We start from the raw sequence: 72,089 nt of genomic DNA, 5'->3' as shown, positions 1-72,089 counted from the left end.
GACCACATCTACACAAGTCTTATTGTTTTTGTTTTTTGAGACAGGGTTTCTCTGTGTAGCTTTGGGGCCTGTCATGGCCCTTGATCTGTATACCAGGCTGGTCTCGAACACTCAGAGCTCTGCCTGCCTCTGCCTCCCAAGTACTGGGATTAAAGGCATATGCCACCAACGCCCGGTCACAAATCTTTTCCAAGTCAGGAACCTGTGGTGACTAACCTGACCTTGTCACCGTCACACTTTCCCCAGGTTGAGTGACTGATGCTGATGTGCTGGGGGCTAAGTCATCAGAAACACCCTCTAGTCCACACTGGCAGTGGCTTGGCAAGTCTGGTTCCCATAGAAGAGGCCTCAGCCTTTGTGGATGACTGTGCTACACCAGTACCCACCTCCTCACTGTGATTTTCTTCATTACCCATCACAGCACTAACCTGGAAGCAGGAACTGAAGTTGAGTCCATGGGAAGGTGCTTCTTACTGTCATGCACCCTGTGGTTTGCTCAGACTGCTTTTTTTGTACATCTCTGGACCATCTGCCTAGGGATGATGGCATTGGCCACAGTTGGCTGCGCTGTCCTACTTGAAACATGATTCAAGAAAATGTTCCACAGACTTACCTGTAGGCCAATCTTAAGGAAGGTCTCTCTCAATTAAGATTACTTCTCCCTAGATATGTCTAGATTGGTGTTAAGTTGATTAAAAAGTAAGGGGGAACAAAGATCAATTTAGTTTTTTATACATTTATACCAGGCTTTATGTCATCATGCTAGCAGACATTTGTACTATTTGTCCATTGGGCCACATATGAATGAATTTAATACAACATTGAATCCCTGGCCCACACACACCACTGGGTCACAAGAGGAGATAGAGAGACCTCACCTGCACCCACTGGAAGAAGATATGGGAAGAAGACAGAATAAGAACTCACTCAACAACAGAAAGACCAATATGACACCACCAGAATCTAGGGATTCCACACCAGCAAGATCTGAAAAGCCCAACACAGAACATGAAAAAAAGATGGACCTCAAAAATTATCTCGGCAAGATGATAGAGACCTTTAAAGAGGAAACAAGAAAATCCCTTAAAAAATAGAAGAAAAAGCAAGCAAAAAATTACATGAAATGGAGGAAAAGACAAACCAAAAAAAATTCAAGAAATAAACAAATCTCTTAAAGGATCTAAAGAAACCCAAGAAAAAACAACCAAACAAGTGAAGGAAGCTCTTGAAACAGTTTAAAGCATGAAAGCTGAAATAGACACAATAAAGAAAACACAGAATGATGCAATGCTGGAAATGGAAAGGCTGGAACTAAAGATGTGAGTATAACTAATAGAATTCAAGAGATAGAAGAGAGAATCTCAGCTATTGAAGACTTGCTAGAGGATATACATTCATCAACCAAAGAAAACCGTAAGTCCAACAAATCCCTAACACAAAATATCCAGGAAATATGGGACACCGTGAAGAGACCAAACCTAAGAATAATAGGTATAGAAGAATGTGAAGAAACACTGCTCAAAGGTACAGAAAACATATTCAACAAAGTCATAGAAGAAAACTTCCCCAACCTACAGAAGGATATGCCTATGAAAGTACAAGAAGCATACAGGACAACAAACAGACTGGACCACAAAAAGAAGTCCCCCTTACACATAATAATCAAAACACCAAATCTACAGAATAAAGAGAAAATATTAAGAGCAGCAAAGGAAAAAGGCCAAGTAACATATAAAGGCAAACCAATCAGAATCACACCTGACTTCTCAATGGAAACTCTGAAAGCCAGAAGGTCTTGGATAGATACCCTACAAGCACTAAGGGAGCATGGATGTCAACCCAGACTACTGTACCCAGCAAAACTTTCAATCACTATAGATGGAGAAAACAAGATATTCCATGACAAAAACAGATTTAAACAATACATATCCACAAATCCAGCACTACAGAAGGTTCTGGAAGGAAAACTCCAACCCAATGAACATAACTACACTCACAAAAACACAGGCAATAGATAATCTAATTTTACCAAACACAAAAAGAAACAGGAGGGCAAAATCCACACACAATGGCACCACCAACAATAAATCCAAAACAAACAAGAACCAACAAACAATGAACATTAATATCCCTAAATGTCAATGGTCTTAACTTACCCATAAAAAGATATAGGCTAACAGAATGGATATGAAGACAGAATACATCTTTCTGCTGTTTACAAAAAACAAACCTCAACTTCAAAGACAGGTGTTACCTCAGAGTAAAAGGATGGGAAAAGATTTCCCAATCAAATGGGCCCAAGAAACAAGCTGGTGTAGCAATCCTAATATCTAAAAAATTAGACTTCAAACTAAAATCAATCAAAAGACATGAAGAAGGGCATTTCATACTCATCACAGGAAAAGTCCATCAAGATGAAGTCTCAATCCTGAACATCTATGCCCCAAATACGAAGGCACCCACATTTGTAAAAGAAACATTACTAAAGCTCAAACCACACATAAAACCACACACACTTATAGTAGGAGACTTCAACACCCTCCTTACACCACTAGACAGGACCACCAGACAGAAACTTAACAAAGAAACAAAGGATCTGACAGAAGTTATGACCCAACTGGGTTTAACAGATATCTATAGAACATTCCATCCAAACACAAAAGAATATACCTTCTTCTCAGCACCACATGGAACCTTCTCTAAAATTGACCACATAGTTGGCAGCAAAGCAAACCTCCACAGTTACAAAAGAATTGAAATAACCCCCTGTATCTTATCAGACCACCATGCATTAAAGCTAGAATTCAACAGCAATACGAATTGCAGAAAACCTACATATTCGTGGAAAATGAATAACACCGAAGTGCACCACTCCTGGGTTGAGGAAGAAATAAAAAAAAGAAATTAAAGACATCCTAGAATTTAGGGAGAATGTAGTCACAACATACCCAAACTTATGGGACACTCTGAAAGCAGTGCTAAGAGGAAAGTTCATAGCACTAAGTGCCCACATGAAGAAACTGGAGAAAAGTCACATTAGAGAATTGACAGAACAACTGAAAGCTTTAGAGCAGAAAGAAGCAGAAGCATACTCACCACAGAGTAGATGCCAGGAAATAATCAACCTGAGGGCCGAAATCAATAAAGTAGAACCTAGGAAAACAGTACAAAGAATCAATGAAACTAAGAGTTGGTACTTTGAGAGGATCAACAAGATAGACAAACCTCTAGTCTAAACTAAACAAAAGGCAGAGAGAGCATGATAATTAACAAAATCAGAAATGAAAAGGGGGATATAACAACAGACACAGAGGAAATCCATAGAATCTTCAGGTCATACTTTGAAAACCTGTACTCCACAAAATTGGAAAATCCAAAGGAAATGGACAGTTTTCTGGATAGATAACACTTACCAAAATTAAACCAAGAACAGATAAGCAGTTTAAATTGACCTATAACCACTAATGAAATAGAAGCAGTCATCAAAAGCCTCCCAACTAAAAAAAGCCCAGGGCCAGATGGCTTCACTGCAGAACTGTACCAGAAATTCAAACAAGAGCTAATTCCAGTACTCCTCAAACTGTTCTGCACAATAGAAGCAGATGGGATATTGCCAAACTCTTTCTACGAGGCTACAATCACTTTGATACCCAAGCCACACAAAGATATGACTAAGAAAGAGAACTACAGACCGATATCCCTCATGAACATCGATGCTAAAATACTCAATAAAATATTGGCCAACCGAATCCAAGAACATATCAGAAAAATCATCCACCATGATCAAGTAGGCTTCATCCCAGGGATGCAAGGATGGTTCAACATATGAAAATCCATCAATGTAATCCACTATATAAACAAACTGAAAAAGAAAAACCACATGATCATCTCACTAGATGCTGAAAAAGCCTTTGACAAAATCCAACATCCCTTCATGATAAAGATCTTGGAGAGAACAGGAATAACAGGAACATATCTAAACATGATAAACGCAATATACACCAAACCAATAGCCAACATCAAACTAAATGGAGAGAAACTCAAAGCGTTTCCTCTAAAATCAGGAACAAGACAAGGCTGTCCACTCTCTCCATATCTCTTCAATATTGTACTTGAAGTTCTAGCTAGAGCAATAAGACAAGAAAAGGGGATCAAAGGGATACAAATTGGAAAGGAAGAAGTCAAACTTTTACTATTTGCAGATGACATGATAGTCTACATTAATGACCTGAAAAACTCTACCAGAGAACTCCTACAGCTGATAAACACCTTCAGCAACATAGCAGGATACAAAATTAACTCAAAAAAATCAGTAGCCCTACTATATACAGATGATAAATCCAATGAGAAAGAAATCAGGGAAACATCACCTTTCACAATATCCACAAGCAACATAAAATATCTTGGGGTAACACTAAACAAAAAAGTGAAAGACCTGTACAATAAGAACTTGGAGACTTTAAAGAAAGAAATTAAAGAAGATATCAGAAAATGGAAAGATCTCCCATGCTCTTGGATAGGTAGAATCAGCATAGTAAAAATGGCAATCCTGCCAAAAGCAATCTACAGATTCAATGCAATCTCCATCAAAAATCCCAACACAGTTTTTCACAGACATTGAAAGAACAATAATCAACGTTATATGGAAAAATAATAAAAAAACCCAGGATAGCCAAAACAGCTTTTTACAATAAAGGATCTTCTGGAGGCATTACCATCCCTGACTTCAAGCTCTACTATAGAGCCATAGTTCTGAAAACAGCTTGGTATTGGCACAAAAATAGACAGATAGACCAATGGAATAGAATTGAAAACCCTGATATTAACCCACACACCTAAGAACACCTTATTTTTGACAAAGGTGCTAAATCTATAAAATGGAAAAAAGATAGCATCTTCAACAAATGGTGCTGGCACAATTGGATTCAGACATACAGAAGATTGCAGATAGATCCATACCTGTCACCATGCACAAAACTTAAGTGAAAATGGATCAAAGATCTCACCATAAATCCAGCCACACTGAATCTTCTAGAGGAGAAAATGGGAATTACCCTTGAACAAATTGGCACAGGAGACCACTTCCTGAACATTACACCAGTAGCACAGACATTGAGGTCTGCAATTAATAAATGGGACCTCCTGAAACTGAGAAGCTTCTGCAAGGCTAAGGACACAGTAAGTAAGACAAAACGACAGCCCACAGAATGGGAAAAGACCTTCACCGATTCTACCTCTGACAGAGGTCTGATTTCCAAAATATATAAGGAGCTCAAGAAGCTAGCCACCAAAACACCAAACAATGAAATTAAAAAAGTGGGGTGCAGAACTAAATAGAGAATTCTCAACAGAGGAATCTGAAATGGCTGAAAGACACTTAAGAAAGTGCTCAAAAGCCTTGGCCATCAGAGAAATGCAACTCAAAACAACTCTGAGATACCACCTCACACCTGTCAGAATGGCTAAAATCAAAAATACCAATGACAATCTATGCTGGAGAGGATGTGGAGAAAAAGGAACACTCCTCCATTGCTGGTGGGAGTGTGAACTTGTAAGACCACTCTGGAAATCAGTATGGCGGTTGCTCAGAAAAATGGGAATCAGTCTACCTCAAGATCCAGCCATTCCTCTCTTGGGTATATACCCAAAAAGTGCATGTTCATACAACAAGGACATATGTTCAACCATGTTCATAGCAGCATTGTTTGTACTAGCCAGAACCTGGAAGCAACCTAGATGCCCCTTAACTGAAGAATGGATAGAGAAAATGTGGTACATTTATACAATGGAGTACTACTCAGCAGAAAAAAGCAATGGAATCTTGAAATTCACAGGCAAATGGATGGAACTAGAGGAGACCATCCTAAGTGAGGTAACCCAGTCACAAAAGACAAACATGGCATGTACTCACTCATATATGAATTTTAGACATAGAGCAAAGGATTTCCAGCCTATAATCCTCTTCACCAAAGAAACTAGGAAACATGAAGGTCTCTAAGGGATAAATGGTCCCCAGGAATGGAAAGTGGCATGAACTCCTGAGCTAATTGGGAGCATGAGGGTAGGGGAGAGAGAGCTGCCACAATAAGAGCAGGAGAAGAGTAGTAGAGGAGAGGGTATGGAGGAGCAGAAATATTGAGTAGGGGGAAGAATAGAGGAGAGAGAGAAGGATGAGAGATACCATATCAGAGGGAGCCACTATAGGTCTGAGAAGAGATCTGAAACTAGGGAGATCTCCAGAGACCTTCAAAGATGACACGATCTGACAATCTAGGCAATGGTGGAGAGGATAACCTAAAAGCCCTTTCCCTAAAATGAGATTGATGACTACTCTTTATGCCAGCCTAGAGTCCTCACCCAGTGGCTGATGGAAGCAGAGACAGACATCCACAGAAATACACTGAGCTGAAATCTGGAATTTAGTTGAAGAGAGGGAGGAATGAAGATCGAAGGGGTCTGTACCAGGTTGGAGAAACCCACAGGAACAGTTGGCCTGAACAAGGGAGAGCACATTGACCCCAGATGCTGTCGGGGAGGCCAGTACAAGACTGATCCAGACCCTGGAACATGGATGTCAATAAGGAGGCCTTTGCACTCCAGGGAGCCTCTGGTAATGGATTAGTATTTTTCCCTGGTTTAAGAAGGGACTTTGAGAGCCTATCCCAAGTGAAAGGATACACTCTGGCCCTGGACACATGGGGAAGGGCCCAGGCCCAGCAAGGAAGATTTGGTGGACTTTGCAGAGCCCCCGTTGAGGGCCCTACCCTGCCTGAGTGGTGGGTGGATGGGGTGGGGGGTAGGTTGGAGGTGGGGGAGGAGGGATCCGGGTGAGGGGAGGGAGAGGGAGAAGGCACTTACATGTGAAACAAGCTTGTTCCCTAACTTGAACTAATAAAAAAATAAAAAAAAGATCAATATCACAACTGAATTAAATGGAAACCTCCAAAATTGGCCAGAGGTATGTCAATATCGGACAGTTAAACTATGGTACTTTTAGATCGATGACTACAATCAGTGAAATGACTGAAATGTTCTGTGACCTTTAAAACTAGAATGGATATAATAAGTATGTATGTACATAGATTAGGAGAAATTTGTAAAATGTAATATATTGCTTTTGGACAGATAAAGGATACACATGTGAAATAAGTATTTATGAACAATATACAAAATTGATGATGGTTGACAATGTCCTAAAGACCGCACAGGTGTCTGCAGCAGGGTAGGAGGAGGACTGAACGTTTTTGTCCCCTGTCCTGAGATTGGAGGTACCCTTGGTAAGGATTCAGGCATTATGCTCGCCTGCCCTGTCACCTGGTAGAATGCACTCAGGTACCCAGAATTCCATGACTACTAGTCTGCAGGCAGGTGCAAAGGACCCCTTTAAAAAGAAAGACCCCTGCCCACCTAAACTCTCTTTCCTGCTGTTTCCCTTGGGGCAGACAGGACTTTTCCTGTCTCCCTCTTCTCTTCTGTCCTCGCTGTGTCTCTTTACCTGTTTTCTCTTTCCTTCCCCTTCCATCCCCTTTCTAATAAAACTCCTCACTTAAACTTTGTCTGTCTGGCGAGTTTGTCCGCCTCCCCCCACCCCGGTCACCCTCACCTGCCATGGAATTTGCCAAGGACCCCTTGCAAAGTTCGCCTTTGGCTTTATCATAACACCCCTGAGTACAGTGCACTACCAAAGCCAGCCTGAGCTACGGGCCTCAAGCTACAGAGGGTGTTGTGAGGCCAAAGGCCTGCTGACAAACCTGCTGTCATCACAGTGGGCTGCGGTGCATGCGCACTAGCGATGCGCACGCTCCTGGGAGAGCGTTGATCGGTTGGCATTCTGCATCCCGAGGCCTCTTGTTGCAAGGAGGTCGTTGTTCTTGCTTGCCGTTAGGGCTGCCCTCGTTGAGTGGGCGGCATCTCAGCGCCTATATGAGCCAGGGGCATCATGGTCGTAATTGTCGTGGTGGCTTCATGAACGTCGCTAGACCTGACCCATCTGGAAGAAGGAAAGGGAACCTAGTCCAGAAAAGGTTAGAGGCTTTGGTTCCGGCTTTGGGTCTCGGTGTTCTTGACCTGCCTGTCTTCCTTCTCCCAGTGGTCCCCATGCTGCCTCCCCTCATTGGTATGGTCCCTATCTGTGGAGCTCGGGCATGCACAGAATGTGGGGCGCTGCTGCCGGTACTGGGTCGCCCCTTGATCACAGGGTTCCACAGTGCTCAGGTTGTTTAAGCCCTGTGGACTCTGTGAGGCATCTGGTCTGAGCTGGATACACTCTGTCCTTGTGGCCCTTGGTTTTATCTCCAGGGGTGATCAGGCTGTCCTTTACTTCTCATACTTCAGTAAGCCCTTGTTTTATTCCCTGAATATATTGATGAATATATTGATGAATATATTGATGAACTTACTCCCTTCAGCGTCCTGTGGCAGAACTTGCCTGACATAACTTCAGACAAGTTCTACAGACGTTCGTTTATCTGCTCTTTTCTTTCTAATCCATTCTTCAGATTTTATGTAGTTGTTCGAAACTGAAATGCAGTTGAAACTGGGAGGCAGGTCTTAGGCAGCAAGGTAAAGCATTGCTTTAAGAGTTAAACAAAGCAAACCCCTTGTGGCCCTCGCTTGCCACTCAGTCCTCACTTTCATGCTTCAGGCATACTGAATGACCCCTGCTTAGCTGTGATTTATCTACAGAAACCAGCTCAAGTCTTATTCTCCACGGTGTTGCCTAGTGTGACTGTGAAGTTCAGGTTGACCATATAAAAACCTGGAGATTTCTACTGATAGAATTGGGCTGGGCATTGGTGGTGCACACCTTTAATCCCAGCACTCGGGAGGCAGAGGTAGGTGGATCTCTGTGAGTTCGAGCCAGCCTGGTCTCCAGAGTGAGTGCCAGGATAGGCTCCAAAGCTACACAGAGAAACGGTGTCGCTTATGTGAAGACTAGTGTGTAGCGAAAGGCTGGAGCTTGGGCTCTTCCAGCTGGTGTTTATTATTCCTTAGTGTTTTCATTAATAATTTTAGTTAGCAAACAAAATGTTCATGCATATAATCATTATACTTTGCTCTTGTTCACTCCCTCACTAGTCTCCTTTGTGTCCTTTGCACCTCCCACTGGTTTCCTTCTCCCAAATTGTCAACCTTACATATTCAGGCATATATATGTGTATGCATATAAATCCATGTACATACACAAACACACACACATTTCTACATGTTAGAAAACACTACTTGTCTTTTGTCTGTCTTCAGTCTCATCTCTTGTTACCTCTCCCCTCCTCTTAGAATCTTTCTTCCTATGACACAATCCCAGTCCTGCTCGTATGGCCTTCATGTTTCCTTACTATTTGACTTCAGGCTGTTTTATCAAGTATACAGAAGTTCTGGCTATTCCTGGTTTGGAGTATTGCTTATATTTGGAGATCACTACATTGTTTTGTTGCCTTGTGTCTATTTTTGAGATATGGGAACAGGAAGAAGGGAAGTAGAGGCGGTTATTAGGAGGTGTATAGGTTGACTGGCAAAAGGCAGAGCAGAGAGAAGAGACATGTTGTATGGGATTGGCTGTCCACCATAAAGACACCTTCATTTCCTGAAGAGGACAAGGCTAACATGCAATTTGGCCAACAACAATCTTATGTAACAGGTGGAAAGACTATCTCCAGTGGACAGATGATGCCTGGGACTCATTTTGCTGCTTTCAAAGTTCCTTTGTGAAAGGTAAGTGAAAATTGATTCTTTCAGAAATACAAATTCCCCATGTAGAATGCCAGTTCTCAACCAGATTGCCTTACATTTGCCCTTCTCATAGTATAGTAACTGTATGATAATACTTTACTAACCAGAAATGAAACTCACAGATCAATATGATCTACTTTCATGTAATTTCAGGGAAACACATCATTGTAATGCTCTAATGAATAAACTAAATTTATAATAATGTGTTTCAGTGTATGAATCTGTTGGCTTAACTAGACTAGGGACACAAATAGTTCATTCTCCCATGTCAAAAAGGAAATTCAATGAAAATTAGAATTGAAAAAAAATTTATGAACATATATGAAATAGAATTAGGTGCTAAGTTGTAGATAAATAGGGACTTTTTCTATTTCTGTTTTAATGTTGACATTCTCAGCTTATTCAGATGTGGGTTACAGATAAAGCACAGAAGCACAATGTATTTGTATGTTTATCAAGGCTGGAAACATACCCAGTGTTATCCCAAAACAGAACAAAAAACACACCAGGAACAGAAAAATCTCTGCTTCTCCTAGAAGAGGTCTCCGCTCTCTCTTTTTGTATGAATTAGCTTCATACAAATAGCATCATGTAATGTTCTTCCCTTCCTGCCTTTTGCATAAATAATCACTAACCATGTCTCCAGACTTCATTGGGGCTGTAACATGTGCCAGAAAATTGCTACCTGTATAATGCATATTTCTTCTGTACTCTGACCTGTCTGGTCCCATTCTGTTTTATTCTAAAGGAACTTTCCGATAACCATCTAATTAATTTAAAAATATTTCCCATTCATTATCCAGGTGGCAAAACTGAGAAAACCTCTTCTACTACCCACCGAATCCTAGATACATGGTCATTATGGATTTCTAGGAAGGTGAGTGACAAGGCTGAACTTCCAAGTGGCTCATCATCTCTATGTCCTGACTGCTGACATGGCTTTTATTTCTTCTTTGATGTGTACACAGAACAGAGTTGTGTCCTGTTTATGTGGAAGGAACCCTCTACGTGTGCAGAATATTTCCTAAAGCCAAAAGGTGTTAGTTTAAAAAGTCCAGTTATAAAATGAAAACAAGAGAAAAATGCTGAGTCATTGGTTTCCTCTCCATGAGGACCTTTTTCCAGATGGCACCACAAAGGAGCATGGAGTCTTCTCTCACCTCTGGTCACAGTTGACTGGATGTTGAGACCATGGAACTTAATGTTCACCTTACTGAAGCATTATTTCTGGATGTGACCATGAGGAATTTCTATGGACTGGTATGTTTGTGGGTGACTGAGCTCTGTGGGCAAGGTCCACTGTCAATACAGGTGGACAACATGCAGCCAGCCAGGAGCTATATGGGACCAACAAGCAGAGAAAAAAAATGTGTTCTGTGTCTCTCCTGGGACAGACAGGCTCTTCCTCTGCCCTTAGACTTCAGAACTCTGGGGCTACTGGGCTCTGGACTCTGGGTTGTGGACTTGTGCTAGGTCCTCAGATCTCTGGCCTCCGACTGAGGCTCACACAAGTAACTTCCCTGGTCTGTGCATTTCAGACATTGACTGAACCCAACTACCAGTATTACAGAGCTTCCACCTTGCACGAACCCTGTTGTGGGAATACTCAGCCACACTGGCCTCTTCCCCTAAGAGCTGTTGGTCCAGAGGAACTTAACTTAGATGACAAAGCCTGCTAGGGCCAGCCTCAGTACCAAGACAAAGACTGTCTCAAGAGAAGCTCCCCACAGTAAGTCTCCTCTATGCCAAAGTGTAGGCATATAGCAGTCTAATGAGAGGCAGAAACTACATGGTGATCATTGAGCATCTGCAGCTTGGAAAAGCTGCAGTCCTGAGATTCCCAACTGAGACAGCATCTGGTGGACTGAGCCTAGCAAAGCCATAGTAGGCAGAGTTCTGGATTTAGTCGAAACTAGTCACCTCCTTCTTGATTGTTTCTCCTTCTGCTGAATCTCCATTGATTTTGTAAGTGTGTAGATTGCTCAGTGCACAGACTCAATGCCAAAGAACACTGTATCTGGAAGTGTGTGGATTGCTGACTTCACAGGCTCCCAGATGAAATGAAGGCCACCTCTACAGAAGACTTTTCCAAGTCAAGAGCCAGTGGTGACTTACCTGGCTTTGGTAGCATGGTATTCTTTATAGCCAGAGTGGCTGGTCCTGATATGCTGGAGACCACTTCCTTTAGAATAATGCTTCTCCATCTTGAAAGGGTGATGCTGATGTGCTGGGGGCCCCATCTTTTTAAATGGTACTATCCCTAGTCCAAGTTACGTTTTCACAGGCATCTTCTATACTGTGCACCAATAGTGCAGACCCCAAGAGCCATGAAGCACGGTTAGTACACCCTTACTGAATTACCATATAGCTGTCTTTAGGAACAGTGAAGTCTCAATGTTTCCAATAACCCACTGTACTTGTATGTGTGTGCACTTGTGCATATTATTGTGGAGCTCAGTTGTCAATCTTTAATTATGAACTACCTCAGTTTTGGGGGGAGAATCTTTTATTGGTATTGAAACTTAACCCATTTGGTAAAGCCTGCTGGCTAGCATATACCAGGGATCATCCTGTCTCTCCCTTCCCAGTTCTGGAATTAAAAGTGTGCACCACCATCCCACCGTATTATATCATCATCAACATTGTGGATACTTGGGTTCAGAGCCTAGGGATCAGGTCCTCACGCTGCCTGACAAGCACTTTATGGACTGAGGATCTCTCAGGCCTGCACATTATTCTTTCCTGAAGTCTTGATACCCCTTCATTGTCTGTATCTGATAACCTGTCACCTACAGTTCTACTCCATAGCCGTGCTGACACATATATTTTGTATCCCAGGCAAGGCTGACAGTAAATGTTACCCCTGATGATTGGCAGTCTCTAGTGAATTTGAACTGAAAATAAAGCCTGCAATATTTTTCTGATGCTCACTTCCAGTGAAATTGAAAACAGCACCAAGCATCAAGTAATAAACTCCCTTTACTCAGGGCTTTGGAGATGTATAATGCAGTGCTGTTCAACCTTCTATTGACTGACAACACCAGTTTGCAGACTATCTCAGCAAACAGATATAAATTAGTATGTAGTTGCTTATAGTGTGTATTCTTGTCCAGCTAGGGGGCACTGCGGAACCCTACATGTTTCTCCCCTGAGTTAAAGCTTAACTATTCCCAACAAGACACTAAGCAAGCTCTGGGGAGGTCATTGACTACAGATGGGATAACCTCACGTGATCTGAACTTCTCATTCCCGCCTGTGAAACAAACACCTTCTGTTCTGGTGAAAATGTTCACTGTGGTCAGGTTTCTTGCTGTAGATATGGTAGAAAGGTCACAGGTGTCTGTCTTCCAGTCATCCCCCTGGACCCATGGGCTAAATCTGTGAGAGTCCTCCATATCACTATTGGCCATTGACCGTTTTGAGTTACTGGCCCGAGTGTCCCCAATGAACTAGTCTGTTAAAATCGAGGACTCCATTGGTGCAGCCCAGCACAGGCTGAGCAGCTGCCACACAATCCTCCTGTCTCTGTGATCTCCACACTGACCTTGTCTGTCAGGCGCTGTTCATACTCCCTGGTGTACCTCTTTAGGAGGTGAAATGATTTTTCAGTCTGTGATACTGCACTGAAATGACAAATGCAAACAGTTCTAATGTCAAAGAGAGAAAAAAAAGACAGGTCGGGAGAGGCAGCCTTGTCTCATGTGCATTGAAACCCCTGCCCTACCACGCTGCCCGTCTGTACTGCTTAGCAGAAGCTATGTTGACTCCTTTCTTCTGCTCAGTGCTCGTGATCTCAGGCTTCTGTCTGCGCAGATCTGTGCTGTCTGGAGATTTTAGGTTGGCCACTGAGACAGGGAAGGCTCACCCTGAGGATGCTCACTCTTGTAGACAGTTGTTCTGTATTTGCAGAACTGTAGCATTTTTTTCAATAAGGGTGTAAGGAAAAGAGACCAGAGTAACTAAGATGTGCAAACATCCCAGTTCCCGAGGAGAAGTAGCCCCTGCATGCAGGGTTCCAGAGGTGCCTGGAGTGAGAAGAGGCACACACTGCAAACCCTTTACCCTCATGCCTGGAGAAAGAGAGGCCTGTGACCTTTTCAAAAACAGGCACTTGAATGCAAATTCCAGCTATGTGAAAGAAACTCCTCTACTTTATTATCAAACCAGATAATTAATATATCCATCTTTTTCTTGCACTCTCAAATTACAATACAGAGCTCTGCTTATATTGTACTTTAGTATGTTCTCAGCCAGGGCAACACAGTAGCTCAGATAGCTTTAGGTCAAGTCTGGAGGCAGGTTTGTCAGATCTATGGACAGCTGTGCTGCTGTCACCTAGAGGGGCGCTGCTAACCTTTAGCACTCAGATCAGTCACAGCACCAGGAAGTACTCCCTACTGTGTCAGAAACCATGCTTGAGAAAACTGATAAGAAACTCAGTGTGATGACTGATGTGTGTATTTCTGTCTGTGAGGACACATGCGGAACTGGTTAGAGTCAGTGCCTTAGGGAGGGAGGAATGGAGAGATTTACTGTGATCTCAGGAGGCTGCCTTCTGTAAGTCTAAATGGAAAACAAAAGAACCCACATTCTAGAATAAAGCCTGAAATAGGAGTTCCAATTCCTGGGAACCTGAGCTCATTCCTACCCTGTGTTTGCTCTTCTGCAGAATAGAACTAGAGGGCAAGGCACCTACTCAGTGCACACTGCCCTATGAAGGTCAAGGGAATCATGCCAGGGAAATCCCACCTGGTCCCCTGAACTCATTTGAGTTTGGGCAGCTCTTTAGGTCCTGGAATACCGAAGTGGACACTAGACATAGATAAGACCTTTGCCTTCATCCCCTTCCTCAATCACACAAAGCTTGTGTCCCTGGGGCTTTAGGAGTTATTCTTTTGATGACAGCCTTGAGACCTTGTATTTGTGCTGCCTATTCAAAATGGTGAATAGCTCAGGAAAAGTGGCTGTGATAAGTAGCACAGTCAACAGGTGGTCTGGAACCATTCTGGTGTCTTGTGTGACTACAGTGAAGGCTGAAAAGGAAACCTATTCCCTATGTCATTCAGAAGGCCACATGTTGAATATAGACACATCTTCCTGCAATGGTCCTGAAGCTGCCTGCCCAGGGGACTCAAAAACACTCAACAGTGCAGACACATCCTGCTTAACTGCAGACTCCTTTGACCAAGGGTTGTGCCATATGGTAAGGACAGACTGGAAACTAAGCCCTCCTACTCATGAAATTCTTGAGTCATGGCAACACCACCGTCAGTCTTTGTGTGCTTGGATGATGACCTGATTAACATGGATACCACTGTCAAGTTCCCCACTGTGAGCAACAGTGAGAGGTGTGAGGATGAGGGCAGAATAAGTGCAGTATCAGTCACAGGAAAGGAATGGGAACTGCAGGCTCAAGTTAAAAGTTTGTCATATGAGGAATGCCTCTTCTATGGTGCCTGCTTTGTAATGGGTGATGATGTCATGTTGGTGATGTTCTTTTCAAGGCTTATATGAGGCAAGCACATGAAAAGTCTTGGTTGAATTCGACTTTGGGGCCTTGCTGAGTCAAATTCTCAGTCACTCTTTTGGTGGGACACTCATGTCTTGATGGACAGGGCAGAGAGTGGTCATTCTGAGACTGAAAAGAGAAAAGATGTAACATTCAAACCTGGCTCTTTCCACTCCAGTGGTTTAGCACAGAGTTCTATTTCCAGCACCTTATCCTTGGTACATGTCCATAGTCCAAGTGTTGGGAGTGGGGAGCAAGAGGATCAGAAGTTCTCGGCCTTGGTTACATAGCAAGTTTGAGGCTGATTGGGTTCTAAGAGTGTGAAAGGAAGGGAAGAAGAGAAGTGGGGGCCCCTTAATATCTAGGAGTACACTTAAAAATTCCATCACCTTGTAAAAGAACACAGCTGGGGACTAACCCTGAAACACAGAGCCTTGTATGGGCATTCCTGATCCAAACAGAATGTGAGGAAGGGTCATTTTCAAGGAAATTTGATGCTAACACACCTCAGTATGCAGTTCCTATGCTCCGTTTTCTTTTAGGTGGATGGTGTGCTCACCGTTCTGTTCCTTAGCCTCTACAATCAGCTTCTATAACAAGTTTGTGTCCGTAGTTCCAGCAGTAAATTCCAGTTTGCCCTCTCTGCATCTACTTTTTATGTTAGTTTTTTTTTTTTTTTTTTTTTTTTCCTGCTGGAATTACTGATTACACCTAAGAGTTTTCTGGTGGAGTCTTTAGGTATCACATACAGAATCATATCCTCTGCAAATAAGGACACTTTATTTGTTTCCCTTTCATTTCTTTCATTTGTCTTATTTCTTAGACTTCATGTACAATATTGAATGAGAATGGAGAAAGTGGCATCCTTATTTAGTTCTGAATTTTAGTAAGAAGAGTTTGGACTTTTTTCCATTCAGTGTAATATTGGGTATTGATTTGTAATGTCTAGCTGATACTATATTGAAATATGTTCCTTCTGTACCAAATATCTCAGGCTATTTATCATCAAGGGACACGGGATTTTATCAAAAGTTTTTTGCACGTACTGAGACAACCAATGTGATTTCTGTCCTTGAATTCATTTATTTTCTCTTTTACATTCATTGCCTTGCATATGTTGAACCATCACTGTATCTCTGGGATGTTTTGATGTTTTCTTGTATTCGATTTGCAAGTATTTCATGAGCAATTTTTTTTGCATCTTTGTTCATCAGTAAGTGAATTTTCTTGGGCCAATTTAGCCCGAGTTTGTTTTTACCCTAAATTGTTGAGATTTGGCCTTTGTTCTTATCCTAAATTATTGAGTTTTGGCTGAGTTGAAGTAAAAGGATGGTGCTGTAGCAGTTTAATGAAAGATTAAAATATTCCATCCTGCAGGGAAGCTCTTTGAGTAGGAAGTAAATAACACAAAACAGCCTCAGGAAATCCCTGAAACTGACCATGTTTGCTAGCCCCTTCCATCCCTCCTTTATTCCCTCCTTCCCAATAGTAAATAGTAAAGGCAGTCATTCTCAGGTAGAGCAAGAAGAAAAATAGAGGGTAGCCAAGCTGTCTGGAAAAAAAAAGCAGTGTGCAATGGAGATGCCTGGAAGAGGATTATATCAACTGAGCCACCTGGGAAGTACACTCTTTAGCCCATTGAACTGCCTGCAGGCTGTGCAGTGTGCTCCAGATTTTCATTTTGTGAGCCATCACCCATGCTGGGGTGGGCCATACTGATGCAGCTGACTTTGAATCACTTCTGCTTGTGTAATAAAACACCCATATTCCTGTAATCAATCCCAATAAAGCTCATTGATTGGTTCACCAAGTTGGACATACTTACTTTGTCAGCCATGGGCTCCCTATTTGGGTTAAATAGACTTGTGTGTGTGCTGCTGCATCTCCTCAGGAAAAGTTTGTCACAGCATATTAGGAACCTGAACAGGGACTCCACAGAATCAAAGATGGCTTTGGGAGGAGTGAATGTGTGGTGCTGGCTATGGGTAGCAATTCATGCAACTGAAGCTGAGCATCTTGTTGAAAGGACCGTCTGTGGAGGAGATTCTAGTATTTCCCATCCTTGCTGTATGGTGTATGTGTGTGCCCTTTTGCTATGGGATGGAAACTTCCACACTGTATTAGACCTTGCTTCTGAGTTGTAAATTTCTGGGATCACCTGACACTTGCTCAGAATCCATGGCAATGGACTTTCAGTGCTTCACCAAAGTTATTTTTTAATCATCACACAATTAGTTCTGGAATTATGCAGGGCTCAGACACAACTGTAAAATTCATAGGGTATGAATACATACAGTATGATGTCTGGTAACATCAGATGATACCTGTCAATGTTACTGACAAAATGCTAAATTAGTCCATGCCTTACTGTAAATGTAAAGGAGCTAGAAGCATGTTGGGAGCTTTAGGATTATTGGTTTTCATACCCCATCTTGCTCAAGCTGTCTTTCCTCTGCATAACTTGATGAATAAGGGTGTTATGCAGTACTGGCATTGGGAACCCGCCTTTGTGGGGCTACAGTCAGATCCAGCTGACTTGTCTGGTTCATACCTGAGAGTGAGAGTGTGGATTGAGAAATGGCAGGTAAAGACATTAAGACAAAGACAGAGACACAGGGTAGAGCCAGGAGGGCAATTAAGTGAATACTGAATGCCCCAAGTTTATTTATTCTTCATCATTCTTAAATACCCCAACCAAAAAGGGAAACATGGTATCATGTACATGGAACAAACAGACTTTCTTAATTCCCCAAGCATTGGGTTACCACACCTTAGTCTTAATTTCTCCTTATCTGGCCTTAAGGGTCAAGAGTGACCACACCTCAGACCAAGTCTGTTGTTATTTGGATAAGACACCCAAGGCAAGATCAAACATCCTACTATAGCCACGCCTAAGACCTTTAGGTCTTATGACTTACTAAGGACCGTTTTGAACTCTCTGACCTAGAGCCAAGATGAAGCAGAGCCATCTTTATGGACCCCAACAGAGAGTCTTTTGAGCAGGCCAAGATCCTTATAGGTCAGGTTAAATAACTATGTGCCCTACTACCCAGTGTTCCTTTCTGTTAGAAGGAACAAAAGTTCAGAAGGCTACAGATGTTGGCTATAGCAAAAGCAACCTGAATAATTGGTTACTTCTGTAGGGTTTTGGTCTCAGTCATGGAAAGAAGCAGAAGCCCATTATGCAGCACTGAAATGGCAACTGTGAGATGTCTATAAAACAGAACATGTGGATTCCATTACTAGTTCCACTTCGGTGACTATAATGACAGCTTACCTGTAAAGGTCTGAATTAAAGGCCAAACTTCTTTCTTCTGTGACACAGAATGGAACTCAACAAAAGTGGCATGAACACTTAACAGCAATGAGCATGGTGTCTGCAAGCCCCATCACCAACAGCATGCAGGCTGTCCTAGGACCAGAGCCATTTAAAAACACTGAGAATCCCTCAGTAATCAAATCAACAGCTAAGGCAGATAAAGTGCTACTGGGAGAGATACTACCCACCCCCACACCCCCCCAAATATTTGTAGCTGTCTGACCCACAGATGGTACTCATAGGCAGAACAAAGCAGAGTGGGTAGAATAGCAACACAAATGAACCCAAATACCATGTGGCTGGAAAAGGGAGAAGAAAAAAGAAGCCTACTGGCTGAGTCAAGAGCAGAATAGATAATTATAAGCCATAGCCCATGACAATCTATACTGTTATTTGGTTTGTATTTAGAGGCCTCACTTTCTGGGTGGCCCAGCAGAAAAAGGAGGGCTGGCAAGGGCTGGATTGGCCACTCCCAGGGATAACAAATGTGAAAAGAAATGTGTAACACTGTTCAACAGGAATCATAACCCTGGTAGTTTTTCAGCAGCCCACAGTCCTTTAAGCCCCCTGGAATCATGAAGCAGATGCCTTTGCCAAAGCACAGGCCATTACCCTCAGCCACCCTTGGAAGGTGTTCACTGGTTCCATATAAACTATGGTATTCAGAGAGCCAACATAGGTTGGAAAATATCTAAGGCTGCTGGAATTCATGTGAGGTATTCTGATATTTTCAATGCTGTCCAAACATATGGGGTCTGTTCCAGGTAATAGCCATGACAAATGGATGCCCTGATGGGGTACATGTATCAATTGCTGTCTAATTAGAAGTTGGCAGGTAGACTTCATAGGTAGGGCCTATGCCTGCCAGTGAGGCTTGCAATTATGCTCTCAACTATGTGGACACTGTCACTGACCTCTTACCAGCATTTTCCTGGAAGTGACAAACAGGTGAAGTCACCATTGTTGGAACCCAGCATTATGCTGATACCACCCCCTGACAACGGGTGGGACACGCATATCTGCATTCAGGCAGATACTCAGGCAGCTCAAAGGGTCCTGTGTGGCATGGCCATGTCATGGCTATGTCACGCAATACAGGGCTGCGTAAAGACTCAGTACGCATGTGCAAGCTTCCCTTTTTTAAGCAAGCACCTCCACATGTTCTCTCGCTCTCTTTGCCTCTCCCCTCTCTCTCCCTTTGCCCCCTCTTTTCTTTCTCTCTCCTTCCCCCCTTTTTTCTTCCCTCCCCCTTCAATAAACTCCATGTGGGCTAATGAGTCTCTTGGTTCCAGTTCCATCACACCAGTAATTTAAACAAAAGAACAACTATTAAGAGTTTCACCAATCTATGTGTTATGAGTGTCCTTGAAGAATAATTAATAGTGGCAGAGGTAGCTATTCTATCAACACTGATATATCGAACTGGGATGAAGATAACCAGGTACAATGGCATGTCTACCTACCTTACAACACTACTAGGGCTGGGTTAATTAAAAAAGGGGTAAAGAGTCTAAATCCAAAAAACATTCTACATGGATGGAAAAGACACATTTGTGAAGTGCCTGCTAAACTGTCTTTTAAGTGTGTGCTTGTGTCTATATGTCACCTATTAGTCTCAACTCATAACCTGTTGGTGAAGCTATTGAGAATAAGTGACTGTGGCTGAGGCACAGTGACCTAATTCTTAGCTATAGGTGGACATCTACAGTCACTGTAAGTGTTACAGCCCTGAGGGGAAAGTTTTCCCCAGTGGAAGTGTTGCAGTTCTGAAGGGAAAGGTATCCTGGCAGTCAGGAGCCAAGGGATATCACAAAGTCATACTGCACAAAAACCTCACACGAGAGATGGCTGAGAAGCAGTAAAGAACAAAGTGGGAGGCAGGCTTATATAGGGATTTCTTGGGGGTGGAATTTTCTAGAGTGGAGATTTCCAAAGTGGGGATTGTTTGGATTTTAAGTCCTGAGCTTGGAGCAAGATCATGGTTTGGTGTTTTTACAAAATCCATTAAGGGAGTTTAAGTGTTTTATCCTACAGTCACCAAAAGATTTGGTATTGGCTCAGGACCCCCCAAGACCAAGTTCTCAGCACAAAAGATTCATTTTCCACAGAGGGACAGAGAGCAGGGGATGAGAGATAGTCAGGAGATAGAGGATGCAGGAGAAGGAGAAGGGAACCAGGGAGAGAGGGAAAGGGTATTTGTTCCAGAGGGGGACAGAGGACTGCCCCTGGAAAGAGGGAGACAGATATGGCCCATAGGCAAATGGAAGTTATAAAGGTAAAAGGGGAAACCCTGTTAAGATCAGGTGTTTAATTTTAATTGTGCATGTTAATTAGGTGAGCCAAAGGGGATTTTGATTACTGGACTTCAATAATACTTTGATAGCTGGACCTTTGCGGTCAGCCTCAGGAGGAGGAAATAGCTAAATAAGAAAATAGACCTTAGTGGCTAGCTTTAGGAATGTAATCTAATGGTTTTTAGCAAGGCAGAGGTATAACACGAGTTCTAATAGGTCTTAACAATAAAAGCTTGGAGTCATTTGTAGTGAAAAATGCTGAAAGATCAGAGAGAAGAAGGATCAAAGCCACAGCTACCTTACAAGCTCAACCTCCCAACTGAGAAGAGACTGAGCTCCTGTCTCTTCCTGCCTTATTACTTCCTCTCTCTACCCAGCCATATCACTTCCTGTCTGCCTGTTCAGACCTCCAGACCTTTAAGGTTAAGTAGTGGCTAGCTCCACTCTCTGATTTTGAGAGTATAAACAAGATATCACCACATAGAGGGAATCTGGGCAAAGGGCAAAACCTACCAGAGCCATGCCTGCCATGATCCAGCTGGTCAGGGTCCCTAAATTCCCATTATTTTGTTTTATTACTGGGTCTCTGGGTGTTGGGTGAATGGGTGTCATTGTCTCTGACTGCTTCCTGCTGATATTGTGGCATTGTTGTTAGGGGATTCAAGGAAGCTGGGTTTCTGGTCAAGGTTGGGAAAAGCAAACTGTGTCAGTAGATATCCAGGTTCTCTGGGACCATCTGAGACTAAGGAAGTGTAGTCTGTGAGGCTGGGCCAGGATGTCGATTTCTAGGTAACAATTGGGGCTGGCACTGGAGTTGCTGGAGCACTTAGTGGTTGAATTAAAATCTGTTGGTACAGACAGACTAGGGACAGTGGTAAAGTTGAGTTCAGAAAAACATTCTATTTTGGATGTACATTTGGAATTTTTAGGTTCATGGTCCAGGTAATTGGGAAGAGCAGTCCAAAGACTAGGAAAGGGGGAAGAGACTCCACCCTTAGGAGTAGGCAGTAGGCAGGGAAACCTAGGCTGTTGGTGGGCAGGAGTGCTTATCTGGAGTCTTTTGAGAGCTCTTGAGAGGAGCTAGGAAAATTTAGCTTGTTTATATAAGGTTAAGGGGGTACAGCTATTATCTGAAAGCAAGGTCCATTGTGTTGGGGAGAATATAACTTGAGAGGCTTCTATTCCATCAGAATAGTCTTCCTGGGGTGTTCAGGTGGGTTCTGAAATTGAAATGTTTTAGGAACATTAATGATTGGGGATGCTCTTGGCAAATGGTGAGAGGGACGGTCTATAAAAGGTTTGAGGGTTGGTGTGGAAAGGTTGAGACAACTTGGCTTCAGTTCCCAAAGGGGTTCTTAGGTGGTCAGGGTAACAAGTGGTCACTAGTGAGGTTAGGGCATTGTCAACAGGTTTACTGGTAGAGACAGGGACTGTGACTAATGGAGGGCTTTGAAGAGAGGTGAACAGAAAGCAGTGGGAATCATTGAAGGAGGTTTCAGTGAAGACGAGGAAAGAGTTTGTTGGATGACTGTCTTCCGATTTTTATTGCCATGAGGAGACACTGTCTTAGATAGGGTTTCCATTTTTTTTTGTGTGTGTGTGTGAAGGGACACCATGACCACGGCAACTCCTAGAAAGGAAAACATTTGATGGGGTGGCTTACTTACATTTCTGAGGTTCAGTCCATTATCATCATGGTGGGGAGTATGGCAGCGTGCAGGCAGACATGGTGCAGACTACATCTTCATCAGAAGGCATAAGGAAGTGGACTGAGACACTGGGCAGTATCTGGAGTCTATATGAGACCTCAAGCCTACCTCCACAGTGACAAACTTCCTCCAACAAGACCAGACCTACTCAAAAAAGGCCACATCTCCTAATAGTGCCTTTGTAGATGCCTAAAGAAGAAAGGATAGCTATCCAGAAAAAATCACCAAATAAAGAAGAATCTGACATATGAGACCAATATCTATTACAGGGTAAAATCCCTATGAGATTATGGGGGCCAATTACATTTAGACTACCACATTTCCACCCTGGATCCCATAAGCTTGTAACAATATCATAATAATAATGTAAAATGCATTTAGTCTAACTTCAAAAGTCTCCATAGTCTATCACAATCTCAATAGTCTCTAAATGTCCAAAGTTCAAAGTCTCTTCTGAAACTCATGCAATCTCTTAACCATAATCCCCTATATAATCAAAAGAAGTCACAGACTTCCAGCATATAATGGCAGAAGATATACATTACTCTTCAAAAAACGGAAAGCTGGTGAAGATGTAATTAAACAAGGAGGCCATGTTCCAGTCCCAGCAAGCCACAGAACTTGCAGTTTTGATCATGTGGTTCTGGCTTTAGATTTAAGAGTGGAAGAAATGGGCTATGGAATTTGCCTCTGAATCTAAGAAAAACCATTGAGGCCAGGTGTGTCTCTGAATGGCGGCCTAGAGGAGGCCATTGCATGAAGCTGTGTTGTTGAAGCCAAGATTGCCTTGGAGACCCCAAGGTGTTGCGATGCCAGAGCCATGCTAAGGAAAGCTGCTAACTTAAGGGAGTGGAACCAACCCAAGAGAGAGAACTACGTTGTAGTCGACAGAGCTGAAAGGACTTGGAGATCTAAAAAGCTCTTTGACATCAGGCATAGAGATGCAGACTTTGGACTTTGCCCAGCTGGTTTTCAGTCTTGCTTTGGTCCCGTATTTCCTCACTATGCTCCCTTCCCCCACAGTGATTCACCTCCTCCAATAAGGCCACAACTTCTCCAACATGGCCACAGCTCCTAATAGTGTCATTCCTTGTGGGCCAAGCATTCAAACACATGAGTCCTATCTGTTAGAATCATCACACTCCACTCCCTGGCCCCATGGGCTTCTAGCCATAACACAATGCAAAAGGCATTTAGTCTAACTTCGAAAGTCCCCATAGTCTATCACTGTCTTAAAAGTCCAAAGTTCAAAATCTCTTCTGAGATTCGTGCAATTTCTTAACTGTAATCTCCTATAAAGTCAAAACAACAAAAAATGGATCACATACTTCCAACATATATGCACATGATATGCATTGCCATTCCAAAATGGAGAAAGGGGAGGATAGTGAAAAAATATGGATCAAATTAAGACAAACCCCAGTGGAGCAAAGCCGCTGCTCCGTATCTCTATGTCTGCTGTCAAAGCACTCTTTAGATTGCCAACTCCTTTCAGCTCTGTTGATTGTAACCTACTTCTCTCCCTTGGGCTGGTTCCACTCCCTGTTAGCAGCTCTCCTCAGCAGGTATCTCACAGCTCTGGCGTCTCCAACATTTTGGGGTCTCCAAGGCAAATCCAGACTTCAACTGAACAGCTTCACACAATGACCTCTCTAGGCTTCCAGGAAGGGATAGCCCCTTTCTTCTATCCTTAACTTTAAAGCCGGAACCATGTGACTGAAGCTGCCAAGTTCTGCTGCTTGCTGGGGCTAGAATGTGGCCTCCTTGTTCAATTACATCTTCACCAGCTTTCTGTTTTGGACAGTTTCCTTCACTGCCTGAACTTGGCTATCTTGTCCTCCAACTCAGAGATCTTCCAGCCTCTTTCTGCAGAGTGCTGGGATTAAAGGCATATGCCACCACACCTGGACCTAAGCTTTTCTTTCTTTTTCACAAGTTGGAAGCTTAGCTGGGTGGGGTCTCGCCCTCAGATCACCACTCCCTTTCTTCCATTTCTTAGTCTGCTTATCTCCTTGAACACAGGGTTTACTCCATTCCACTTCCTGGTACCCCCTTTCTCTTCAGTCGGTAGCTTTTGTATTTTCTAGTTAGGCTTGCTCCTTTTCATTATAAATCTCTGTAAGAAGGAGCATTAGTAAGCACACAACAGAGTCTATACTAGTCTGCTTTGAGATTTCCTTTCCCAATTCCATTAATACAAAACTCTTAACTTTAGCCTCAGGCAGACTTTTTGGACAAGTACAAAAGGCATCCACATTCTTTACAAAACTATCACAAGAATGATCTCTAGGCAACATACTAAAATTCTTTTCCTCTGAAACCTCTTGATCCAGATTCCCAAAGTTCAAATCACCCTTAGCCCCACTGCCTTTCATGTTCTTGTTATGCCCAAATTCTGAAACCCCCAAATCACCAAGAGACCCATCCATTTTGATGTGAAAGCAAAGAGTCTTATTGTTGCTGTTTATTGAGCTAACCCCATTAGCTTGGGCCCTTCTTCCATTTATCATGGTGGATGCTTGGAGAAGAACCCTGGAAGCCACAAGGCAGGGAATATATCGGGTAGCAAAGGGGAGTGTCTAGGGGTATGAAACAGTCTCAGGATTGGTGCTCTTCCAGGCTTGGGTGATCTGTCCTGTGTTGATTTGTCAACTGGTTGTTAAGGCCCATAGGCCTTCCCAGGATGGTTGCTATGCTCTGCATGTCACTGTTATGCACTTGTATCATAAAGCACACCCAGAGCCTTAAAGCACAGTCCCACCAGCTAACTTCTGATTGGTTTCTTGCCAGGAGGAGGGTTTCTGATGTCTAGTGACTAGGACAGGAGGGGCAAGGTCAGGCAGGAACATGTTAGCCTGTCATGGCTGCTAAAACAGGGGACTGGTCCCTTCACCGGACCCATAAATCATTTTCTCAAACCTTCATGGCTTACTTAAACTTTCATATCTTCAGACCTTAACACGTTTTCTTAGATCTGCATCACTTGTGTCATTCATTTTCCTTGACTTACATAACTTACTATGTTTCTCATAGCCTTCAGAAACTCAAATCTTTCTTAGTGTGAACCCTGTCAGCAATGAAAACTATACATATGAAATGAACTGACCAGGTAGCTGGGTGTTTGCTTCTGTTAAAGTCACAGTTAACTATCCATGTCATCAGAGACCTGTGAACGATAAATTTGGGTAGGAAGTATAATTTAACTGAATTTTGTAGTAAGTAAAATGACAGAGATGTAAACAGTCATTTGAGGTTTATGTGGATCATTGCAGAAGCAGTAGTCGGCCTTCAGATGTCAACAAAGAGCAGTGAACCTTCAGTTGTCAGACTCAGGTCTGGGAATTTTTCCTGTAGAGGAAGAGCTTGAGAAAATTGACTTTACTTTGACGAGGCAGAATACAGCAATCAATCCAAAAGTGTCCACAGTGTGTGCAGGTTCCTGGAGGCAGGTGAGCATGTGGCCTTTTGCCCCATGCAGGTTTGCCCAGTGGATGGTGATAGTACAGTCTAGGTGGAGTTGTCAGAGGGGTCTTCCATATGTTCTTTTTGGAGACCTTAAAGTTTTTTTGTTAGGGGGTGTCTCTTTATTGTGGGAAGTTTTGTATCGACCATTTAAAATGCCATATTCATTATGAGGAGTTTGAGGAGCAAGTATTTATTAAGTATACCTGATTTTAGGCTGAACTTGAAAACACATGCAGGAGGTTGAATAAGGCCAATTTCTGTAAATCATAAATGTAGCAAACTTTTGTCATTACAGAATATACAGAATATCACAGTTTCTTTTGTGGGACTGAGTTTAAGCTGTAGGCAGTGTCAGGACAGGAACGGGTTAATAAATTGGGAAACTGGAAGGGCCTTGGCTGAGGGAGGTGAGATTAAATTATAGATTGCTGCTGACCACAGCTATAAGACCATAACAGAGGAGGTGGAGCTGACATGGGGGCAAGTATGGCCCTGGCCCTGATGGGCAGACTGTAGATGGGTGGGGGAATTTGTTTCCAGGACAGGAATGGGGGCAGGGCACTGCATCAGATTGAAAGGAGCATTTTTGTTTGTTTGTTTGTTTGTTTGTTTGTTTTTTGGAGTGATGGCACTGAGGAGAGGGCAGGACTGTTGGTCAGTGCAGCTGGAACAAACTTTGGGACCTCAGTGGTGGAGGTGGGTAGGGTCACAGTAGCCCTACAGGGGCCTAAGGAAGCTGCAGAACTTCCAGGGTGAAAATGAGGGATGGGAGGGTTGGCAGAGAGACCCAGAAGGACCTAAGAGTTTGCTATGGCTGAGACCTAGGCCTCAGGAAGCTGTAGTTCCCAGGGGCACAGGAGTGACAGATTGTTAAGGAGTGTTGGAGAGGCTGATGAGCTTTGACTCCTTGTTTCAGGTCAGGCTGGACTAGGCCTTGCCGAGTGGAGGCAGCTGACACAGGAGTGAGTGTTGAAGGCATAGGTGGAGAGAAGGAGGGGGTGGGGTTGTTGTAGCTTTACCAGATCTCAGGCAAGGTTAAAGGAAGTGGTGAAGTGGTGGCGCAACAGTTTAGGCCTGAGGGGCGTGGCCTGTGGCATTCCTGGCTAAGCCTTGGCTATTCCATAGCCACATGCTGCACAGCAGCAGTCAGGGCTGGCTGCACTGGTAGCAGAGCAGGTGGCAGGCACAGAGTGCCTGGCAGTCAGTATTCCTGCAGCACACAGAGGGTTAAATAGGACATGAAACTGCACAAAGGCTTACAACAGCATGTAGAAAAGTCCAGAGAGTGTAAGCGGTACACAGAAGCCTTGAGGCAGACCAAAGAGGAAGCAGAGATACACTCAGGAGCCAAAGCTATTGTTAAGCGCTAAAGTGCACCGTTAATATGAATTTTTCGGATGGCAATTCTATCACCAGTGGAGGCTGGTGAGGGATCAACTGGAGGGCTTCTGTGGTTTCCAGGACTCTGGAGGAGGAAGTGTCATTTGAGGGAATTTCCCATCTGTGCCAATGGCTGGTTTTGCGGCTGTGCCCACAGGTGCTAGTGAATCCTTTACTTCTTGCGACTATCCCCTCCCCGGATTTCAAAGCTCTCCATTTTACCTCCACAAATAAGGAATAGCTGAAGCTTGGCCAAAATGTCTTCTCCTCTTCTCAGAATTCATCAAGTGCTTTGTTTTTTCTCCACAAATAAGCAATACCTAAACACCAAGATGGATACACTGTCGTCTCCCAGGTTCCAGATCAAAGCAAGCCCTCTGTTTTGTCTTCCGAATGTCTTTAGAGTCTGGCAGTTTCCCTCATTCAGCATCCTAGGGCAGATCTTGCCTGACCTAGTGCAGAAGAGGCCTGTGAAAGGTTCAGGCTTTAATACCGATTGGCTCTACCTCTTTAAGAGACAGACCCCACCCCCTGACAACAGTCAGGGCACACACAGGGACGAGCCATCACCACATCACCCACCACGCATTTACAGCCTGCGTGAGGACTCTGGGCATGCGTGTCTTCCCTTTAAAAGTTCCAACTTACCTGCTTCACTCTGTCTCTGCTTCTTCTTCACTCTGCTTTTCTCTTCTCCTCTCTCTGTTTGCTTCTGCTTCTGCTTCTCTTCTCTCTCTCTATGGCGACTGGCCATGGTGGTCAGCCATTAACTCTGTTTCTCTTCTCTCTTAGTCTCTCTACTTTGTTGGGCCTAATAATAAACTGGTTAAAATGTCTCATCTTGCACCTCCTCTTTTTCTTTATATCAAATTTAAACAAAAACATAACATTTGGCGCCCAACTCGGTTTAGGCTCTCTCTGTAAGCTCTCTTGCAGCTTGCTGGTGGGATAGGCTTTCTCTGTAACCTCTCCTGCCAGGGGCATGAGAAATTTCAGGGATCCTAAAATCTGAACTCATAACCAGCTTTCCATCTTGGTTTTTCCTGACACTTCCTCCTGCCTGCAGCGGCCTGAGATGCCGGGACTCTGTACACTTAAACTCGCCACTTTTCAAACTAAGGCTCTCTGGGACTCACTCATCTGCCTTTTCGCTGCAATCTGGTAAGATACCCCTTACTCTTTCCATGGGGAAGACCCAGCACTCCATTTTGGAGTTCACTGCCTTTTGGTCTACTGGGTCCATTTTTCAGTTTTGGACTGCTGAGCCTCTTTCAGGCTTTCTGCTGTGTGCTCTCAGACAGAGCAATCTGTGACATTTTTGGCCTAGATCATGGGAAATACATTTTACGGGACCTTTCGGTTACTGCCAGTGGGTAGGTAAATGAACGGAGTTCTTCTGCCTCCCAGTGGGAACTTTCTTTCACCTGGGAATGTCCCTCATTGTCTGTTTTATCTCTGACCGTGTTTTTGTTTGTTTGTTTTCATTTTTCCACACGAATGAGGTTTGAGGTTTTTGGTTCAGATCCACATGGGATCTTTCAGGTTTTGTACCCTAGCCTGTCCATAGACTGGTGCATTCCTTTCCCAGACCTATGGTGGTCTTTTTGGATGTTGTGCTGTTTGGACTCTGGTGTCCTATTGGTTTCACACATCTTACTGCCTCACTCATGGTGGAAAACTTCTTCTGGCAGTTGAGAATGTGCTTACGGGGGCTGCCATCTTGGCCACGTGGTCTGACCTGGGGGCTGCCATCCTGACCACGTGACCTAGCTTAGGTCTGCCCACTCAGTTCAGTGACTTGCACAGGCAAGCACTGCCAACAGACATCTTTTTATTTTTTGTCTCTGATTTCTTCTTTCACTTGTTGGGTGCATCTCCCACAGGTCAGGTCTAGCACCCTGCTCTGGGAGTGGTGTGTTTTGTTTTGGACTGCTGGGTTCTCCTTGGTATCGGGGCTGCTGAGCTCCCCATCAGACTCCTGTGTCTATCTGGCATGGCCCTGGCATCACTTCCAGGCTGATGAGCTTCCGGAGAGTGGATTTTTGTCATTTTTGTTTGACTCATCCATGGGAAATGCATAAGGAACCTTTCTGGTTGCAGCCAATAGGTGGATAAACAGAAAAAAAGCAGCTTATGGTTGCCACCATCTTGGCCATGTGGGCTAACCTGGGGGCTATTCTAACGCCTGTGCCAACAAACCTGGCTGCCAGATCTTTTTGCTTTTTTTCTTTGTTTGTCCGTGATTTCTTCTTTCACTGGCTTTGTTGCTCATGGCTTGTTTACAGAATGCTGTGTCTTTCCAGGGCCCTCTGTTTAAGTCTACTCTGTCCCTTTAAATCTCCTGTCTGCTTGCTACAATATACAGGTCAGAGATTGCATTCTGGTTCCCCTTTTAATGTTATGCAGTCCTGATTGTCTCTGTGCCTGTAATTTAACTTTATACTTCTAACTCTGTATACAACTTAAATTAAACTGTGCTAAGTCTCATATTTCTAAATTGCTATGTATCTTGAAATGATAGTAAACATTTAAAGTCATAAAGGTCTATTTCAAATTAACAAAATATTATACCACTCAGTTCATCCTGTAAGCCATTTACAAAGGTACAGCTTTTTATTACAAAAAGGGATTTTTCTCTAACTAAAGGCAGATTTTTAACTGTTGAGATACTCAACAGACAGACAGTCCTCAAGTGCTCAGAGATCTAGAGAATATGGCATTTAAAATGTTTTGTTAAAAAGATTTTTATAACAGAGAGATAGGCCAGCTGCTGGCTCTACCCCATTTCCTCCAAGAAGACTGATGGGCACTAAAGAAACTTCATCTCTAGTCAGTGACAACGCTGGTCACTGAGCAACCCTGCCCTTCACCTCAACTGCTACAAAGTACCCCAGACCATGGACAAGAGGACAGTGGAATCAACTTTCTCCACGTTGCTTGGGCCAACAGTAGGGAGCCTTCCTGTAGTCCATAAGCCACAGGTTACATGTGATCAGCAAGAAGGCAGGTGTCCTGCAGCCTGCTACTATGGATGGAGGACCTTGGGGATGGCTGTCCATGCAGCCTGCTAGCACGTCTCTGTTATTCTTTAATCATTGATTCAGGTAAAATCTTATCCTTCTCAAGAACTCTGATGCTTTTGATGACTTGCCAGCTTAAAGCAAAACATATTTCAGGAACAGATATTTTAGGGTTTATCTATGTGAAGATAAGGAAGTGTAAGGTGTATGAAGGTCTGGGAATGTAGTTACAAAGGTCTGAGGATGGAAAGGTCTAACATGGTGGATAAATGCAAGCTATGAAGGTCTGAGAATGTAAGGTATAAAGGTCTGAAAATGGAAGGTCTAAGATGGTAATGTAAGGTGTATGAATTAAAGTTATGAAGGTCTGAGGGTAAAAAGGCTTAACTGATGATAAAGTGAGTTGAGATATTAAAAAGAATGAAATATGTTCCAGATTCCTCTATTTCTCATGCTACTGTTCATAGTCAGTTCCACAATACCACTATAGGATCATAACTACAAGGTCAAGATTAAGATGCTTTTCATTATCGTAAAAAATATCTGTCAATTTAAAAATGTTAATGCTTTCAGCCAAGTTGCTTCTAACAAGAATATGCTGCTAATGTGTCTAATACTTATGTTTCCATAAACTCTAAGGATTCTTGTAAGTTCCAGGGAGCTGAATTGGATCCAAACAAACAGGTCTAAGAGGTGTCAGGGAATTCCATACAGCCTGGACTGCGATGAAACAACCAGCTACCCCAGGACATGGCAGCACCCCAACCTTCTCAGGTCCAACAAAGATGGTCAATGCCCCCCACGTCAGCAGGAAGGAGTCTTGAGAATTCGACGCCCTTATACCTTAACTTGCCATGTCTAACACCCACCCTTTTTATTAATAAGTAGAGGTGGGAATAAAAGGTTCAGGCTTTAATGCTGATTGGCTCTACCTCTTTAAGAGACAGACCCCACCCCCTGATAACAGTCAGGGCACACACAGGGACGAGCCATCACCACATCACTCACCACGCCTTTACAGCCTGCGTGAGGACTCTGGGCATGCGTGTCTTCCCTTTAAAAGTTCCAACTTCCCTGCTTCACTCTGTCTCTGCTTCTTCTTCGCTCTGCTCTTCTCTTCTCCTCTCTCTGTTTGCTTCTGCTTCTGCTTCTCTTCTCTCTATGGTGACCAGCCATGGCAGTCAGCCATTAACTCTGTTTCTCTTCTCTCTTAGTCTCCCTACTCTGTTGGGCCTAATAATAAACTGGTTAAAATGTCTCATCTTGTGCCTTTTCTTTTTCTTTATATTTAATTTAAACAAAAACATAACAGCCTGCATATGTCCCAATATCTTCTCTCTTTCCCCGCAATGCACTTTTCACAAATAACCCTAAATGTAGTGAGTTACTTAAAATTGTCTCTAGTGTCTCTTGTCTGTCTGCATGATTGTGTGGGTTTGTGCATATAAGTGTGCAACGTCACTGTTTTTCTAAACTATTTGAACTCTTATTATCGTTTGTATTTGAGACATTGTCATTCACTGCCTAGGCTAGGTCTGAACTGGGCTCTACTCATCTTTTGCCTCAGGCTTTAGTGTTCTGGAGTCACAGGCAGATCAACCCACAACTGGGCAGTTGGAGAAGATATAAAAAATGAGATAAACCTGTTAACAAATATACCATCTAAGAGAATCAATTTCCAGTCTCAATGAACTCCTAATGTACTATTCTACCCTGAAATAAGCTTCATTAATAAAGGGCACCTCAGTGTCTTCCTCTGGGCTCTGAGAATGAGCATAGTGTACATACATACATACATACATACATACATACATACCAGTGAACATACATGACACAGATGAAACATGTATGTTATACACATACATACACACATATACCACACTCACCTATGCACAATACCACACACACACACACACACAAACACACATTCCCATGTGTGTGGGGTCTGACTTATCCCACATCTGTGACAGTAACTGAACTCTTCTGGATGGTGACATGGCTGCGGTCCTGCTATAGGAGGAAAGGAAATGTGATTAAGGCATGGAAAAGTTCTTTATTGAAACTACTTATTTTTTCCATTATACCAGAAGAGTACCTTGTATGACCCAGGCTGGCTCACATAACCCAGGATGTTCCTCCTTATCCTCCTACCACTACCCCCCCAGTACTAAGTTATAGGCAAACAGATTTCAGTAGCACAGAGAATTGAACCCAGGACCTCGTGCTTGAAAGACAAGAACTCTCCCAAATGAACCACATCCCCAGACATAGGTCTCTGATTTAAGAAGCACACTAAAGGGTGGTGGTTCCCAGCCTAAAGGTGAGATCATAATGTCAGTAAAAGTTATGGCAATGGGTCTGGGACCCACCACTCCCACCTAACTCTCCTCATGGTTGGAGTCAGCAACTTCCCATTTGTCTTCGTACAGAGCCACTTGTGAAATATTCGTTACTAAAAGGGACCAGTGAGTTCACCATAGTATTGGAGTCATGTGGATCAGTGCTAAAGGTGACCTAATGATCCCAAGGGTGTGCTCACATGTGGCAGACAAAGGCTTACAGATTTATCAGTCTAACATAGTCTGGCTAGATAGCTTCAGCTGTCCCCAAACTGGTGACCCTCCCGCTGCAGCTTACCAAGTGCTGGCATTATAGGTATGTCTCACCATAGCCAGGTTTGGAAAAGGTCTTTACATTGGGAACCTGGACACTGGAATTCCAGGCAGTGTGTGTGTGTGTGTGTGTGTGTGTGTGTGTGTGTGTGTGTGTGTGTGCGCAATCTCTTATTTCAACGTTCAGTTACATAAACATTATTATATCCTAAGATAGAGCTATGTCTTTGTGAACAGATCTGTCAATTGCTGTTCTACTTCTTAGAATCAATGCTCAGATTTCAGGATCTTAGCCATCCTTGGGTCTTTGTGGCTGCATCCCTGGCTCTTACATATTCTATGGGACAGGCTTCTGGTTCTCTCACTATGTTGCTGCATTTCAGCTGAATCTAAACTCAATGAAAAGATCAGGGCTGGTGTGCAGTAAAGTGCCAGAATCTCATTGATCTGAGGCACATTGAGAACTAACTCATCACGCTAAGTGTGTTATAAAGGATGCCACCTGGGAGAAGAAACCACTTCCTAGGCAGGTGAGATCCTAGGCAAAATTCCAGAATCAAATACATTTAATTAATGGCTTTTTCTTTTGCATTCAAATCACTGACTGAAAGAAACATAGTAACTGACATTGATGAAGAACAAAGTAACATTTAATAAGCATCAAGTAAGTTAATGAACTCCATACTTTGTCTGTTACTTATTTCCCCACGTTACTGGGGATGGAGTCCAGGCCTCAAGCATGCTGAGCTCACACTCTGCCCCTGAGCCACACCCAGTCCTAATCCTTTATCCTCTCAGCAGCCTGTAAAGTACATAGTGTTAATATCCCCAGATACTAGGAAAGGGGACAGGGAAAGCCAGGGTCCTCACAGACAGTCAAAGACCAGGTTTCAAATCTGAGAAAACCCATTTCCACTGCCCACTGCTTCCTAGATACACGGTCGTTGTGCATTTCTAGGATGGTGAGTGCTGAGGCTGAACTTGCAACTATCAGTCCCATGTCCTGTCTGCAAACATGGCTTTGGTTTCTTACAGATACGTCCACAGAAGAGATGTGTGTCCTGTTTATGGGGATGGAACCCCCTGGTGGTCAGAATGTTGTTTCTTCCCAACCAAAAGGCATCAGTGTGAAAGCTCCAATTCTGAAATGAGAAAAAGCAGACTCACAGTCAGAAGCTATGTCCCCACACCACCTCCCCGTTTCCCTTCTCCATCTTTCTATCCTCCTTTCTCCCTTCTTTCCCTTTCTCTGTATCAGTCTCTCTGTCTGTCTTGTCGACTCTTTGGCCAACCTATGCAGATCTTGTCAGCTGGACCTGGGATCTGAGTACATGGAAACTGGGACAGACTACAGTCTAATGTTGCAGACAACCTTACTTCAGTTTCAGTGTGCCTTTATGCATGGATGTGCCAAAGAAAGCTATGATTTAAGGAATGTTGTGTGAGTTCAGAAAAACAGGATCAGAAAAACATGTAAATAAATGTCAATAAACACACACTAAATATTAACAGAGCAGCCCTTTCCCAGAACATCCTCAGGACAGACCAATTTAAACACAATTGCTTGGCTCAGACTATAGATTGTATCTGGGAAAGCACGAAAGCAGGGCAGAAGGCCATGTACAGATTCAGGATACACTGACCAGAACGGGTTCTACAGCTATGTTCTGACATCCAACAAGAACAAACATGTCTTTTAAGTTCCATGTAAATGTTTATCACAGGAGGCATGAAATCACATCCAAGAGCAATCCAGGGAACAAGATGCACTGAGGTGAAAGGCCCTCTGCCTTCTTCCCTAGAGCCTCTGTCCCAGTTCCCTAAGGCATTGTTCGCCGTGGATCATTCTTTTTTCTTTCATTTTTTATTTGAATTAGAAACAAGTTTGTTTTACATGTCAATCCCAGTTCTCTCTCCCTCCCCTCCTCCCCTACCACCCACCCACAACTAAAACCCTACCTATCCCATACCCTTTCTGCTCCCCAGGGAGGGTGAGGCCTTCCATAGGGGGGCTTCAGAGTCTGTCATATCCTTTGGGATGGGGCCTAGGCCCACCCCCGTGTCTAGGCTCAGGGAGTATCCCTCTATGTGGAATGGGCTCCCAAAGTCCACACGTATGCTAGGGATAAGTACTGATCTACTATAAAAGGCCCCATAGATTTCTGAGGTCTCCTCACTGACTCCCACGTTCCTGGGGTCTGGATCAGTCCCATGCTGGTTTCCCAGCTATCAGTCTGGGGACCAAGAGTTCCCCGATGTTCAGGTCAGCTGTTTCTGTGGGTTTCACCAGCCTGGTCTGGACCCTTTTGCTCTTCACTCGTCCTTCTCTGCAACTGGATTCCAGTTCAGTTCAGTGATTAGCTGTGGGTGTCTGCTTCTACTTACACCAGATTCTGGGTGAAGGCTATAGGATGGCATATAAATTAGTCATCATTCTCATTATCAGGGGAGGACATTTAAGGTAGCCTGTCCTCTGTTGCTTAGATTGTTAGTTGGTGTCATCTTTGTAGATCTCCAGACATATCCCTAGTGCCTGATTTCTCTTTAATCCTAAAATGTCTCCCTCTATTATGGTATCTCTTATGTTGTTTTCTTCTATTCTTCTCCCAACTCAACCTTTCTGCTCCCTCATGTCCTCTTCTTCTCCCCTTCTCATTCTCCTAGCTCCCTCTCCCCTCTCTCCATGCTCCCAATTTTCTCAGGAGATTTTGTCCCTTTCCCCTTCTCTGGGAGGCCATGTATGTCTCTCTTAGGGTCCTCCTTGTTATCTAGCTTCTCTGGTGGTGTGGATTATGGGCTGGTAATCTTTTGACTGTGTTCTCACTCTGTCTCTTTCCTCTCACTCTTCTTCCCTCTCCTTTTGTCACTACCCACCACTTCTGTTTCCTCTTTCTTTTCCCTCTCTATGTCTCCCTCCCCCTCCCTCTGTCTCTTTGAATCCCTTTCTTGTAGTGACCTAATGCAGAGTTAATTTTGAGAAAACTTTGTTAGGACAATAGTCCTCATCTCTCCTCTCCAGTTCATCACTCTTAAAGAATGATTTATATAAAAATCATAAATAGGGGCCAAGAGGAATACCAAGTCATTGTGGTTCCCTCTATGAGCTCCTCTCCTGATAATGTGCCACCACAAGTGGGCAGGACTTTTCTTCTCCATTGTCTGGCCACAGTTGACTGGGAGCTGTGACAGAATGGAGCATCATTTCTGTATGTGACCATAGGGTTTTCTTTTTAAAATTTTATTTGTTTTTTAAGTACATTGGTATTTTGCCTGCATGTATGTCTATGTGAGGGTGTCAGATACCCTAGAACAGGGGTCACAAACAGTTGTGAGCTGCCATGTGGGTACTGGAAATTGAACCTGGGTCCTCTGGAAAAGTAGCCAGTGCTCTCAACCCCTGAGCCATCTCTCCAGCCTGACCATAAGGTTTTCTAAGGAAAGTTGTGTGTAGATGCCTGGACCAAGTGGGCAAGGTCCACTTTCAACATAGGCTGGCACCACGCAGGAGGTGCGAGCTGCACAGAGCAAACAGGAGAGGAAAGGAGACCCCTGCTGGGACAGTCACATTTCCCCCCTGTCTTTAGACATCAGGACTCTAGGTATGTTGGCTTATGGATTTTGTGGATTTGTGTTTCCTAGGTCCTCATGTCTCTTTGTGTGGCTGTGACACACAAGTGCCTTTCAGATATAGACTGAGCCAAACTACCAGTATGCCAAAGTTTTGCATCTTGTAGAAACCCTGTTGTGGGAAGGCTGTGCCATGTAGACCAGTCCCTTAAGAGCTGGGGGGTTATGAGAGAATACACGTGGATTTCAAAGAATGCTGCAGACAGCCTGGGCACCCACACAGAGACTTGTCTCAAGAGCAGGCTACCTCAGAGTGTCCCCTCTCCAGCAGTACTACAGGATCGAGGTAGCCTCTTGAGACCCTGGAACTACAGAGCAATCAGTGATACTCACAGCCTGGGACAACTACAGGCTCAAGACTCTAGCTGTGAGAACACAGCCACAGTGACAATTTTTGATTTAGCTGAGTCCACTCTCCTCTTTCCTGCCTATCTATGTCTTCTGAAATGGAACTGAATACCTAACTCCTAAACCTCCACTTTATTATGCAAGTGTGTGGATTGCTGAATGCACAGGATCAAGGCTGAGCAAGGCTGACTCTCTCAACTAAATATTGCAGTTTGATTTGAAGCTCTTTCTCCTTAAAGAAGAGATATTGACTCTTGCAAGACAGGACAAGGATCATCCAGTACTTTGGAAAGTTAAAGCTGATGCTGATGTGCTGGGGGCTAAGTCCAGGCATGGTGACACACACATGGAACTTTAGAGTTTGGAAGGGAAGGAAGCAGGATCTCAAGTCAGGATGAGCCAGGCTGCAAAAACAGATGCAACAAGTGAAAAAACTTGCCAAGATAGTTAAGAACTTCCTTCCTTTTTCTTTCCGTTTTATGGTGGGAAATTACCAATATGGAGCCAGGTAGAAATACAAGGGATTTTAATAGGGAAAAAGCCTTACTTAGAGAGCGACTAGCCAGCCGGTGTGGCAGCAGTCTGTATAGCAAGCAGAAAGTGAAACCGAAACCAGAAACCAGCCACCTGACCAACTCTCACCCTACGTCACCCTGACCTTGCCCTTGAAGGCATGGTCAGGCACACCTTTAGCCAGCCCCTGAGCAGGCATGGCTACAGCTTCCCCTACAATTCCCCTTTTAGTCTAAAAGAGGATTAAAACTTAACAGTGTAAAGTATCCAAAATTAACAATCATAAAGGTGAAATATAAGAAGATACAACAATCTGCTCATGTCACATCCTAATTATCTATTTTAACTAAACCATAAAGTCACCTGAAAGAAGTGTCCAGCCTGGACACCTTCCAATACCAACCATAAACAATAGGAAGCTATCCCTAACTAGGTGTATACACTATCCTAAGTGACAACAATGGGGAAAGGGGACACAGCATTCTCCAAGTTACTTCTGCTGCAATGGGACGATGATAGTCATGTGGGGTCCTAGGAAGAAAATGTTAGTATATTAAAAGTCTTGAATGGATTGTATCCAGTCCATGTTAGATGGGATTTGCTTGATTGAAGATCTCACTTGAAATCCCCAACTTGATTGAAGTCAGTACCCGAACCTCTGGCCGGAGTGTCAGTTGAAATGAGGCAAATTGGATCCAGTACAGTGGAAGAGGTGTGGCCCATTTTCTTTCCAGGGTGTCCAGGGATTGCTGTCAGGCAGGTCTTCATTGGCTGTGTGGGACTCAAACATAAACAGTTAGCAGAGAAATGTTTGCTTGTGTATGTACACATACTGGGAAAGGCAACCATAGGAGAATAACGGTTATTCTTGATGGAAATACCTTGATGGAAAGAGCCAAGAAAAGACAAAGACAGTCCCCAAATTCTTCTCTTATTCTGTATTACATCAATTGGCTTCTTGATAAAATACAGAAACTCTAAAGTTTAGTTAAACAACATGCTTGGATTTTAGAGGAGGTAAGCCAAATCCACCTCTAAATCCAGCTTTGGTTTAATTGAATAGGGACTAGGAAATAAAGAGAAATAGAGTTCTCGGAGAGACAGCTGTAAAGTTTACTGTATGACATGTTCCTTTTGTTTGATGGTTATAGTTACCTTCTCTTCTTAAGTATCTACCCATGCAGTGTCCTTTGCCTTCTGGAGATGAGTTTTCCTGTGAAGATAAAAGCAAAACACTTCCCTTTCCTTTGGGAGGTTTCTATTTAGTTTATAAGATATACCTTAGTAGAATACCTGTCATATGTCCTCGTCGAGAGGATTTTTTTCTTTTCCACTCGAATCTTGATCAACTTTGATGGTATCCAAAGTTTTTCTTCTCTTGTAGAAACCAATGCAAAACCCCTACCCTATCATAAAACATGTACTAGTTTCCATACAGAGATTAGTTCATCTTTGAAGTATACTGGCTGATTCAGTTCAGCAGTTTTCTCTGTAGTCCAGTGTCTTTCTGCAGCTGTTTGTTCTTTCTCACTGGCATTAAGAAAGCTTAGTGTTAATAAAGCATTATGCAGCCTATGTTTGGGGGGTTTAGTCTTCCAAGCTTGTTTGTTGAGCATCTCCTTTAGTATTCTATTAGATCTCTCAAACACTGCTTGTCACATAGGATTGTGTGTTATACCGGTGACATGCTTTATGTTATAATATTTGAAAAACTGTTCCAATTTAGTGGAGACATATGCTGGAGCATTGTCAGTTTTTATTTGTGCAGGTATACCCATAACTGCCATCACCTCTAGCAGGTGTGTAATAACAGAATCAGCTTTTTCAAAGTTAAGAGCAGTAGCCCATTGGAACCCTGAGAATGTGTCTATAGTATGATGCACATATTTCAAATTTCCAAATTCTGCAAAGTGAAAGACATCCATCTGCCAAACCTCATTTCTCCAAATGCCCTTAGGATTACAACCTGCTGGCAATGGAGTTTGATTATGAAAGGAAGAAGTAGGACAGTTTCTCACTATCTCCTTGGCTTGTTGCCAAGTGATGGAGAAGTCCTTTTTCAAACCTTTGCTATTTATATGATGTTTCTTATGAAATTCTGAGGCTTCTAGCACACTTCCAATTAATAAACAATCAATCTCATCATTGCCTTGTGCTAGTGGGCCTGGCAGACCCATACGGGATCTGATATGTGTAATGTATAGAGGATTGCTTCTGATTGTTTCCTGTAATTGTAAAAACAATTATTAACAATTACTTAAACAATTCCTGTATTATCAGGAATGAATTCTGCAGTCTCAATGTGTAACATGACTCTCTCTGCATATTGAGAATCAGTAACTATATTAAGAGTTTCTATAAAATCCATAAGCACCATGAGAATTACATATAATTCTGCCTTCTGTACAGATGTATACAGACTTTGAACTACTTTACTTATCTCACCTGCTTTATACCCTGCCTTACCTGATTTGTTGGCATCAGTGTAGAAGGTAAGAACTCCAGAAATGGGAGTTTGTCTTACAATATGTGGAAGAATCCAGACTGTCTTTTTTATGAATTTAATTCTGTCAGTTTTGGGATAGTTGTTGCTAATCATTCACAAAAAGTCAATAAGAGCTATTTGCCAATATTCATTATCTTTCCACAAGGAAGAAATTTACTCATTAGTTAAAGGTACTATAATTTCTGCTGGATCTTTTCCAGTCAGTTGATGAAGTCTTAATTTACCCTTTAGAATCAAATCAGAAATCTTTTCTATATATGTCTTTAACTTTTTATTCTGTTTATGTGGCAGAAATATCCACTCCAATGTGGTGTCTTCCCTCTGCATCCAGAAGGGTATTCTCTGGATGGCAAGATAACCAGAATACAGTCTAAATCAAGGTTTATCTGATCTACATGTGCATCCAATATTCTGTTTTCTACCCATTGTAACTCTTTTTCTGCTCAGCAGATAGTATTCTCGGACTGTTTAGGTCCTTATCACCTTTAAGGGCCATTTTTAAATGTTTTAAGTCATGTCCTTCTACACCAATAATCGTCTGTAGTTGAGAAATTTCCCCTAATAATTTCCCAAGAGAATTAAGAGTTTGATAACGATCTCTCCTAATTTGTACCTTCTATGGCATGATTCTTTGTAAGTCTATCTTGTAACCTATATAGTTAATAGAATCTCCTCTTTGTATGTTTTCTGTGGCAATCTATAATCCCAAACGAGGCAGAACTTCCTTTACCATTTCAAACATACATTCCAAAGTTTCCTTATTGGAATCTGATAAAAGAATGTCATCTATGTAATGATAAACAAGAGATTGTGAAAATTTCTTGCAAATTATTTCCAAAGGTTGCTGTACAAAGTGTTGACACAAAGTAGGACTATTTAGCATTTCTTGTGGGAAAACTCTCCACTGATATCTCCTAACTGGCTGTGAATTATTAAGAGTTGGTACAGAAAATGCAAATTTCTCTCTTTCATTTTCCTGTAATGGTATTGTGAAAAACCAGTCTTTTAGATCAATGACTATGATAGGCTATCCTTTAGGTATTAAGGAAGTTAACGGCATTCCAGGTTGCAGAGAGCCCATTGGTTGAATTACCTTATTTATGGCTTTCAGGTCTGTCAGCATTCTCCACTTACCTGACTTCTTTTTTATAACAAATAGAGGAGAATTCCAAGGACTGGTAGATTCCTCTATATGTCCAGCAACCATCTATTCCTGTGCTAACTTTTCTAAAGCCTCTAGCTTCTCAGAGGTCATAGGCCATTGTCCTACCCAAACAGGTTCATCTGTAAGCCACTTCAATGGCAGGGCCTTTGGCTCCTCTGAAGGTCCATTATTTGTACCTAGTTTCTGTACCGCATGGATGGTTAGTAACTGCTTTCCATAGCGTCTTACCAGATCTTTTCTACTATCTAAAGATTGTACATAATTTGTATCTGACATTGGAGGAATATTAATCTGAGTATTCCATTGGTGTAAGAGATGAAGACCCCAGAGATTTATAACTATATCTGCCACATATGGTTTCAGTCTCCCTTTCTGTCCTTCCGGTCCAATGCAGACCACCGAGTTTACACTCTGACGAACTCTAGATAGAGTTCCAATTCTTAAAAATTGTACATTTGCCTCTCTAAGAGGCCATTTCTGAGGCCAAGACTTTTGGGTAATAATAGTTACATCAGCCCCAGTGTCTACTAAGCCAGAAATCACTTTATTATTAATTTTCACTTTCAACTGTGGCCTTTTATCATTAATAGAAGTTTGCCAAAGTATGCATTTCTCATTATGTCCAGTCACATAATTTTATTCTTCATCACTATTCAAACTACCATCTAGAGCAGTATCATTTTTCACAATAGGCAAAGAACTATCTACTCGTCCTGTGAGAGATTGTCTTCCTCTGCTACTGGGAATGACCGGGCCTTTCTCGATGTGTGGGCCTTCTTGAGGTTTCCCTCAGGGTTTCCCGACCTTAACAGGTTTCCTCGCATGTCCCTGGTCGATCTACATTCATTGGGCCAGTTCCTGCCCTTACCACATCTTCTACACAATCCAGAAGCAATGGCCTTCCGTATGAGGCATTGTTAGAATTCGTTTTTCTACAATTTCTCTTATTATGTCCTATTCTACCACAGCTGAAACATCTAGGTTCCTGGCACCTTTGTGGTCTCCTGGGGAAGGCTCTTCCTACCCAAGGTTCTGGTCCATAGTAGTAGTAACCTCTAGCCTCTTGGTACCTATGTTGACCTCTGTAAGGTGCTTCTCCTTTCCAAGCCCTTGTGTCCTCACTTCTAGAACTTTTAATCTCCTGTTGCCTTTTTAAACCTTTCGAGATGGCTTCTCCTACCCAAGCTCCAGTATCTTGCACACTATAGTCAATGTTGGCTGCATGTAAAACCCATTCTTCTAGTGGAGCTGATCTGATCTTTAAAGGCAAAAGTATTCTTTTGCATATTGGGTTTGCCTTTTCAAAAGCATATATATATATATATATATATATATATATATATATATATATTTTTTTTTTTTTTTGATTGTCTCATTTCTGGATCTGTTACCTGTAATTCTACTGCCCTAGGTCACCTCTGTAAGAAGACCTGGAACTGCTCTGTAAGTCCCTGTTTTATTCTGGTATAAGCTTCTAGGCATTCTCCTGGGTCACGAACATTATCCCAGGCATTTAATGCTGCTTTCCTACATAGAGACAGTATATGGTCATCATATTCAGCCTGAACCTGTGGGTTAGCATAAATACCCTCACCAAGAATCTTATCTAGGGGGCCTTCAAAACCTTCCTTTATGCCTTGACGCTCAAGGAGCTTTGCCCCTTTCCTGAACAATGCCCTCCACTGGATGTGGCATGAATTCTCAAGTATAGCTGCTACCAATTGTCCCCAATCTGTGGGTGTCACCCTGTTAAAGGTTGCCCATGAATGTAATAGCTGTTTTACATATGGGCTATGAAGACCATATAAAACAACTGATTCTTTAATATTCTTAAGATCCTTCAGCTGTATAGGTTGCCATACATAAGCCATGCATCCCTGAGGGGTTTCTTAGAAGCTGGCTTTTCTACCATAGTAGCTGGGTAGATTAATGGCGTACAAGTAACAACCTTAGAACAATAGTTTTGATACCTGGGTGGAGTAGGTGCCTCAGATTGGAGTGATTCTGCTTCTGAGGCCTCCCCATGATCTTTAAGCCTAGTAATGATATCCTTATGAAAAGTTTCAATCTCCTTAATCATAAAAGATTCCAAGCATGTTAGTGAATCTGTAAATTGCTCTCTACTCCTCTACACGTTTTTCTAGGTCTTTAATAGGTCGTCCTTAGGCAGCATCTGGATGGTATGGAAACTGCCTTCTAGGTATTGGAGTCTAGATTAGAGGTCATGATTTGCTGGTTTTGAGTCCTCGACCATATGGACCTATGTAATCTGTCAGCCCTGTACTGTAAATTATCTTCCAAACGTTCAAATCTAGACTCAAATTTGTGATCTGCTACCTTAGATGCTTCAATAATTTATTGAATGGCATTGTCCAATTCTTCAACCCTATCCTGGGTATTTTGCACCTTTGCATCTAGTTGATGAGTAACATTGCCTATCTGAGTTTCTAGCTGGGTACAGATATTCTTTAGCTGGTCATGGTCTTCTGACAGCCTAGCCTCTAAGGCCTCAGACATGGAGGATCTCTCTGTGTTTATCTTATCATAAATATGCTGCATCTCATCTTGGGTAATTAGCGTATTGGACACAGAGCCAAACTTACCATCCAATTTCTGTTCCACTTGCTGCACAATTATGGTCTGACCTAATCTGTTCTCCAAAACCTCATTGCATAAAGCTGTTATTTCCTGTAAGTAGGTGGTGAGGTTATCCTTATCCCTGTTCCTGAGTCCTCTGGTTAGTAATATTATTTGTACCAGCAAGCTAACTGCCATTATGGCATATAGGCAAGTAATTGGCAGATTAGCATCCTCCTCAAACATTGAATTCATGTAATAAGCAAAAATATTACCAATTTTAGCAAATGATAAATATTCCACCATAATTTTACCTGATTTCTACTCCAGATGCAGTAACTATTTTTGACTAGCAGGTGACACAGGCGTTCAGCTACTCGGCATGGCGTTTAGCAGTGGTCAGTCAGGCAAGATGGTGGTAGTGGTGGAGAGAGGTCACAAAAGTGGCTGTGCTTATCTTAGAGAGTATACGGCCTTGTGTCTGCAACCACTGAAAGAGACATGGCTTTACATTGCAGCGGCAAGGGGAAGACACTGTTGAAAGGTATTTTGCACCTTTGCAAAGGTGCAAAATACCCAGGATAGGGTTGAAGAATTGGTTCTAGGACAGGAGGCCTCTGGGCACGGCTAGGCCCAGTCCCAGCCGGTCCTATGCACACAGCTAGAAACTGTCTTCCAGCTGGATAGACAGTTCAGAGAGGCTCAGCGGCAGCGGGAATGTGCTTGTGTGGTGCTGCAGGTTGGCTGCAAGCCGGGAGCACCTGTGGAGAGAGGGCGCTTTCCCGGCCTAGGCACACAGTCCCGGTGGGACCCACAGGCTGTCCCACATGGAGGCTAGGTTTCCAATATCCCACTCCTGACAACCAGATAATGTGGGAAAATTACCAATACAGAGCCAGGTAGAAGAACAAGGGATTTTAATAGGGAAAAAGCCTTACTTACAGAGCGGCCTAGCCAGCCGGCGGGCAGCAGTCTGTACAGCAAGCCGAAAGTGAAACCGAAACCAGAAACCAGCCACCTGACTGCCTCTCACTCTATGTCACCCTGACCATGCCCTTAGCCGCACCATTAGCCAGCCCCTAAGCAGGCGTGGCTACAGCTTCCCCTATACGGTTTGGGTTTTATTTGTTTTTCAAGACAAGACTTCTCCATGTAACAGTCTCAGCTGTCCTGGAACTCACTTTTGTAGACCAGGCTGAAGAACTTTATACTGAAATATTTGGGGATTTTCTTTCTTTTTCCTCCAATTGATATCAGAGGACAGCCTAGAGTGGTTTGTCCTTCCCCTGTGTTTTGGTCAGATGGAGTCTGCTTGTGCTGCTGTGTCTCCCTGACCTCCTGTGCTATGAGCTGCCAGAGATGCTTTTGCATCCACATCCCATCTCGCAGTAAGAGCACTGGGAATACAGACCGCCCAACCACACCCAGTTTCATTGTGCTTCCCGGAGATTCCCTCTCAGTCACCGCTATTGCATCTATGGAGCTGTCTCCGGGGCCCTACTGCAAAAGAGGATCTGCAAAAGTGCTGAAAACATAATCTCATGCATCTGAAGTTCTCCTAACTTTGTGTCTCTCCTTTATGTGACAAGATTATCCGAGAGGCCGGCTTTCAGAGAAGAGTAGTGCAACACAACCCATTCCTTATGGAGATGATTTCAGTAGATACCTGTGATTCTTCAAATCTCTACAGAATCCTCAAAAAGCCAGGGTCTAACTTCCAACAAGTGTTCAGAGAACTGACCTGGCTTAAGCTAAACACCAGTTTTACAAGACAGTCAGGGTGGCAGGACACACAAACACAGCACTCACTACACGAGGTTCTGTTACCACAGCTGAGTAAGTGGATCCATGGGCAAAGCCTGAGGACATGGACAAGGGGACATAGCATTCTCTGTGGAGCTCAGTGCTCCAGACTCAGACACCTGTCCACCAGCACTGCCTCACCTTACCTGTGAGCTCTAGTCTCACTCTGGTATGGCTGACCCAGATGCAATGGGAACCATGTCTACACAAGTCTTTTCCAAGTCAGGAACCTGTGGTGACTAACCTGGCCTTGTCAGTGTTACACTTTCCACAGGCTGAGTGACTGATGCCAATGTGCCCCAGACTAACTCATCAGAGGCTTCCTCTAGGCCACACACTGGCAGTGGTTTGGCAAGTCTGATTCCCATAGAAGAGGCTTCAGCCTTCTTGAATAACCATGATGCAATAGGGCTCAAGTCCTCACAAGGATGGTCTGCATCAGCAACAACTGGCCCATTTGGACCAGAGCCCCCCCCCCCTTGTTAATTTCTTTAGATGGTGTTGTAGAAGTTTTTTCATGTCTTGCCAGAAGGCAGCATTCTGCATCACTTCCTCTTCTTTTTTCTTCTACAGAAAGAGGAAAGGGCTCTAGGCTAATAATTCACAATTCAGAAGAAAAAGCCTTGTCAGCATGGAGATGCCTAAAGCACCTGGTTTAACTTCCCAGCTCAGAATGCATATTCCCTGGATACCCCTGGAGTCATGGAGCACAGTTACTATGTAGCTATCTTTAGTATCTGCTAAGTCTTAATCTTCTTAGGATGCTCTCTCTCTCTCTCTCTCTCTGTATCTCTCTCTCTCTCTCTCTCTCTCTCTCTCTCTCTCTGTGTGTGTGTGTGTGTGTGTGTGTGTGTGATGTATGGGTGCACACGCATATGTGTGCAAGTGAGTGTGGAGCTTAGTCATTGATTGTTTTTGTGTTGCTCTTCAAGTGTGGTTCACTTTATTTATTTATTTTGAGAAAGGGTCTTTCATTGGTCTGGACACTTAGCCATTTGGCCAGACTGGCTGGCCAGTGAGGTCCAGGGATTGATGCCTTCCCAGTGTTGAGGTTACAAGAATCTACCACCCTGTGAGGATTTTTATTCATTATTATTATTACAATAATCATTATTAATTCTGGGTCCTTGGGTTAGGCTCAGGCTGTCATGCTTGCCTAGCAAACAATGTATGGACTGAGAATCTACGGCCTTTATTTTAGTCTTTGCTGTAATCTTGGTGCCCCTTCATTGTCTGTCCTCCATAATCCATCATCCACAATTCTGTTCTGTAGCTCTGCTGATATGTATGTTCTGTTTCCCAAGCAAGGCTGAACAGTTGAACCAGCTCTACTGTTATAACCATCTGTTTTGGTGGGCTGTGGTGAATTCCAATCAGAAATAAAGCCTCCAATTTTGCTGAAGGTCACTTGAATTCAGTGACAGGTAAAGACTACAAAATGTCAAGTGATAAACTCCTTCTTTCAGTGCTTTAGAAATGTTTGGATCAGAGTAGCTCAGTCTTCTGCAGACCATCAACACCAGCATATGGAACAGCCCAGCAGACAGACACACAGCAGTGTTTGTGTGACTCCAGTATACATTCCATCCCAACACCGGAGCACTGCAGAGCCCTTGGCTTTTCTCTGGAAGGTGAAACAACTATTCTCAACAATATCCAAACCACAGCACTGGGAAGATCAATGACTAACACAACTTTAGTAATAACGACACACAATCCAAACTTCTCCTTCCTGCCTGTGAACATATTCTGGTGAGAATGTTCACCATGGGCATGTTATTGATATAGATGTGGCAGAAAGGTCACAGCTGTCTGTCCTCCAGTCATCCCTGGACACATAGGCTAAATCTGTGAGAAACATCCATGTCACCATTGGAGGATGACTGTTTTGAGTTACTGGCCTGAGTGTCCCCAATGAACTAGTCTGTTAAAATCATGGACTCCATTGGTGCAGGCCAGCACAGGCTGTGCAGCTGACACACAATCCTCCTGTCTCTGTCATCTCCACACCGACCTTGTCTGTCAGGTGTTGTTCATACTCCCTGGTGTTCCTCTTTAGAAGGTGACATTTCAGGCTCTTGACTTGGAAAAATGACTTTTCAGTCTGAGATACAGCACTGAAATGGCAAATGTGAACAGTTCTAATGTCAGAAAAGAGAGAAAGAAGACAGGTCGGGAGAGGCAGCCTGTCTCATGTGCATTGAAACCTGCCACACTACCCATCTGTACTGCTCTGCGGAGGCAGCATTGGTTTCTTTCTTCTGCTCAGTGCTTGTGATCTGAGGCTTCTGTCTGTGTAGCTCTGTGCTGTCTGGAGATTTAGGTTGGCCACAGATGGTGAAGACCCACACTGGGATGTTTGTTCTTGTCCCAGTATAGACAGTTGTGTATTTGCAGATCTTTAGCATTCTCTCAGTAGAAAGTGTAAGGAAAAGGGACCAGAGTGACTAAAATGTACAGAAAACCTGTGAATGTCCAAATAAAGCCCTGAGAAGATGTGACCCTGGCATGCAAGGTTTCCAGAGATGCCTGAGAAGAGGCATGCCTCAAAAGCCTCTATCTCCTTCCATCCCCAAGCCTTGAGAGAGAACACCCACACTCTTCTGTCACAGACACATTCAGCAAATACTAGTGATTAAGAAGTGTAGCCAAGCTGACATGGTGCATGCTTGTCATACAATCTCTGTGGGGTCACAGGTACATCTGCCATGTTGTGTTTTGAAAACATAGTTTTCTTGAAGCTAACTACCACCTCTGGCTTGTCCAACCTTTCTGCCTTCTATTCTACACAGATTCATGAGTCTTGAGGATATATAATAGACATCCCATTTAAGGTGAATATTCCAACGTCTCTCATTCTCTGCTCATTGACCAGTGTGGGTTTCTGTGTTAATTGTCACCTACTGCAAGAAGAAGTTTTTGTGGTGAAGTTTAAGTGATGTACTGATCTACGGTTATAGCAATATGTTGTTAGGAGTCATTTTACTGCTGTCTTATTTAGCAAAATAAAATAGTAGTAGGTTTTCCACTAGGATCTGTGACCTATTTAGCTTCAAAATCCTAGCCTCACTGACAGTATTAGCTATGGGTTCCATATTTTATGTTTACAACCAATTTTTAAAAAGTAGTTGGTTACTCCCATAACATTTTGTGCCTTGTAACAGTGGGCTTATCTTGCCAGAAAGGTCATTATTGTGACTGGCAGGGTTCATGCTGTGGCAAGACCAAGAACTATGTTTCTCCTCTGGTAGTGTGTAGAGCACTTCCAACACTAAGAATGTATTGAGTAGGAAGCTTCCAGTTAAGTACCATCTAGATATTCCCCAGGTTCTACCCCATAAGTATGTGGTATCTTCAGCAATAGGCTGATCAAGTTTTGGAGAGTAACCAGTAGCATTGGCAATAGCTTGTAATGTCAGAGAGGGGCTGTCTATGGGGCCTACTGGCCAACAACTCAAAAATAGGTAACCCATTCCTGGCACTGGGGGTTTTATTTGGTAACATGTTAAGAGAGATCTCTCAGCCATCTCAAACCAAAAAGACTACAGAACTCCAAGTTCTTCCCTACTCCTTCCTGTGCTTCTTTCTATCCATCTTCCTGGCTTCTCTGTAATCTCTATGGTTAATTCCTGTCAACTAGTTGCTGGCTCCGCCCCGATCCAAGGTTTATTTTTAGTAACACAGCTTCAGGTTTCACAGTGCAATGAAAAATCCTGCAACATTTCCTCTTTTTTTTGTCTAAATAAAATGGAAAGCTTTTACCTTTAACACAATAAAACTATATAAAATAAGAACAATATCAGATAAGAATTGCATTGATAGCTGGGCGTTGGTGGCGCACACCTTTAATCCCAGCACTCTGGAAGCAGAGGCAGGCAGATCTCTGTGAGTTCGAGGCCAGACTGGTCTCCAGAGCGAGTGCCAGGACAGGCTCCAAAGCTACACAGAGAAACCCTGTCTCAAAAAAACCAAAAAATTACATTCACATTGTCCAGTTCATTTGTTTTTGGCAAATTCAGAGAAAATACTCTATCATCTATCCTATCTTGGTGAGTCCAAAGTTTTAAAATATCTATCATAACTTGTATCACCAGTCAAAAATATCCTTTTAGACCTTAAGACATTTTCTTAGATAAACAACTTAAGCTTTTATGCCCCTAAACCTTTATAAACTTTACTTGTCTTTTTTGAGTTTCTGTTTTGAATTTGGCAACAAAGAAAATAATAAAACTATAACTATCTAGCCTTTAACCCCATCAGAGATCTTAGGATTATAAAATGTTACCTGAGTAAACAGGAAATACAGAGCCAGCCACTTCCAAAGCAATAGAAATGACAGAGTTATCTGACTGTCTGGATGATTACCAAAGTGTCCTCTGCAATGTTGGAGTATCCATCTTCAGCCTACAGGCCTAGAATACCTGACAGACTTTTCTGTGAAGCGGGAATTTTGAAGGACTGGCCCATCTTGTCTTGGCAAAGTTTGGAAGTCAACTTCCTTTGTGTCCAACTCACCAAATTTGGACAGCATATTGTCAGCAGTTGTGTCAAGGGCATTTTCTTGTCCAGTGGCTTCCTTGGTACATTGAATGCAAACTCTATATGGAGGTTCTTCAGTGCCCATCATCTTCTCTGAAGTAGATTGGTTCTGCCAGGAGAACCAATTGCTCATTGTCATGAAAAACATTATGTTATTAAATCATTTAAATTCCTTATTCTGTAAATCTCTGAAGTATTTGATGACCACCTATCTATCAAAACTATATATGTTTAGCCTTGAAAACATACCTAACATGACTACAAGTTTGATTGTTATAGATGACTACTAACCTGCATTTCTTAGTTATCCTAAATAGTTTGTAATAATATCTTTCAAATACCAGAAATTTACATTACATTTTAAATGAGCTGAATAGGTATAATGCCTTAAACAAGGGGAGAAACATATATACAGTATGTTATAACAAGCAAAACCTTAAACTTATATCAATATACAAAAATCCATACCAATGTAAAATAATTGAGACTAATAGTTGCTTTTTAGTAGATTCATTAATCTCACCTTTTATCCTATCATTCCTATATGCCCATTCTGTTTATTTTCATTCCTCAGCCCCATTTTTAACACTAGGTAGAAGATAAAAAAGAATAGAGAAAGAAAAAAAAAACCCAGAAATCCCTTAATCCAGCCTCCTTTGTTTAGTTTCCTCCATGACCACAACCAAAAATAACTTGCAACTTACCTACCCCCATAAACAATGAAAAACATCCATAACTCACTAAATGACCAAAAACCGCCTACCCCACCTCTTGGGAATGTAGGCATCATGTTCTTAAAATTACTTCCTATTATCTGGGGGTGATGGCATCTTTAGGGGACCCTGAGAAAACTGGAATAAAGATCAAGTTCTGCAAGAGCTAGCTGTATCATTTGTTGTCCAGTCTCTGTGTGATTGGAATGGGCAGAGAGTATATGAAGTCTTGGCTGGAGTAGTCTGTGAAGCTGGACCATCTCAGCAAGCAGCTTTGAAGTTGTCCTGAGCAGTTTGCCATCTGAAACTGATCTTTGGGTCGAGTTTGTCAGTTCAACGGCATTACCACTGTCTAGGTGGATCTGTCATTGCAGGGTCCCATCATTTTTTTGGAGACCTCAAAGGTCACTGTTAGGAATGGTCATGGTTCATTGAAAGAAAACTTAAACATTTTAAATGCCATGTACAGCAGATCTCCAGAAGGTTAGAGGACCACACTCTATTAAGTACCTCTTGGTTACACAAACTTAGTTCCTAATCACCTGCTTCAGAACTCAAACCTGAAAGCATGCACAGGAAGCTAGATGGAGTTTGTTTCTAAAGTTAGTTATAGCTCTGTATGACTGCTAATATCCTGACAGAAAGTTTAAATATATTTAACGATCTTACAGATTTTGAGATAATACTTATATCTTAAGAAATGTTTTAAAAAGTCAAAACCAAAGATAATTGGATTAACAGCAATAGAATAGTTCTTTAGTTTTGGTTTTCTTCTGTCCCATACCAGGTGGCTCTTCTGACACAAAACAGAGATTTTGGATTTTCCTTCAACAAGCATGCTTGGGTTTAGAGGAGGAGAGAGACATCCTCTAACTCCAAAGTCAGCTTTGATTTTTCAATCGAATTGGGACTGAAAAAAAAAAGACCATTTGCCTCTTGCTTTTGCAAAGAGCAGAAAAAAAACAGCATTTGGGCAGATTTATGAAGTTCTCCTCAGTTGGAGGTGGACTAAACCAGTAAGCCAATTTGCTCTTTGTCGTGGGACTTTTTCTCTTGATGATTTGTCCTTCTTCAGATGTCTCCATAGCCTTAGTTGGATGCCTTTTATTCTCCTAAGAAGACAAAAACAAAACCCTGCCCCAACCCTAACTTTGGGGACTTCCTTTTTTGGCATGTTTTATCTTTGCTAAGGCAAAATGGCTTTTTGGCAACAGAAAACGTATTATTTTTTAGATTTTTTTGTGTTTACATAATATCTTGTGGTATTTTTAGACATTTTTAAAAAAAAATTCATACCTGATCAAATGAAAGGCATTTGTTAGTCTTAATAAGTTACTTTTAATTGAATGACCAAGCTGTGAAGGCAAGGGTTAATTAATTCACTAGACCCAAGATAAATGATAAATGGGTCTTTATTGGGGGAAAAATTTACACAGAACAATAAGGTACCATCACAGCATTTTTCTGCCCTTCCAATCGAATCTGTAACCCAAGATTAAAGAGACTGTGTGTGTGTGTGTGTGTGTGTGTGTGTGTGAGAGAGAGAGAGAGAGAGAAGAGAGAGAGAGAGAGAGAGAGAGAGAGAGAGAGAGAGAGAGAGAGAGAGACTTTCTTTCTTTCCCTGAAGCCATGCCCAAAGGAGTGTGGCCACTTTTACAGGTTCACAGGCAAGACTACAAAACTGTTTGATGAACTGTCACCTCTCCTAATAACCAGGTCTCTCCTGTTCTAATCTAATCTTTATCAATCTTGATGGTATTCATAGCTTTTCTTCTCTTGTGGAAACAAAAGCAAAACACCTTCCCTAATGCAACACATATTCTGACTTCCATTCTGAAATCAACATGTCTTTAAAATACATGGGCTGATTTAATTAGCAGTTTTTTCTACTATCCAATATCTCTCTGAAGCTGTAGTTCCTTGGTCATTAGCACTTAAATATTTGAAGTTAATAAAGCATCGTGTAATCTAGCTATGGGGGTTTATATTACCCCTTTCTATTTATTAAACATATCTTTTAAAGTGTGATTAGATCTTTCTGTAACTTACTATAACTGCTATTGTGTGGGGATCAGGGTTCACTAGACTCAATATAGGTTAAGTGGGGAGAATGGACTTACACAAGAAGCTGGTGACCACAACAGGTTCCAGCTCCAAGGATCCACCCAGGCTGCTCTCTGTGACCTGACCAGAAGCAAGAGAGAGACCCCTGGGTTTGGGGACCCCAGATCTAGTCCTGCCTTCTGTCACTTTCACACCTGTGACCACACCCGAAAGGGCATGGTCAGTGCTAAAGGTGTGAGTGGTGTGGATATCTTACTACAAACTGCTTGTGCTGTAGGATTGTGTGGTATACCTGTAATATGCTTTATGGTGTAATATGCAAAAATGCATATTTTTTCGTTTTACTAGAGACATATGCTGGAGCACTGTCATTTTTAGTTCGTATAGGTATTCTCATCATGGCCATGATTTCTAATAAATGTGTAATTACAGAATGAGCCTTTTCAGAACTTAATGCAGTTGCCTATTGAAATCCTGAATATGTATCTATGGCATGGTACACATACTTTAGTTTCCCAAACTCAGCAAAATGAAACACATCCATTTGTCAAATTCTATTTCTTTGGATAAATACCCTTTGGGTTACTTCCTGAAGGTAATGGAATTTGTTTATACAAAGAACAAGTAAGACATTTCCTTATAATTTTCTTGGCTTATTACCTAGTGATGGAAAAATCTTTCTTCAAACTTTTGCTATTAACATGATCTTATAAAACTCTGAGACTTTTTAGAACATTTCCTATTATATTTGGTCAATTTCATCATTACCTTGTGCCAGAGATCCTGGAAAATCTAATAATACCATGAAAATAACAGATTCTGATTTTTGAATTGAATCATAAGGGCTTTGAGCCATTTTGCTTATTTTTCCTGACTTATAGCCTGTCTTTCCTGATTTATTTGCATCAGTATAGAGTGTAGGGGCTCCAGAATTTGGTGTTCCCTTTATTATATGAGAGAGAATCCAATTAGCTCTTTTTAAAAATTGAAATCTCTTGCTTTTGGGATATTTGTTGCTAATCTCTCTGTCACAATTACTGCAAGCTCTTTGCCAGTATTCGCTGCCATATGAGGCAATTTCAGCATTAGCAAAAAGTAGTACAATGTCTTCTCGGTCTATTCCTGCTAATTGGTGAAGTCTCAATTTTCCCTTCAGAGTCAATTGAGAAACAATTTCTATGCTGGGTGGTGGTGGTGCACTCCTTTAATCCCAGCACTCGGGAGGCAGAGGCAGGCAGATCTCTGTGTGTTCGAGGCCAGCTTGGTCTAAGAGAGCTAGTTCAATGACAGCCTCTAAAGCCACAGAGGACCCTGTCTTGAAAAACCAAAAAAAAAAAAAAAAAAAAAAAGAAAGAAAAGAAAAAAAGAAAAAGGAAACCATTTCTATATAGGTCTTTAATTATTTTTTACTGTGTGTGCTAAAAATATACATTCTAAGATATTATCTCTCTGCATGAGAATTCCTGTGGGAGACTGAGAAGAAGGCAAAATAACTAAAATACAATCAATATTTGGATCCAAGCATTCCATCTGTGCATCCTCTAATTTCCTTTCTATCAGAGTCAATTATTTCTTAGCTTCAGCTGATAATTTTCTTGGACTATTTAAGTCCTTATTCTGTAAGATTTGAAATAAATTGCTTTAGGCCTCGAGTAATTAATTCAATTGTGGGCTGTAGTCAGTTAATATCTCAGAATTTTTTGAAAATCATTAAAAATTTGTAATTGATCTCTTCTGATTTGTACTTTCTGTGATTGAATTTTTTGTAAACCTATCTTATATCCTAAATAATTAATAGAATTTTCTCCAGCAATTCCATGTCTAGGAATTTATATATAGTACAGACTTAAAATGCTTTTCCCATTGAGGGACTTTCTGTACCAGAAAAATCAAAGTCTTTTTTTTTCAGATTTTTTTATTTGAATCAGAAACAAGATTGTTTTACATGACAATCCCAGTTCCCTTCTCCCTCCCGCCTCCCCTACCACCTCCCCCCAACTAAAACCCTACCTATCACATGTCCTTTCTTCTATTCTTCCCCTGACTCGACCTTTCTGCTCCCTCATGGCCTCTGCATCCTTCCTCTTCTTCCCTTCTCATTCTTGTAACTCCCTCCTGCATCTTCCCGAGCTCTCAATTTGCTCAGGGGATCTTGACCCTTTCTCCTTCTCCAGGGGACCATGTATGTCTCTTTAAGGATCCTCCTTGTTTATTAGCTTCTGGCAGTGTGGAATGTAGGCTGGTAATCCTTTACTCTATGTCTAAAATCCATATATGAGTGAGTAAATATCATGTTTGTCTTTTTGTGATTGGGTTACCTCACTCAGAATAAAATCTTAACCAAAACAAACAGAAACTTCCCAAATAGGCAGAGATATGTCAGTATTGGACAGGTTAAACTATGGTATGTTGATTATATCCAGCAAAATGTTCTGAGGCTTTTGAAACTAGAATAGATATAAGTATTATGTGCATATATTGAAGAAATGTTGTATAAAATGTAATATATTGCTTTTGGACAGATAAAGGTTACACATGTGTGATATAAATACTTATGAACAATATACAAAATTGACGATTGTTGACAGCATCTTAAGGAACACACAGATGTCTGTAGCAGGCTGGGGCGGGGGTTGAATTTTTCTCCCTGTCTTGAGTGTTCAGAGTTACTTCTAAGTAGTGGGTGCACTATCAAGCATACCTGAGCTCACAGTCATTGGGCTACACAGAGCACCGTGGGGCCAATGGCCTGCTGACAATTCTTGAGTTGTGTATCCCATGGCCTCTTCTTGTTGCAAGGAGGTTGTTGTTCTGCCCTTCAGGGCCTCCTGGTGTCTAGTGGGCAGTGTCTCAGTGCCCACATGCTCCAGGAACATCACAGGCACAGTTGTCGAGGTGCAAGAATGGGCATTGCTGGCCATGACACACCCAAGAAGAGCAGAAACCCCATCCCAGAAAGCTCAAGGGCTTTGGATCCAGTTTCGGCCTTTCCTGCTGTCTCTGGGTTCTCTGGGACCTTGCTCTCATCTGCCCTTGCAGAGCCCACTCCCACTCAGGCATTTTAGGATCGCGGGTCTGTGAGACAGGGCTCTGTCTGTGGAGCTCTAGCCAGCACAAAAAGGCTCTGTGGGGGCACAGCTGCCAGTATTGGGTCACCCTTGATCATTGGGATCCACAGTCCTCAGGCTGTTGTTTACCCTCAGTGTGAGGGATCCGGTCTGAGTTGGAGACACCCTGTCCTTGGGTGAAAGGGTTTTCCAGGTAAGGGTATTTTTAGCAATCAGGAGCCAAGCCACACTCAGAACAAACCTCACACAAGAGATTTACTGGAGAGAAGCACAGCATGGAAGCATTGCTTGGTTATTAGCCCTGAATCATTGGGGTGGACATATCCAAGTCCTGGGTTTGGGGACAGGCCAGAGACAAGGTGACTTTCCACTGATCTGTTGCCCTACACAGCCCTTCATTTTATCTCCACAAATAAGTAGTATCTGTCAGCTTACATGCTTCAGCATCCAGGTACAGAACTTGTCCAACATACTGTAGACAAGTCCTACAGACGTTCATTTACCTGCACTATTTTCTTTCCAGTCTATTCTTCATATACTTTTATGTGGTTATTTAAAACTAAAAATGCAGTTGAAACTGGGAGACAGGTCATGGACAGCAAGGTAAAGCAAACCCCTTGTGGCATGTAACACAAGATTCTGGTGGTCTGGGGTCCTCTTCCCGAAGCCCTCTCTTGCCACTCAGTCCTCACTTTCATGCTTCAGGCATACTGAATGAACCCTGCTTAGCTGTGATTTATCTACATAGACCAGCTCAGCTCTTACTCTCCATGGTGATCCGCAGTGTGACTATTAAGTTCAAGTTTTCTACTCACATAGGAATTTGAAGCACTGTACTGATTGAATTGATGCCAGCTCTATGAAGAATAAAAACGGCACGAAGTGAAAGTATTGGATTTCACAGCCCGTGTGTGTGTGTGTGTGTGTGTGTGTGTGTGTGTGTGTGTGTGTGCGCGCGCGCGCGCGCGCACGCATGCATATATTAATGAAACACTAATCTCTCTCTCTCTCTCTCTCTATATATATATATATATATATGATATATATATATATATATATATAAATAACATATATATATATATGTTAGTGTTTCATTAATAGTTTTAGTTAACCTACAAATATTGGGTCTCATTACATTTTTGTGTGCATCATACCTTGTTCTTTCTCATTCTCCCTCTCTACCTCCCACTGATTCCCTTCTCCTCCCAAACAGTCTGTATTTTCATGTCATGTACATGTATATGCACAGATATTTAAATCTAGATTCCACATTTGAGAGAAAATGTATGCTTTTCATCTTTCTTCCATCTCCATCGCCATCTCTTGTTCTCCCCTGCTGTCTCTTTAACCTCCTTCCTTTCACACAGTTCCCCTTCTATTTGAATGTCCTATATGTCACCTAACTGATGCCCTGCTGGGCTGGCCATTCTTTGTTTTAGGTATTCCTTAGTTGCCGAGATGTCTGTGTGGTTTTGCTGTCTTTCGTCTCTTTTCAAGATGGGAAAACAGGAAGAAGAAAAGTGTAGGAAATGAGTGTGCTGAGTGACACAAGGCAAAGCAGAGAGAAGGAGCATGCTGTGCGCGTAGGTGCCCTATTACCAAGGAGCATTCGTTCTGTGAGGACGCAAGGCTGACATTCAGTTTGGCTAACTAACATCGCAGGTAACCTATTGCCCAGCAGAAAGCAGATGCCTTGGACTTGCAAAGATTCTTTGTGAAAGTGGAGCAAAAGCTAATTCACAAATCTAAATTCACCATGAAAAAATGCTGCTACTCAACCTTATCCTTTCCATTTTCCCCTTTTGTAGTAATTACTGTGTGATGTCAGCATGTCACCGTAGTAACCCAAAATGAGATTTCACAGGTCAGTATGATTTCTTTCCACATCCATTTTTAAGGAAACGACACCAGTTTAATGCCCTAACTTTAATAGAAAGAACAAACTTAATTTATGGTAATGTAACAGGTGCTTCGTTTTGTGAATCTGCTAGCTTGGTTACACTAGAAAGCATAAATAGTACAGCACACACAGTTGATAAGGTGATCTAGTTTCCTTCCTGTTGCTATGATGAAACACTCTGATGCAAAGCAACTGGATGATGAAAGGGCTTATTTGGCTTTTGCTTCCACATCGGAGCCTTGTCACTGAAGGAAGTCGTTGTAGGAACTCAAGGCAGGATCCATGGAGGAAAACTTTGCTGGCTTGCTCACCTAGTATTTTTATATAGCCTGGATTCTGTAAGCACCAGTGCTTACTTCCCAAACCAGGGTCTCCTCACATGGTTGGTGGGAATGGAAACCAGGCTGGGTTGGAGGGGTCATAGCAAGACTAAGCCTGAAACAACTCTATTTCAGGCAATCAGACTTTTTTTATATACTCATCAAAACAGAATACGGTGGTTGCCATGATATAATGATGGTTGCAAGCTAGGTGGGATACACAAGATTAATGTGCAAGACAAGCTTCTATATGCTTTGCTGACTTCTAGGGAAGGGAGCCATACACAGTGGTCTGAATGCTTTGCTGCCTGAGGGAGTGACTTGGTTTCTCAGGAGCTGAAAGGCACACAGGACAGCTGTATCACTCCTTACAAGGCTCAGAGAACATCAGGAAAGGAAAGAAGAAGTGGAAAGATTGTTAGAGTCAAGGGCAGGGAGATATACAGCAAAATACATCTTCCAGGCATGACACAGTTGCAGCACTCACAGACTCTGCCACTGTGGTTACCTGCACAAGACTTGCACACTATTGGGTCCGTCAGTACTTTATCACAGATGGGACAGGCTATGAGGTCCAACCCCTCCCAGAGGGACTGTTGGCAGTTAACAGTTGCTATGGAAGGAATGCCATTTTCTTTAGTGGTGTGGCCAGTAGTAGGTTGCCCTGGCTGTACAAAATCACTTCTCCTGCCTTGGCAAGTAGCTCAGTAGGCCACACAGGAAAAGATGACATGGAAGTAGGGAAGACTTGTTGAGAAGAGGGGAGCTGGTAGGAGAGGGATGAAATGAAGGAGGCAGTGACAGGTAAAAGTAACTAAAACCCATGATGCAAATGCATGAAAACTGTCAATACATTTTAAAATGGAAAGTTTGACTGGCAGGTCTGGTCTGATGATTCAGGAACAAAATTGACTTTTGAAACAGACTTACTTTGCAGATAAATCATGGATTAGTTAACTACATCAGGAGATTAATAATTTGAGGGCAAAGTCTTAAACATCCTTTGCTGATTCTGATATCTAATGTCTTACGTGGGTAATTAAACTTCAACATGAGTTTCATGGTGACAAATGGGATATCTAGTGATGAGTGTCAGGTTTTTGTCCTAAGTGAATGAATTATACTAAATAAGGCAAACTGAAGCTAAAGATTCTTTCCCCTGGTGAAAAAAATCCACAATGATCTTGTTCCTCCCTGATTGTTACGTACTCTTGTTTGGGGACTGTAGAAAGTTCTGAACATATAGAACAAAGTACCTTTTAATAGAGGACAGAGACAGTCTAACCACCTCACTATGCCATGTGACTGTGTTAGCTTCCTACATTCTACACTCCCCATACCACATCACTGTTAGAAGCTTCCTATATTCTACACCCCATACTAGCATTGTACACCCCACTGCACCATGTGACTGCTAGAAGCTTTCTACAATCCCTGTTCATCTTAGAAGTGAAGGAACCAGCCCCCTGCTTTAGCAGCCATGACGGGCTGCAGAAAAGACATGTAGGTCTAAAAATCCCCCAGTTTGCCACTTTGATTGCTTTGTATTCAGGTGCTTTTGCTAAATTTTATCGATGTCAGCACTAACCATCACTTCATTGTTTTGTCAAGAAAGCCTGTGGGGATGGGCAGTGCTGTGTCTTGAACCTCAGGCTCTGCAGGTGCTCTGCCACTGAGCTGTGTCCTCAGCCAACACTAGATTTTGATGGCTGTTTAGCAGCAACCAGACCCTGTTACTGGGTAGATAACTTATTCTGAGCTTTTGGGAATTGTAAGAGATATTTTATTATGCAGTCCTTAGATTTCCAGTTAGTTTTTTGAGAAACATAAGTATCAGTGGAGCCAACAGAAGGAAAAGATGGCCCGAGCCTAGCAGATTAGCCCACCAAAAGATCAGTAAGGCTATAGTTAGCATGGGAGGTAAAGCTTACTGCTAAGGGTGTGTGCTAGCCTTTGTGAAGGCCTAGTGGCCAGTACTAAAAAGAAAGAAAAGTTTGAACTTGTGCTGTGAACTAAGTTGTTCCACTTAGTTTTCCCATTCAAGGACATTGTGTGTCTCATACCCAGGGGCTCACACACTGTATGTCTCATACTCAGGGGCTCACATATTGTAAGTCTCATACTCTAGGGCTCACACATTGTATGTCTGTCTTCATACTCAGGGGTTCACACATTGTAGGCAAGCACTTGACCATCATCCTCAAAAAATGCCATTTTTTATTTTAACTATTATCTCAGCATCTTGTAGTTTTAAAATTTGCATGTATTTTGGATCACAGTGACCTTGAGGTAAGTTTTTAAATTCAGTACATAAGAATCCTGATAAAACAAACAGCTTGACTAGGATTACCTAGGCAGGGCAGGTAGTTCGGGACACTCCAGATTCTCTCTGGTAGATTGTCCATCCATTTCAGATACTCATGGCAGCAAACAGAGTCATTCATCTTCACAAACAGGGAAAAAAGAGGACACCTGAAATTATTTTCAACCTCTCCCCTGATAACAGTGCAATGTTATCCGACTGACTTTGTTTCTGTTGACCTGGTTGTTGCAGCATGTGCTCCCCTGGTGTCACACTGGGTACAATGTTCCTGCAAGCCAGATGTTGGTAACAAGCAAAAATCGTTATGTAGAGAGGTCTAGACAGAGAGAGAGTCTTAGCACCACCCCTGACCAGACAAGTGAACTGTGGAGTCAATTTCCTGATCAGTCAAATTTTAAACCCTTTGTGATTCTGGCATAGATGCATTTCACGCCACTCTCCCTATAAACTCCTTGAGATGGGATGTGTGTCTTTTCTATAGTTAGTATCAGAACCTTGCTGGGACCTAGCCGAACCCTTGACAACTGCTCACTCACACATCCAGTGCATAGGAAGATCCAGAGATGGAAATCCTCACGAGAATGCTTTCTTTAAAAAGTTATTCAGCTGAAGACATGCTATTGGTAACACAGAGTGATGACAATGGAGGTTTTGATGACATTTTTAATGCTGTTCATTCTTTTAATACTTTCCCCCTGTCAACCTAGCCAGGGGTTCATATCATCAAATAAACATTAGAAAGCCCATGGCATAACTTAGTCACAAATAGGCTAGTAGGGTTCTCTAAGAATCTATAACAAGATCACCACACAACTGTTATTTGTTAGGTCATTGGAGGTCATTGAGGCTGGGTTCCTGTTCACATCACAGCTCTATGGTCAAAGAGGCAAGTTGTCCTCTTGAAGAGAAGCAGATAAACAAGGCAACTCTTAAACTACTCCAAGAAAAATGTGATGAGGGTGAAATCCCATCTAAGGGAAGGGCGAGGAGGGCATTGGTTAGAAAGGAGCCTGTGGGGCTTGTGTTAACCCACTCTCACATGAGGCAGAATAGAAGAGGTTAACAACAGTGGGTGGGGTGGGGTGGGGTGGAGTTTTCTATGAGAACACACCTGCAGTCTTCTTCCCAGGAGAAAGGACATTCTGGTCAGCTTGTCTAGCTTTGGGACTATGGGTGCTGAGCTCCCTCTAGTGAGAAATGTGTTCTTTACAGGAACACTGTGTCAGAGCATCTTGGACATGACTTTCTTTCTCTCTCAGGAGTGTGTGTGTGTGTGTGTGTGTGTGTGTGTGTGTGTGTGTGTGTGTGTGTGTGTGTGTGTGTGTATGTGTGTGTAAAGATGTCAGGACAACATGTGGGAGTCAGTTCTCTTCTATCATGTGGATCTGTATGGGGCCTGGTAGATATATCATGTCGTATCTATGAAGTTTATGTTTGAGAATGCAGTCAAGGATCCCCTTCCCAAAAGCCACCCTCATTATGGTGTTTTCTGTACATTTGTGATTTTAGGTTGGGCCACATTCGTAGCTATATTCTGCTGCATATGGCCTCTTGGGACCCATGGGTTGCAGGTTGATGAAAGTTATGCTGGAGAGTTCTGAACTTTAGAGACATGACAGCCTTTGATTGGTGACTCCACATTTCTCCCTGCTTGTATGCTGCACAAACTTCCTTCCAGCACAAGGCACTTAGGGAACGCATGCCTTTGTTCTGTCCCAGCATGGCTGCGCACACTCAAATAGGAAGGTGTGCTTCCTGCCAAAGCTGGGTTGCACAGAGATATAAAGTGTATTTGATTATTTAGCACAGGGGCAGATAATTGTCTTGATCTCACTTCTCAATAGGAGATAGATATTAAAGTTACTGATTCTTGGTAGTGGTGACATAATTGCAGCAACATTTATTGAGAAAATAGTCACACACTGTGACTGGTAACATTTGTCATCTCAGTATATGCTCAGCCTCACAAAAATCTGGGAATGTGGCCTGTTATCCTTGGGTAACTAGTGAGTAAAGAGAATGGAGGAAGGAAGGAGGTGTGGAGAAGGGCCAAATGAAAGAGTTAGAGTCCTAAAGTCACCCTAGGTGTGTGCTTGCAGAGTCTTCTGCAATGCCCATGAAAGAGAGAAGAGAGCATTGGATTGGGGTTAATTGTGACCTGCCCAGTGTTTGTGGAAACCGAACTTGGGGCCTTCTGCAAGAGCAGCAAGTGCTGCTAACCACAAGACCATCTTTCTAGCTGCTCACCAGAGCAGTTTATTTCCAGGACTTGCATGAAATAAAATGTAAAACGCTAATTACCCACAACCTGTTAGCATGGTTATGGTCAACATGCACGGTGATTTGGAAAGAGGAACACTGCCATGCTAATACTAAGGCCAGGGTGACTGTGAGTGGCTTTCATTTAGAATGTTTTATCTTTGTTCTAGTGCAGCTGTCTTGCCGGTGAACCTGTAATGGTAGCCCCACTCCTATGGGCGTGGCTTCAGGAAGAGGGAAGCAGAGGCATGGCTTCTCCTTTTGCACAGAAGGACAGAGAAGCTCTCCAGTGGTTCTTTATATTTTTCTGTGTAAGTGTTCCCTAATAAACACCCATTTATTATTTATCTTGGTTCTAGTGAAATCATTACACCCACACCTTCATTCTAGAGCTTTCCTCATCTTATAATGAAACAGTTTTCTAAGGAACCCAATACTTTTGCAGCAGGTTCACTGGGAGCATCACTGTGGGTTTCCAGTTTTCTTACTACAAAAAATGCTATGCACATGGGGAAATGAACAAAACAGAAGTACACCACTTAACCACAAAGCAAATCGATCCGTGACAACTGTCCAGACCCAGAAACAGAAGTGTTAGCACCCCGCTTGGATCTATTACAGACTGCCTGCTCCCACATCAAAAATTCTGGATTTCACAGTACTCACTCCCTTAGTTTTTTCAAGTATTTTTTTTTTACTACCTAAGTGTGCACCTTCAACACTATAGTATACTTTTGTCTGTTTTTGAACTTTACATAAATGAAGCCATTTCTGTTTTTGCCTGAAATGTTTTTGCTTACTATGTTTGTGTTGATCCCACACAGTTCTGTATAACTGTCACCAGTTTTTGCTGCTGTGTGGTATTTCACTGTGTGACTATGCTAAATCTTGTCTATCCCGGGGTGTTGACATTGTCCTTTGCGGTTTTATTTTATATTATAAATGTTGTTATAATATACCAATATCTGTCTCTTGGCATTACTGCACACAATTCTGTTGAATATAAACTTAGATGTAAAAACGTTGGATCACAGGGTGTGCAAATCTTGGTGGAAATGGCAGCATCCAAAATGGTAGTATACACACAGTCACACCCATCAGCTGTGCACTGTTTCCATAGTTTCTTGTCCTCATTAACACTTGGTATTGTCAGTTTTCTTAGTTTTAGTCATCTGGATCTGTGTCTTGTGCTTTGTATGGGTGCATACACTACAGTGTTTAAAGGGTACAGTACAACTTTAGAGAGTTGGTTCTTTCAACTGTGTGAGTTCTGGGGATTGAACTCGGGTCTTTAGGCTTGGCGGCAAGCTCCTTTGTCACCGAGCCATCTTGCTGGCCTGCTTTCTTCTGCTTTAAAATTGAATTTCCCTGCTTACAAATGAGAGTGAATTTATATTTATTATACTCTAAGGAAGTGTATATTTATTATATTCTCCAAGTAAGTGTTTGTTCAGATTCAAGCTCAACTTTTACAGCAGGATTGTCTCATAGAAAACTGTATTATTTTCCACCTTATAAATAAACTAATAGACAAAAAACCCACATAATCATCTCATTAGATGCAAAAAGGCCTTTGTCAAATATCTGAAACCCCTTCATGATGAAAGTTCTAGAGAGATTAGGGGTATAAGAAACATACTTCAACATAATAAAGACAGTTGACAACAAGCCCAAGGCCACCACCAAATTAAATGGAGAGAAACTCAAAGTGATTTTACTAAATTCAGGAACAAGACAAGTTTATTCACTCCCTCCATACATATTCAGTATAGTCCTTGAAATTTTAATTAGAGCAATAAGACAATTGAAGGAGATCAAGGGGGTTCAAGCCATCAAAGGAAAAAATCAAAGTATCTACTTGTGGATTATATGATACTATGCATAAATGAACCTAAAAATTCCACTGGGAAATTTCTATGGTTGATAAAACACTTTCAGCAAAGTAGCTGAATACAAAATTAACTCACGAGAATCGGTAGCCCTCCCATATACAAATGGCAAATGAAATAGAAAGCAGGGAAACAATACTTTTCACCATAATACCAAATAGTATATGCTGGGGTAACCCTAACCAATCAAGTGAAAGGCTTGTATGATCAAAAACCTTTAAGACACTGAAGAAAAAAGCTGAAGAAGATATCAGAAGATGAAAAGATCTCCCATGCTCATGGATCAGTAGCACTGATGTAATATAAATAATCACCCTACCAAAAGCAATCTACAGATTCAATGCAATTGCCATCAAATTTCCAACACAATTCTTCACAGATCTTGAAAGGACTGTTTTCAGCTTCATATGGAAACACACACACACACACACACACACACACACACACACACACACACACACACACACACACGATATCTTAAACAATCTTAAATCGTAAAAGAACTGCTGGAGGTATTACCATACCTGATTTCAAGCTGTGTTACAAAGTTATAGTAATAAAAACTGTATGGTATTAGTATAAAAATAGACATTCTGATCAGTAGAATCAACCTAGACATAAACCCACATGCTTATGAACACCTGCTTTTTTAAATAAACAATCCAGAAACACACACTGTAAAAGGATAGCATCTTCAACCAATGGTGCTGATAAAACTGGACAGCTACATGTAGAATAGTCCAAATAGATCCATGCTTATCATCCTTCTCAAAATTCAACTCCAAAGTGGATCAAAGACCTTAATATAAAGACAGATATATTGAACTTGATAGAAGAGAAAATGGGTAATACCCTTGAACTCAGTGGCACAAGAAAAACTTTCTGAACACAGCACTGTTAGCACAGGTACTAAGGTCAACAATTAATAAAAAAGTGAGCTCACAAAACTGAAAGACTTCTGCATTGCGTAGGATACTAGCATTCAGACAAAGTGGCAACTTACAGAATGGGAAATAATTTTTACCAACTACACATCTGAAGGAGGGCTAATATCCAAAATGTACAAAGAACTCAAAAAACTAGGTATTAAGAAACCAAATAACCCATTTAAAAATGGGTACAGATCAAAACAGAATTCACAAAAGGCGAGAGTCAAATGGTGGAAAATGCTTGAAGCAGTAGTTTTCAACCTTCCTAATTTTGTGATCCCTTAATACAGTTCCTGATGTGTGGTGACCCCCAACCATGAATTATTTTCGTTGCTACTTCACAACTGCAATTTTGCTGCTAATATTTGATACACAGATGGTCTTAGGTGACCCCTGTGAAAGGGTCATTTGACCCCACAGGGTAAGATTTGTTGACTTGAAGGAATGTTCAATATCTTTACGTCATCAGGGAAATTAAAACATCAAAACTACTTTGGCATTTCATCTTACACCTGTCAGAAATGCTAAGGTCAATAAAAGTTGACAGCTCATGCTGGTGAGGATGTAGGCTAGGGGGAACTCTCATCCATTGCTAGTGGGAGTGCAAACTTGTACAGCCATTATGAAAATTAATGTGGCAGTTCCTCAGGAAGATAAGAATTGATCTACCTCAAGATCCAGCTATACCTCTTGGGCATATATCCAAAGGACTCTTTATCTTCCTACTGAGACACTTGCTCAACCATGTTCATTGCTGCTGTATTCATAATAGCCAGAAATTAGAAACAACCTAGATGTCCCTCAACAGAAGAATGGATAAAGAAAATGTGATACATTTATACAACGGACTATTACTCAACTGTGTGTTTTTAAAAGCAAAAGCATGAAATTTGGAGTTAAATGGATGGAACTAGCCACTATCACTCTGTGTGAGGTTTCCCAGACCCAGAAAGACAAATGTCTATTTGCTTATATGTTACAATAAATCTTTCTGCCAAAAGCCACCTGAGCCCCAGGGCCACGTGTGTGCTTTATGCCAGCCGTCCGCCTGAGTTAGGGCCCAAATGAATACACAGAAACTTGTATTAGGTTCAAAGCTGCTTGGCCAATGACTAGGATTCTCATCTGTTAGCTCAGTCTTAATTATCATAAATCTATATATGTTATAAGACTTATCTTTATAGAGGATGCCTTTCACTGGTGCCCTCTCTTGCCGGTGGCTCACATCCTGCCGCTGGAGGAGGCAAAGGGGAAAGGGGACACTTCCTCTTTCTCCTTGCTTATGAGTCTCCTTGCTATGTCATTTCCTGCCTGGAACACCACTTCTCTACTACATTTCCCAGAATCCTCTTTGACTCCTACTCCTGTCTAACTTGCTGTTTCATTGGCCAAACAGAACTTTATTTAACAATCAATAAGATAAACATACACAGTACATTCCCCATCATCTCCTCTTTTCTGTCTAAATAAAAAGAAGGATAACTTTTATAATAACTGAAGAAAACTATAACCATAACTATCTGTCTTCAACTCTATCAAAGACCACAGAAGGATAATATATAAACTCTAGAATTGACAGAGACATCTCGCTACCTGGACAGTCACCCACAGTTCCTCTGTATCGTTGGGGCATCCATGTTCAGCCCATAGGCCACAGCGTGGTTGGCACACTTCTCCATTTCAGCAGGAACCCTTCAGTACTCTCTTGTTTTGTAAGTTCAGCAGTCACTTTCTTGTGGGTCCTGCATGTCCAGTTTATACAGCAACAAACAGTCCCCATTTTCTTGCCCAAATGGCTAATCTTGCCATGCTGAAAGCAAACTCCATAACCAGTTTCTTCGATGCCTGTCTTCCTTTCTGACGTAATTGGTGTGCCAGGAGAAGTTTTGTCTCACTGTCAAGAAAACTCTAAACCATTTAAATACCATATTTCTGTAGGTCTTTGAAAGGTTTGAAGAATACCTAACCATCTCAAATACATCTCTGTAAATCTAGAAAACCTAACTAACCTAATTATAAGTTCTGACTATCATAGGTAATTATATAACCTTTATTTAATTATGCTTATCATTTTAAAAGATCTGTATAAACACAATTCCTAAACAAGAAGAGACATATACATATCACAAAATTGACCTTAAAGTTGTATCAATAAATGAAAATCTATACCAATGCAAAGTATTCATTCCTATATCCTATTCCCCTTTTTTTCTTTAAAAAAAGATAGACTATGTTTATTACCATTTATAACCAACTCCATTTAAATGAAAACAAACATTTATAAACAATATTTGGGAATATGGGTGTCATTCTTTCTAAACTGCTTCCTGTTGATTGGGGGTGATGTTCATACCATTGGAATCATGATAAAACACAGAAATCTGACCGTAGAGTGAGAGGCAGTCAGTGGCTGGTCACTTTCAGTTTCCCCTTTTGGCTTGCTGGACAGACTGCTGCTGCGACGGCTGGCTAGGTTGCTCTGTAAGTAAGACTTTTCCATATTAAATGCCCTTATATTTCTACTTGGCTCTGTATTGGTAATTTCCCACTATACTTATATATGATCATTAGCTGTTAAGTCAATGATAACCAAGCTACAGTCTGAAGAACCACAGAGCTTAGGTATAGATTAAAGACTAAGGGGGACAGATAGATATCCCTAGAAAAGGAGAATAAGATAGATTGTTATGGATGGGTAGGGGTGCTGGAACAAGAAAATCGAGAGAGAACAGGAGGTAAGAGGGAGACAAGATAGGGAATACAGAAAGAAACAAATTAGGTAACAGTTGAGGAGTCCTTTGGAAACCTAATACCGTAGAAGCTTTCTAAAATATACATACATATGAAGGTGATCTAAATGAAATTGCCAAATAATGGGAGACATATAGCCTGGACTGGCCATCTCTTGTCATCAAATGAAGATTCCAGTACCAGGTTTGGGTTACATCTAATTGAGTTGTTAGCCAAAGGTGTTCCATGGGAGTCCCCAAACAGCTCAGGCTGTTGCCAAGACTTCAGGTTATTCTCTACAAAGTGATGACAAGGCCCCATTGTGGAAGACAACATCTGTCAACGCATTGAACATGGAGAATTTGAGCTGCTGTTTTCACTCCTACATTCTAGTGTCTTTGGTGCAGAAAGGTATTCTACATGCTACCAAAAGAGAAACATAATCAGCAACCCAGCCATAAGACCTGTGATCTACAATGGTGACCTGTCTGAAAGATGTGCTATGGCAATGGTAGGACAAAGCTTGGAGTAACCAACCAACATCTTATTTGACTTTAGGTCCACTCTATAAGATAGAAACTATGACCAACACTGCTTGGATGACCAAGAACATGAGACTAGATAGCCCAGGTTTTAGAGAAAAACCAAATACTATTGTTTCTTTAAGAAAGGTAGCAATAAATGACTCCTAATGACATTCTGCTATATTCATAGATCAATGTCTCACTTATCCATCAGAGAAGTTTCCTGCTACAGCAGATGGGAACAAATACAGAGACCCACAGCTAGACACTGGACAGAGTGAGAGACCTTGTAACACTTAGCCCTAAAATTCATATCTCCATCAAATACCTCGCCTCAGGGCTCAGGGAACCCTGCAGAAGAGGAGGCAGAAAGAGTATAAGAGCCAGAGGGTGTGGAAAACCAAGAAAACAAAGCCTTCTAAATATACAGGATCAATACACTTCTGAATTCACAGAGACTGAGGCAGCATGTACAGGGCCTGCACTGGCCTGTACCAGTCTGCATCAGGTCCTTTATATTATGACTTCCAGTTTAGTATTTTTATGGGATTCCTAAGTATGCAAATGAGGGGGTTTATGTTTTATATATTTTCTCTTGGGCTCCTTTCCTTATGTATATTTTGTCCAATTCTGATGTGTTTTTGTTTTTACCTTATATTTTTATATTAAAAAATAGTGAGTAACTGACTGTTAAAACTGACTTCTAAATGGGACATCTGTACCATCTACTCAGCAGCTCAGGGATGTAAGACACAGAGTGGCGTGGAACAGAACACCATATTCCTGAATAGCATGGCAGCTGGGCTCTCACACTCTTAGCAGCTGTGATGACCGGCATGAGATCTGTGCAAGATTGGGCACTCAGCACTCTGTCTTTGGGGGAGGAGATTACAGGGCCACATTCCTTCCTGAAGGTACAAGTACAATTAATTGGTCCCAGGGAGGAAGAAACATTTTCTTAAGTGAAGGCCATCTATAGTATGAAATTACCAATACGGAGTCAGGTAGAAATATAAGGGTATTTAATAGGAAAAAGCCTTACTTACAGAGCGAACCAGCCAGCCGGTGGTAGTCTGTCCAGCAAGAAGCAAAGAGAAACCGAAACCCAAAAACGCAGTCCCCCTACTCACTCTGACCACGCCCTCACAAGCCCTCAGGTACTCCTGTAGCCAGCCCCTAAGAAGGCGTGGCTACAGCTTCCCCTACAGCCATCAACAGCTCTGGTGAGGCCTAGTGGGACATGGACAAAACAGTGGAAGGGGGAAGGGTCAGTGGAAATTGGGGGACAATAAATGATTATTTTGGAGGGTTCAAAAATGCATTTTTATACATGCATAAAGTTCACAATGAAACCTGCTATGAATGACTACTAAGTTGTGGGAGTCCACAGTTACTCCATTGCATCTTGACTTTCGGTCAGGGAGCTCAAGCTTGTTCTTGCTTCCCAAGGCCAAATAACAGGATTCTTGGCCAACAGTGTGGTTATGAGATGTTTTGAGAATTAAGGAGGTGATTATGCTTGTTTGTTCCCTGAACCATGGTAAGAAAATCTTTTGCCTCTCTCCTTCCCCTTTTTTCTTTGGATATATATATATATATATAATATATATATATATATATATTATATATATATGGTATAAAAGAGCTATGAGAAATAAATTTGGGGCTGCTGTGATATTCACTGAGCCCTCCTATCTTCCATCCTTTGTCTCTTTCTTGATCCTCTCTCCTCTATTCAGGTACTGTTTGACAGGCTGGCTGGCCCTGACACTAAATGCCCATAAAAAGCAAGAAAATGGAATAACTTCCATCAAACACTGCCTGAGGTAGATTGTCATATATAAAACCTTTTATAAAATTCCCTCTCGTCATTTACTTGACCTTCCCTTGGTTTTAAGTCACTACAGCAGCCTCAGTCGAGCTTGTCTTTTAGGAATTAGAGTTTAGTTCCAATAATACACAATAGAGACATAGTCATGACAACTAGCTTTACAAGGACTGTTTAGGCTCCTCTAAGGAACCTGCCTTCCCTGATACACTAAATGGTACTTATGTTTTTGGAAATACATGGTGGCACATTCCTGAAAGCCCAGGACTTAGAAGTGGGATCAGGAGTTCAAGACTATTCCTGGTTCTGTAGAGAATGTGAGACCAGCCTGGGATACATGACACTATCTCAAAATTAACTCTATCAAAGGTATATGCAACCCTGTACTATTTCTTTGAACATCAAAATTGTACTTCTCTGCCTCATCCTTATTTAAAATTTATTTTCAGGGTAATTGTTTGAGATTTTCTGGTACTTAGAAGTTTCAGGCAGAGGTGCTTGACAGTTCAGAACACATAATGTTCTTGCAGAGGATTGGATCAGTTCACAGCACCCACTTCAAGTGAGGCACCCTCCTTCTGTAACTCCAGCTTCAGGGGCTCTGATGACCCTTTCTGGCTTCTGTGGGTACTGAAACACGGGTGCACATATCCATGCACAGGCATACACACATACACATAAAGTAAATCTTAAAAAGTATCAGCATATCACATCTCTTTGAAATGAATACCTAGAAACTAAAAATTCCCTGTTGGGGAAATTAATTCACTCTTTATGCACATCCTGTGGGCTGTAGCTTCCACAATAAAGAAGCAAGCAGTAAATGCATGCATGTGTGTGCACAGAGACACACGCATGGACAGGAAAATGTTGTCAAAGGCTTATTTTTAAACCCAGAAAAACTTGCCAATTATAACAAATTACTCTCTAGATGCCTGAAAACCAGTTTCAATTCATTTGCTGTAGCGATCATGGATAGTCACACAGTTTCTGAGATATTCTTAACAAGCCAAGGAAAAAACGGATGCTACAGCAGTCACTTCTTGATGTGTGTATATGCTGTAGGGCAACTGGAGGAATCTATGACTGAGTTATAAGTAAAATCTATCCAAATGCCCAAAATAGACCCAGGTGGATCTGGGGACATGTTTTCATTATCAGGGTTTTATATTCTACACTCTTGTCTTGAGACTTATAAAGGTGAGGGAATAATATTTTATGTGCTATTGTTTTTTGTTTGCAGTTGACTAATAAGACCTGTCCACATTTTTTAAAAAAGATTTTTAAGCATGTGTATCTCTCTCTCTGCCTCTCTCTCTGTCTCTGTCTCTCTGTCTCTGTCTCTGTCTCTGTCTCTCTCTCTCTCTGCCTCTTCTCTCTGCCTTTGTCTTTCTCTTCTCTCTGTGTCTGTCAGTCTCTGTCTCTGT

The 72,089-nt window shown here is 42.1% G+C and overlaps 2 long non-coding RNA genes across 6 annotated transcripts; both read right to left on the bottom strand.

The window, feature by feature from the left end:
• Nucleotides 1-25,009: 25,009 nt before the first annotated feature.
• On the bottom strand, nucleotides 25,010-28,115 carry LOC118238766. The gene is made up of 2 exons (XR_004771132.1): nucleotides 28,054-28,115; nucleotides 25,010-27,873 (listed from the first exon to the last, which is right to left on the bottom strand). It is a non-coding gene; the product is annotated as an uncharacterized LOC118238766 (long non-coding RNA).
• A 3,510-nt stretch (nucleotides 28,116-31,625) lies between these two features.
• On the bottom strand, nucleotides 31,626-66,244 carry LOC113834560. Of its 5 annotated transcripts, none has more exons than XR_004770943.1 (3): nucleotides 49,862-54,188; nucleotides 34,071-34,179; nucleotides 31,626-32,435 (listed from the first exon to the last, which is right to left on the bottom strand). It is a non-coding gene; the product is annotated as an uncharacterized LOC113834560 (long non-coding RNA). The 5 variants fall into 5 exon arrangements; XR_004770942.1 differs by lacking the exon at nucleotides 31,626-32,435 and adding an exon at nucleotides 60,531-66,244 and having other exon boundaries at nucleotides 32,459-34,179; nucleotides 49,862-50,224; XR_004770941.1 differs by lacking the exons at nucleotides 31,626-32,435; nucleotides 34,071-34,179 and adding exons at nucleotides 38,084-38,296; nucleotides 44,088-44,263.
• Nucleotides 66,245-72,089: the final 5,845 nt, after the last annotated feature.

Source organism: Cricetulus griseus, chromosome 8 (assembly GCF_003668045.3).
Source record: "Cricetulus griseus strain 17A/GY chromosome 8, alternate assembly CriGri-PICRH-1.0, whole genome shotgun sequence".
Lineage (NCBI taxonomy): Eukaryota > Metazoa > Chordata > Mammalia > Rodentia > Cricetidae > Cricetulus > Cricetulus griseus.
Note: the sequence above shows the minus strand (reverse complement) of the source record. Positions and strands in the feature narration are given on the sequence as shown.